A 69,245-nucleotide genomic window follows, 5' to 3' on the forward strand; every position below is an offset into this window, starting at 1 on the left:
CTGCCCAGGGGATGTCACCCAGCAGGACAGGATGGTGTCAATGCCCAGGGGACATCAGTGTCAGTGCCCAGGGGATGTCACCCAGCAGGAGGGGTGGTGTCACCCAGCAGGACAGGATGGTGTCAGTGCCCAGGGGATGTCACCCAGCAGTGTCAGGGCCTGGTGGCTCCTGTCTGCCCTGGGGGAGCAGCACACCTGTCTCCTACACCTGAGCCACAGCTCCAGGCCCTGCTGCTGCTTTGATCCGTGTGAGCAACAGAGACCAGGGCCTGGCTTGGGTCTCCAAGGTTGGGATCACAGAATCCTGGAAGGGTTTGGCTTGGAAGAAACTTTAAGGCCCATCCAGTGCCAGTCCTGCCATGGGCAGGGACACCTCCCACTGCCCCAGGGTGCTCCAAACCCCAATGTCCAACCTGGCCTTGGGCACCTGAGGGATCCAGGGGCAGCCACAGCTGCTCTGGGCAAAGTTTGGGGTACTTGGAGCTCCCATGGGAACACCCCAGGGTGACCCCCAGGCTGGTGGGCTGGGAGAGGAGCGCCTGGGGGGGCCGGGTGGCCGTGCCACCCCCAGCTGTTGTCCCTGCTGTCCCCAGCCAGCAGCCGACGCGCTTCAGCAACCGGTGCCTGCAGATGATCGGGAGGTGCTGGCCCCACCTGCGGGCGCTCGGCGTGGGAGGCGCCGGCTGCGGAGTGCAGGGCCTGGCCTCCTTGGGTAGGCACTGCTGGGGGCCAGGGGGGCACGGGGAGGGACATGGGGAGGGGGACTGGCATGGGGAGGGGGCGGTGGGGGCACCCAGTCCACCCTGTGCCCAATGGTGACATTGTCACCAGCACCTGGAATCGCAGAATGGGTCATTGGTCTTGGGTGGGGGTGGTGGGGACAATGAGACCACCCTGTGGCTGATGGCGACATTATCACCAGCCCAGCACTCTTGAGTCACAGAACAGGTCACTGTGCTTGGGAAGGGTCTGTGGGAACACTGAGACCGCTCTGTGCCTAATGGTGACATTGTCCCCAGCACCTGGAATCACAGAACGGGTCACTGGGCTGGGGACGGGACGGTGGGTGCACCCAGACCACCCTGTGCCTAATAGTGACATTGTCACCAGCACTTGGAATCACAGAATGGGGCACTGGGCTTGGATGGGGGCAGTGGGGACACTGTGACCACCCTGTGCCCAATGGTGACATTGTCCCCAGCACCTGGAATCACAGAATGGGTCACTGGGCTTGGGTGGGGGCAGTGGGGACAATGAGACCACCCTGTGCCTAATGTACACCTTATCACCAGCCCAGCACTCTGTGATTCTGAATGGGTCACTGGGCTGGGGAGGGGTCTGTGGGGGCACTGAGACCACCCTGTGCTCAATGGTGACATTGTCACCAGCACCTGGAATCACAGAATGGGTCACTGGGCTTGGGAGGGGTGTGTGGGGACACTGAGTCCAGGGGATGTCACACCTTATCACCAGCCCAGCACTTGGAGTCACAGAGTGGGTCACTGGGCTTGGGAGGGGTCTCTGGGAACACCGAGTCCACTCTGGGGCCACCAAATCCAAGCTGTGCCCAATGCCCACATTGTCCCCAGCACTTGGAATCACAGAACAGGTCACTGGGCTTGGGAAGGGTCTGTAGGAGCACTGAGTCCACTCTGGGGCCACCAAGTCCACCCTGTGCCCAACACCCCCATTGTCCCCAGCACTCAGTCACAGAGTGGGTCACTGGGCTTGGGAAGGATCTCTGGGGTCACCGAGTCACCCTGTGCCCAATGCCCCCCTTGTCCCCAGCCCAGAGCGCTGAGTGCCACCTCCAGGAATTCCTTGGACACCCCCGGGGACGCATGGGGACTCCAAATCTCCCTGGGCAGCCCCTTCCCCCTCCTCCTCCAGTGGGCCAAGATGTCCCTGCTGTAGGCAGGGAGATTATCCGTGGAGAAGCCCACCCATGGGTGCTCCATGGGGATCTCCAGGGCTAACCCCACCCCTGGGTGCTCCATGGGGATCTCCAGGGATAACCCCACCCATGGGTGCTCCATGGGGATCTCCAGGGCTAACCCCACCCTTGGGTGCTCCAGGGGGATGTCCAGGGATAACCCCACCCATGGGTGCTCCAGGGGGATCTCCAGGGCTAACCCCACCCATGGGTGCTCCATGGGGATCTCCAGGGATAACCCCACCCATGGGTGCTCCAGGGGGATCTCCAGGGATAACCCCACCCATGGGTGCTCCAGGGGGATCTCCAGGGCTAACCCCACCCCTGGGTGCCCCCTGCCCTCCCCGCGGGGTGACAGGCCCTGTCCCACAGCCAGGAACTGCATGAGGCTGCAGGTGCTGGAGCTGGACCACGTGGCCGAGATCAATCAGGAGGTGGCGGCCGAGATGTGCCGGGAGGGGCTGAAGGGGCTGGAGATGCTGGTGCTCACCTCCACCCCCGTGACCCCCAAAGCGCTGCTGCACTTCAACAGTGAGTAACACTGCCACAACACTGCCACGGCCATCGGCCGAAAAATAATTAAAAAAAACCAAACCCAAGTTTTAAAAAATATTAATAACAAGAATAATAATCAATTATATTAATAATATGAATATTGTTATCATTTAAATAATAATAGAAATCATTATTAAGCTATTAATAATACTAATAATAACATTATTATTTAAATAATAATAATTAAAATACTTAATGAACTATTAATAATATCGATATTGTTATTATTATAATAAAGTAATAATATAATAGTAATAATAATAGTAATAGTATAATATCATTATTATCATTATTTATTTATTTATTAAATAAATAAATTTATTTATTTTATTGACAATAAAATATCCATAATTAAACTATTATTAATATTAACACTATAAATAGTAATTATTAATTGTTAATAATTTTATTGTATTGTTTTTAAAATAATATTTAAATTATTTTAAATTTATTATTAGTAATAAATTTAATTTTATTATTAATATTATTTGTATAAATGAATAATATATTTTAAATTATATATTATATTAGATATATTTAAATATTAATTATTAATTACTTATGTTAATGATATTAATAATACTAATACTACTACTAATAATAATAATAATAATAACAAGTTCTATCATTATCTTACATATCTCTATACAATTTCACACAACAAAACTGATGAATATTTTATTTCTCACACCAAAAACACCTACCCCATGGCTCTGACACCCAAATCCCTGGGGCAGAACCTTCTTCCAGCCCCACCCATGGGAGCTGCTGGCGCTGCAGGGTGTCCCAGAGGGGACCCAACATCCCCCACCGAGGACGGGCCAAGGGGAGGATGGAGAGGGTCCCTCTGTGGCCCCCCAGGGTGATCAGTGTTTGTCACACACCTGGGGCTTGTGACACACCTGGGGCTTGTGGCAAACCTCAGTCTGGAGTCCTTGGCCAGGGCAGGAGGTTCAGAGCCCCAGGATGTTCAGAGCCCCAGGAGGTTCAGAGGATGTTCAGAGCTTTGGGATGTTCAGAGCTTTGGGATGTTCAGAGCCCCAGGAGGTTCAGAGGATGTTCAGAGCTTTGGGATGTTCAGGGCCCCGGGATGTTCAGAGGATGTTCAGATCCTCAGGATGTTCAGAGCCTCAGGATGTTCAGAGCCCCAGGATGTTCAGAGCCTCAGGATGTTCAGAGCCCCAGGATGTTCAGAGCCCCAGGATGTTCAGAGCCTCAGGAGGTTCAGAGCCCCAGGATGTTCAGAGCCTCAGGATGTTCAGAGGATGTTCAGATCCTCAGGATGTTCAGAGCCTCAGGATGTTCAGAGCCCCAGGATGTTCAGAGCCTCAGGATGTTCAGAGCCCCAGGATGTTCAGAGCCCCAGGAGGTTCAGATCCTCAGGATGTTCAGATCCTCAGGATGCTCAGAGCCTCAGGATGTTCAGAGCCCCAGGATGTTCAGAGCCCCAGGAGGTTCAGAGCCTCAGGAGGGTGTGCCCTGCTGGTCACAGCTGGAGTGACCATGGTTTGGACCCCACCCCTGTGGATGGCAGAGTCAGGGGGGTGGGAGGACCCCAGTTTGGGACAGGGCAGCCAGAGGCCACTCACAGCCCGTGGTGCTCCCTGCACAGACCTCAGCCCGGTCTCCTCCATCCTCAGGGTGAGGGTTCCCCAGGCACAGAAGGCCTTGGGGAGCACAGGGTGGGGTTTGGGGAGGCTGCCTGTCCCCAGGTGTGCAGCTCCAGGTGCTCTCCGTGCCCCCAGGTGTGTGCCGCAACCTCAAGTCCATCGTGGTGCAGGTGGGGATCGTGGATTACTTCAAGGAGCCCCACAGCCCCGAGGCCAGGAAGATGTTTGAGGAAATGGTGAACAAACTGCAGGTAAAGGAGCCCAGTCCCAGATAACACCAGTTCACCAGCCCTGTGAACTTCCCCTGGCAGGGATCAGGAATTTTCCCTCTCTTCCTCCATCCCCCTGTGTCCTTCCCCTGGCTGGGATCAGGAATTTTCCCTCTCTTCCTCCATCCCCCTGTGTCCTTCCCCTGGCTGGGATCAGGAATGTTCTCTCTCTTCCTCCACCCCTCTGTCCTTCTCATGGCTGGGATCAGGAATGTTCTCCCTCTTCCTTCATCCCTGTGTCCTTCCCATCCATGGTTAGGATTTGAAACATTCCCCCTCTCCCTCCCTCCCCTCTCTCATTCCTGTAGCAGGGATTTGGGATGATGTTACTCCCTTCTCGCTTCCTCACCCAGCATCTTCCCTGAAGCAGAAATTGAGATATCCTCCTCTCCCCAAAGTCCTCTCCTTGCCCTTCCAGTGTGTCCTTCCAGTGGCAGGGATTCCCTTCTCTCTCCTTCACCCTGTGCCCTTCCCAAGGCAGGGATTTGAGGTGTTCCCCCCTCTCTCTCCCTTGCCCTGTGTCCCTCCTGTGGTGGGGATTCCCCTGTTCCTTCCTCACCCCTTTTCCTTCCCCTGGCAGGGATTTGAGGGGTTCCCCCCTGTCCTTCCCCCAGCAGGTATTCCCCTGTTCCTCCCTCACTCCATGCCCTTCCCAAGGCAGGGATTTGAGGTGTTCTTCCCTGTCCTTCCCTCACTCCTTTGTCCTTCCCCTGGCAGGGATTCCCCTGTCCCTCCCTTGTTCCTCTCATTCCCAAGGCAGGGATTTGAAGTGTTACCCCTGTCTCTCTCTCACCTCTTGTCCTTCCCATGGCAAGATTTTCCCTGTTCCTTCCTTGCCACTTTCTTTCCCCTGGGAGAGATTTGAGGTGTTCTTTCCTGTCACCCCTTGTCCTTCCCCTGGCAGGGATTCCCCTGTCCCTCCCTCACCCCTTGTCCTTCCCTTGTTCCTCCCTTTCCCCTTGTCCTTCCCCTGGCAGGGATTTGAGGGGTCCCCCCTGTTCCTCCCTGTCCCCCTGGCACTGCTGTGTCCCCCCAGCCCCACCCTCTGCTCCTCTTCCAGGCCCTGAGGAAAAGACCCGGCTTCTCCAAGATTTTACACATCAAGGTGGAAGGAGGCTGTTAGCCCTTCAGGGAACCCAAAGCACATTCCCTGCTCTGCCTGAGAGGCCCCCGAGACCAAACCCGGCAGCGTGGGCTGCTCCTCCAGGGCTGGGAGCAGAGCAGGGACCCCCCAGCTCGTGCACAAGGAACCCCAAACTCTGGCAAGGCCTTTGGGGCCGTCCCGGGGCCGCTCGCGGGCGAGAAGGTGCTACTCGAGGACGTTTTCTGGCTGCCCCAAGAGCCAGGGCCGTGCTCTTTCCCAGGAGGGAAGATGGCTTGGAACCCCTGCGGCTGCTCCTCGCCCGGGATCCGTGTTTGGGGGTGGTTTTCCCGTCAGACTCTTGTTTTTGGGGGATCTTTGAGTGTTCCGGGGCTCGGTCTCTGCAGCCTCAGCATCTCCGTGGGGTGGGAAGGGGCTGTTCCTCTCGAGGGCTCATCATTCCCGCAGGGTTCCTGCTCGTTTTCATCTCGGATTTGACAGAGGGGCACCCAAAAACCTGGGGAGACGCTCCCAGGAACCAGCAGCCACCACAGCACAAGGAGCAGAGCTGCCCCGCGGGGGCTTCGGGAGCCAGAGGACACCAGGAGAGATGGGAGCTCCTCCAGAGGTGTCCAGCCTCACCTCCTCCCCACCAAAACCTTCCAGCCAAGGCAATAAACCATCTCCAAAGTCCTCACCCAGCAGGACACACGGGCCATGCTGTGCCCCCACCATCCACACCCAGACTCCACCCAGGGCCACTTGTCCCATGTGGAGAGGGACCATCATGGGACACCCACGTTTGCCATCCCACCGCCTTCCCGAGCAGCCTGAAGGAGAAACCCTGGCCAGATTATCCTGAAATGATCCTGGGAAAAGCACCAGCCAACAGCCCTGGCTGACCTTTACCTACAGCCACTGTTTTCTAAATCTGATCTTTCTTCTGCGTGCTCTCTGCCTGCAAGGACATCGTCATCCCCCAAAATATCCTTTTTTTTCCCATAGGAAAAGGCTTTGGAAAGGCATCCAGCAGGGTCAGGCATCTCCACCCTGGGGAGAAGGTACCAGGAGGTGCCCCTGGAATTGGGGACACCCATCAGAGCACTGCCAGCAGTGGGGACACCCCGGCCTTACCCACAGCCCCACCTTGGGCTGAGAGGAGAGGAAGCAACTGGGAAAGTGGGTTTGGGGCTTTTCCCTCTTCTCTGGAGCAGCACTGGAGGTTTTGGTGCCTGCTGGCCCAGCGTGGCAGTGAGGGGATACCCCCCAGAGCCTGTCCCCTCCCCATGGGCTCACCTGGAGGGTTCAGGCTGCAGATCCCGCACCAACATCCCTCATCTATGGCACAAGAGGTGCTGACCTCAGCTGGGGCTGCCAGACAGCCCGTGGGGATCCCCAGGGGGAGGAAAATCACCCCCAAATCGCTGAGGCTGGTGGGGTTCAGGAGGCAGCTCCTGCATCTCCAACCCCACCTGGAGATCCTTCACCTGCCCTTATCCCACCTGCGCTGTCTGCTCTGGAACAGGGGAGGGGTTTGTGGCCAGAGCTCCTGGGGGAAGCAAGTCTGCTCCTCCTGCCATGCAGAATTCCAGGAGAAGGCTCTGCTCCTCCTGCAGAAGGCTCTGCTGCCCCTGCCATGCAGCTCTCCTGCAGAAGGCTCTGCTCCTCCTGCCATGCAGCTCTCCAGGAGAAGGCTCTGCTCCCCCTGCCATGCAGATTTCCAGGAGAAGGCTCTGCTCCCCCTGCCATGCAGATTTCCAGGAGAAGGCTCTGCTCCCCCTGCCATGCAGCTCTCCAGGAGAAGGCTCTGCTCCCCCTGCCATGCAGCTCTCCAGGAAAAGGCTGGCCCTGAAATGCACAAAACGTGGGAGCCCGAAAACGCCTGCGAGAATCTCTCCCACCCCAGGGATGAGCTCCCCGGGATCAGCTCCCTGCCGTGCCCACCGTGGCTTTACCTCCACCCCGGGGAGGCTGGGACACTCCTAACCCAGGGGCAAGAGGAGCAAAGGGATGCCCCGACCAGCAAAAAACCACCCAGCAAAGCTCCAAAACCCCCGGGGACCATCCAGGGGCATGGCCCAGTGGAGATGATTTCACCACCAAGGTGCAGAGACTGGAGAAATTCCCTTGAAAACAAACAAACAAAAAACAAAAACCACAAAATATGTATTTATTTCTATAAAGAGAAGAAGAAGAAAAAAAAGAAAAAAAAAAACAGATTTTAAAGGAAAATTATATACTCAGCATGTTTATACAGTCTATGCTTAAAGACTCTGGTGGCCTGAGCCTGGAGGTGGCTGCTCTGGGTTTGGTGGTGCCTGGAGCCTCTCCCGGCTCCTCGGGAGGTGTTGAGGACTCTCAGAGAAGCTTTCTGTGCCTGCGGGGTCGGTGGCTCTGTGTGTGGTGTGTGGGTGACTCTGTGACATCCCCACCCCTCCCCTGCCCTCCAGGGTTTGGAAGTCACGGCGGGATCCTCACCTGGATTCGGTGCTTTGGTGCATCCCCAAGCCCAGATCAAACCATCCCCTGTCCTTGGGGCGTTCCTGAGAAATCCAGCTCAGCAAAGCCACGTTTATACAAAAATCCTCTGGTGACACAAGGCCTGGAGCAGGTTCATGGATTAGAAGATGGAAAGTGGGGGCTTGAATGGATCCCTTCCTCCTCCTCCTCCTCCTCAGCTGGGATGAAGGTTGGCACAGCCACAGGAGTGGTGGCAATGAGGACCCTCCTGGTGGCTCCTAATTAATTGCCCAGTTTGGTAACGAGCTCATTAACAGCTCTGAAATGTCAGCTGGATCCTGCCCCTGCTGCTTTCCCTGCCCTGCTGTGTGTGAGGCTCTGGCCACGCTGCTGTGGATTCACCACCTCGGTCCCCATTTCCTCTGGCAGTGATGGAAACACCAAATTTCCTGGGAAAGCCTCCAAACCACAGAGCCCGTTCAGCTCAGCCCCTGATGAGAAGTGCCAGAGGGGCTCTGCGATGACAATCCCCAGGAAAACCCCAGGATTGGGGTCACAGCCCTGGCCAGGGGCTGGAGGGACATTGATTCTGAGCTTGGCCAGTTTTGGGGAGATTTATTCCTTTTCTAACGAGTTTTCCCAAAGTTTCCCTGTGGGTGACATTCCCAGCATTCCCCTGAGTTGAGGTGCTGGTCAGGGATTTAAAGGAGGAACAACATCACCAAAGGCAGCTGGGGGGCCAAAGCTTTCCCAAATCCTGGATTTTGTGTCTCCCTGGTGGGGGATTTCACTGGTCACCATCACCCCAGGGGCCAGGAATGCTCTGGGGACCAGCTGCCTCCTCCTGCCTTATCCCCCTGCCTTGGGGCTCCAGGAGGGAAATGGGAACCCCAGGCTGAGGGTTTTAAACCTCTTTGTCCCTCTTCTTGCCCTTTGTCCTGGTCCTTGCTGCCCCTCCACAGCAAGGGCTTGTCTGGATCCTCCAAAAGGGCCTGGATTTAGGGAAAACAGACCAAAAAAACCCAAAAACACCCCAGGAGAAGTGTTGGTAGTGGCTCCTAAAGTGGTGAACAAATGTTTTATTTTAGGGGAGGCCCCAGCCCAGGAGCTGGAGCATCACTTCAGCCTCATTTTGGGGTGAGAAACAGCAGGTTGGGGTGGAGCAGAAGCGTTTGGGAATCGGTGCCAAATGAGAAAGTGCTTTAAGAGGGAAACAATCCCGGGGAGCAGGGAGGTTTTGGGAAGCAGGAGATGGTTTGTTGTGAGTGAAGCAGTGTTGTGAGTTGAGAGGTGGAGAACGGACCCTCCCCATCAGCGAGGAGACAAAATAATCCCTGGGGAGGCAAAATAATCCCTGGGAGAGCGCTGAGGGAAAGCTGCGAGGAGGGAAAACTGCCCACAAGCAAAGAAAAGAAAAGGAAAAAGGGATTTTCTCTTGCAGCCTCGGGATTGAGCCCCATGGAGGGGAACGAGGCAGGTTGGGGCCGGGGACAAGTGGGTGCAATGGTGTCGGGGCAGTTTTTTGGGGAAGCCAAGGGGGGCGATGCACATTTGCTTCGAGATAATCAGAGGAGATAATCAGCGCAGAGAATAGAGATATATAAATCCAGGAACTGCAATCATTCCCTCCAGCCCGAGGGACCCTGTACAGCGACCTCCCCTTCCCTCCCCAGAGGTTCCCGTGGCCTCCCAAGTTATTTTTTTAACTCTATATAAATTTAGGTCTATTTTAGTCTTTTCCGCAGCGATGTGCCAGTGTCTGGAGAACCAAACGTCCCCTTTTTTCCCCCCTATCCCGTGGTCCCTTGATGCTAAAGAGGGCCCTTGGTGCGAGATGTTGTGCTGGGAAGGGAGAGCTGGGGCAGGGGAGGATCTGCTGGGAGCCTCCAGCCAGGAGTCCGAGGGTTTTTTAGCACTTTGGTTGGAACTCTCACCTGTAGACGCACTTTGATGTTGTTGCTTTGAAACTTTGGCAAGTGTTAAACCATGTGTATTTAAAGAATTACAGAGAAAACAACCCCCAGCGAAGTGTGTTAAAAGAGCTATTTTATGATTCAGTGTTGAATAAAGACTCTGGAGATCGAGCTGGGTTGTCACTGTCCCCTGTGGGGGGGGGGGGTCACACTGCACACCCACACCAGTAAAACCAGTTGCATTTTGGAATTTTCCTCCTGATTCCCTCTGCAGGTCCATGGGCTCCACTGGGGTGGCATCACTGGGACAAAGGGGGGACACAGGGACAGCAGGGGGGGGAGCACTGAGAGTCCCCAGAGAGGCTGTGGCCACCCCTGGGTTCCCAAAGTGTCCAAGGCCAGGCTGGACATTGGGGTTTGGAGCAAACTGGGATAGTGGGAGCTGTCCCTGGATGATCCTTACGGTCTTTTCTAACCCAAACCATCCCATAATTCTGTATTTCTTTCACTGTCCTTCCCCAACACTTGTAACCCACCAGACCCATCTCCCCATGTTCTCCCAGCCCCCTTTTCCTGCCTGAGCCCCCCCAAACGCCTGGACCCATCCCTGGAGCCCCTCAGAGCTGTCACGCAGCTGCTGCCATGAACTTCCTTCCATGAAGCAAAATGGAAAATGAAAATGCCTCATCACTGAGCAAAAGCCAATTAAACATCACTGGGAGATGATCACTGAGCTATCAGAGAGCTCCAAGCACACACAGGAGGAGGTGTTCCATCCCAGCACCACTCCTGGGATGTGCCTGCAGTGTGCCCTGCCCTCCACCTTTGAAAAGGGGCAAAAACCAGCCTGGAAGGTTCATTTAACTCCAGCCCTGAGGTCTCACCGTGCTGAAGGAAGCAGAGAACAGAGGAAAGCCCAATCTGCCCCCGAGACAAACTCGTTTTATTGTGCTGGAGCCTGGCTTCAAAGTGCCCAGCAGGACAACCACCAGAGCAAGTATAAATAGGCCCCAAGGCCCCTCCCTGAGCCCCGGAGGAGGGGAGGGAATACCCCTGGAGGAAGGGAATACCCCAGAGGGAAAATGCCCTCGAGGGAAGAGGATATCCCTGGAGGAAGGGGATACCCCCAAAGGAAGGGGATACCCCTGGAGGGAGGGGATACCCCCGAGGGAAAGGGATACCCCCAAGGCAAGGGGATGCCCCAGAGGGAAAATACCCCTGAGGGAAGGGGATGCCCCCAGAGGAAGGGAATAACCCCGAGTGAAGGAGACACCCCCGAGGGAAAGGGATACCCCCAAGGCAAGGGGATGCCCTGGAGGGAAGGGGATGCTCCCGAGTGAAGGGAATACCCAGAGGGAAAGGGATAGCCCTAGAGGAAGGGGATACCCCCAAGGCAAGGGGATGCCCCTAGAGGAAGGGGATGCCCCCGAGGGATGGGGATGCCCCTAGAGGAAGGGGATGCTCCCGAGGGAAGGGAATACCCTCGAGGAAAGGGATACCCCCGAGGGAAGGGAAAGGAACGCCCCGAGTGAAGGGAGTGCCCAGGCCAGCCCCGGGAGCTCTGGGCAGGGCAGGGCAGGGCAGGGGCTGTGGCTGCCAGGGCCAGGAGCTGCCTCTGACTGAACCCAACCTGGCGTGGGGGCACCGCGTGTGGAGCAGCCGCTCATTACCAACTAATTGGGTTTAATTAGCGGCCGGTCAGTGGTTGTGGGGCCGGGCCCGGCCACGGCCCCGGGCAGGAGCGCTGTCCACGGTGGAGCGCGGGTTGCGGATGGTCTCGTCCACAGACACGATCAGACACGCCGCCTCCGAGGCCGCCGTGAGCGCGTTGATCCGAACCACGGCCGGTTCCCACACACACGCCGAGAAATTGTCCGCGATGTCCTCGTTGGTCACGTCCACGCCGTACCACATCCCACCCTGGGGACAGAGGATAGGATCAGTGACAGGCCCTGGCCTGGGGGACACGGGGACAGGGCCACATCCCGCCCTGGGGACAGGGGACAGGATCAGTGACAGATCCTGGCCTGGGGGACACGGGGACAGGGCCACTTCCCGCCCTGGGGACACGGGGACAGGGGTCAGTGACACGTCCTGCTCTGGGGACACGGGGACAGGGGTCAGTGCCACATCCTGCCCTGGGGACGTGGGGACAGGGGTCAGTGCCACATCCTGCCCTGGGGACAGGGGTCAGTGCCACATCCTGCCCTGGGGACACGGGGACAGCGGGACAGGGGTCAGTGACACATCCCACCATCAGGGACAAAGGGGATACAGGGAGGGACAGGGGTCAGGGTCACATCCTGCCCTGGGGACACAGCGACAGGATCAGTGACATATCCTGCCCTGGGGACATGGGGACAGGGATCAGTGACACATCCCGCCCTGGGGACGTGGGGACAGGGGTCAGTGACACATCCTGCCCTGGGGACATGGGGACAGGGGTCAGGGTGACATCCCGCCCTGGGGGACAGGGATCAGGGCCACATCCCGCCCTGGGGACATGGGGACAGGGATCAGTGACATGTCCTGCCCTGGGGACAGGAGTCAGTGCCACATCCCACCCTGGGGACACGGGGACAGGGATCAGTGACACATCCTGCTCTGGGGACACGGGGACAGGGATCAGTGACACGTCCTGCTCTGGGGACACAGGGACAGGGGTCAGTGACATGTTCTGCCCTGGGGACAGGGGTCAGTGCCACATCCCGCCCTGGGGACACGGGGACAGGGGTCAGGGTCACATCCTGCCCTGGGGACACGGGGACAGGGATCAGTGACACATCCCACCCTGGGGACATGGGGACAGGATCAGTGCCACGTCCTGCCCCGGGACAGGCCCACCTGTGCGTGCTTGGCGCGCAGCTTGTTGAGGATGTTGGTGGCGTCGAAGCCGGCGTTGTCGCAGAGCTGCCGCGGGATGATCTCCAGGGCCTTGGCGTAGGCGCCGATCAGCAGCTGCTGCTTCCCCGGGATGGTGCGGGAATAGTCCCGCAGGAACTTGGACAGCTCCATCTCGATGGCCCCGCCGCCCGCCACCACCGAGTCGTTCTGGGGGGACAGGGCAGAGAACAGGGTCACTGCCAGCCCTGGACACCCACTGCCCTGGAAATCCACTGCCCATGAAATCCCACTGCCATGGAAACCCACTGCCATGGAAATCCACTGCCATGGACACCCACTGCCATGGACACCCCGTGCCCCGGAAATCCACTGCCCTGGAAACCCACTGTTCTGGAAATCCACTGCCCATGGTAATCCACTGCCCATGGACACCCACTGCCCCTTCTGCAGGGACAGGGCACAGAAAAGGGTCCTGGTGAGGGGATTACAGCACTGCCAGCCATGGAAATCCACTGCCCTGGCTGCTGCTGTCCCTGCAACCCCTCAGGACAATTCCCAGGGTCTGGCCTTAGAATGACAGATCTGAGTTGTAGCCCTGGTTCTGTGCCTGAAGTGTTTTGGTTTTCTGAAATTCTTTTCCCAGAAATTTTTCTGTGAACAGGAAAAGTGTTTTTGTAACTGTAACTTCGTTATTCATTCCTTTCCCCAGGAGGGACTTCTCCTTGCTGTCCCTCTGCTCTGACCAATGGGAGTGAAGAGGTTTGTCTTTGTGTCACCAATCCAATTGGTCTGTGTGAAATGGGATAAAAGGGAGACACATCCCAAAAATAAAGGAGTCATTTTCAGCCTTCTGGATGTCAGAGTCTTGTGTTGTTGTGGTGCAAAACAACATCACCTGGGCAGTCTTCCCTGCCCAGGCTGAAAGAGAGAACCTTCCCCACGGTGCTCTGCCCTGGTCTCTCCTCTCCCCATGCCTCTGCCTCTCGTGGTTTCCCCTTTCCTTATTTCCCTGTCGGTGTTGTTTCCCTGTTTTCTCTACAGGTCACTGACCTCTGCCCTGCCCCTTGCACTGCCCCTGTGCCCCCAGGTCATTATCTGCTGACCCCAGACTTAAACTGGGCCAGAGCACATGGCCAAATCTTTATTCCTGATCTCCCTTCAGTGCCAGAAATAAACCCCTGCTGGAACTGAATCCTACAAAGGCCCTTCTTGCCTCTCCTTGCTGAGCTTAGCTGTGGTGTGGATGTGGGAGCTGGAATGCTCTGCCTGAATTCCCTGCAGGAGATGCCTGTTGGGATCTAGGCAGCAGCTCCACAAGTAAAAAGCTCACAGCTCCAGCTGGCAGCAGCAGGGACACGCCAAGAACCTCCAGTGGCAGCTCCAGCAGCTCAGCCCAGCTGTGTACAGGGTAAAAGGGGCTTTGGGGACACTGAATCCACACCCAAAGGGAGGGATGACAGCTCACAGCCAGCACAGGGTAAAAGGGGGTTTGGGGACACTGAATCCACACCCAAAGGGAGGGATGACAGCTCACAGCCAGCACAGGGTAAAAGGGGGTTTGGGGACACTGAATCCACACCCAAGGAGAGGGATGACAGCTCACAGCCAGCTCGGGCCAGAGAAACTTCCCTCACTTCCAAAAAGCCTCCAAAATTAAAGATATTGGCAGCAGCACCTCGCAGCTCAGTTCTGCTGTTTGCTCAGGAGAGAGATCAGGACGTTCTTTCTAAAGGCAGCAGCTCCAAAAAGCCTGATGTGCTTCTCCCCAGCCCCTCAGGACATGCAGCCTCAGAGCTGCTTTTAACCAGAAGCCTTCCCTACAGTTTTTGTGTAACCCAGAAATAGCCAGAGCCTGGCAGCATCCCCCAGGACCAAACACACACATCCAGAGAGACCTTGGACTTCTCCTGGTCAGAGCCAGGACTGTCTGCCCTCAGAGTGGGCACCAGGAGAGGGATCAAATGTCTTTCTGGGCGTGGACACACATGTGCCATCACTCTGCTGCTCCATCTCCTGAAGATCCACCCAGCACAGGCAGGAGATTGTTCCCTTTAGGGTGGAGGATGGAGCAGGCACGAGGCCCAGCTGTACAGAAGTGCAGGCAGAACCCAGGCGTGCCTGGAAAGCAGCTGGAAACGCTGCCAAAGCCAGGCTGAGCTGGCCAAGGGACTGCACTGAGGGAATCCACGAGCTGTGCTGACTCTGCACAGAGCTCTGAGCCAAGCCCTGGTGTGTGAGGGGGTTCCCAGCAGTTCTGTGCCAATGCAGGGCCCTGGCAGTGCAGGGGAGCTCAACTCTGGGCACTGAGAACTTTACATTTTCTGTGCTGACAGGCACTGACCCCCCAGGCAAACACTGCATTGACCTGAGGCTGTGGAAAAGGCTCCCAAAATTGAGTGACAGCCCTGGGATTGTAGAGTTTGAATAGAAGTGTGTGATATCACAGGGTGGAAAACTTAAAATGAAAGCCAGTTTTGAGATACAGGCATGGCAGGCAGGAAAACGGTGATGAGCTGAACATGGGTGAAAAGACAGGAAAACAAAGGACTCAGGAATGTAGCCCTTCCACCTGCCAAGGTATCCGGGAACAAGTGCATAAAAAAAGGAGTCTATAGAGTTTAGAATATAAAATGACATGGTGATGTAGCAGTTCTCATAGGCTGCATGCAAAGTTTGTAGGTTTTGTATCTTGCACGGGTTAGTCACTGTAAATTAGAATATTCAACACAAAAAGAGATGGAATGGATTGGAACAAGAGGATCGCTCTCTTTACTCTCTTACCTCTTCACTTGCTCTCTCTTTTCACCCTTCCCCTCTCCTCTCTTTACTCTCTTGTTCTGCCCCTCTGCTCTCTTGCCTCTCCCCTTTTTCCCCCTGAGCTCTCTTCTCTCTCTCTCTCCCCATTCTCTCTTTAGGGCTTTGCTCCAGCCCAGGCTGGTGGCTGAAGGCAAAGCCCTCTTTACCCACCACCCTTGGAATAATAAACCCCCGTGTCTCTAGAACATCTCAGCTCTGCAGAGCTCCTTGTCCCTGCCATCCACGGAAATCACTACACACAGGTTTCATATTTTCAGGACTTTTTGCTAATCACATTTATGAGGTTTCCCTGGCCCATCCTCCCCAGGATCTGACCTTGATGGCTCTCCTGACGATCATGATGGCGTCGTGCAGGGAGCGCTCCGTCTCCTCCATGAACTGCTCGGCGCCGCCGCGCAGGATGATGGTGCATGTCTTGGCCTTGGGGCAGCCCGTGAAGAAGTTGTACCTGCCCCCCAAAAAAAAAAAAAAAAAAAAAAAGAGGGTGTGGGGGTGATGGCACAGTGATATATTCCCTCTCCTGCCCTCCTCCCAGGGGCTTTAGCCAGCTCAGTTATTAGGAGGATTTGGAGAGAATTATATCAAGGATGAGGTGAGATATCTCAGAAGAGGCCCCTTTCCCCAGGACATTTGTCCCAGGGGTTTATTCTTCGAGTTTCCAGGGGGGAAAGAGGTAGAACAAAGGAAGGGGAGACAATTTATAACCTCCCAGCTCAGAGGAGAGACAGCTGGACCACAGCCAGGGGGTCAAAGAAGGAAGGAAGAGTCACTCTAAGTGGTCAGGGACTCCAGGGGGTCAGGAGGGAGAAACCATTTCCCTAGAGAATTACAACAGCACAGGGTTAAAATGTTTCTAAAGATGGTGGGAATTGTGTATAATAGAGGCAGGGGAGGGGGAAAGAAAGGCTGGGCCTGGATAGGGCTGGGAAAGGGAACCAAAACTACACCTGGAAATGAAGGTTGGGTTTTGTCTTTACTGGATCAGATACAGAAACTGCACCTGCATCATCATCATGATGTGATTGTTAATTGTAATGATTGTTTGGTAATTTAATATGGTTATTGTTTATTTGTAACAAGAATCATGAGAAACAATGTTTGGGGGTCCTGATGAAAATCACAAGAATTCATACAATAGAACAATATGGGTTTAATAATCAATATGTAGTTATATAATTAAAGAGTATAAAAACATCCATCCCTAATCCATGAGGGAGTCAGATTTGGGTCTGTGCCCTGTACCCCTGATTCCCAGAGCTCTTCAATAAAAGCACTTATTTATCAATATTTATCATTTATTTATCAATAAATGCAGATAATCATTCTGTGATTGTGTGTCTCAATGCTAACAGGGAGGGAGAAGCTGCTGCTGCACAGGCTGGACTGGCTGGCTCTGTTCCCACCCTGCAGCCCCTGTGGATCGTGGCCTGAGGAGCAGCAGAGCCAGAGAACACAGAGGTGACATTCCAGCTGAGCCAGGAAAATCCATTTTCTTCTTGTTGCCAGGGATTCACACCGAGCTGGTGCTCCCAGTCTGCACCTGGCAGCAGCCAGCCCCACACGGGATTGCTCCTCCAGCATCAGGACCCCACTGTGTCCCCACCTGCACTGACAGGGAAGTGCCAAGCTGGAACATCACAGAGGTGTCACAATCAACCCCAAAATGTGATGGTTTTCCATTATAAATGCAACAGCACCACTGAGCTTTTTACAAGCACTGCAGGAATAAACATGGATTTTTTAAAGCATTCACAAGAGGATCTCAATGAAATCTTGCTCCTGCTCCCTCCTTCAGCCTCAAAAAGCAGCTTCTGGCTACAATAAAATATACATTTTGTAACAACCTTGTTTTCATCTCAACAGCTTGAGAGATGCTGACCCTGCCAACGCTTTGACCCCAACTTTTCCCCCTGCTATGAGAGGGCTGGCACAGCACTAGAGGTTTGCAGCTGGTGTTTTTACCTCTCTCCTCCAATCTGGGTCTCCTCAAAGAGCTCACAGTGACCCAGCACATCATCTGACAGGGCATTGACACTGGTCTGGATGGATCCCCCACAGGCCTGCAGGGAATGGAGACAAACATGGAATGAGCAGCGCTGACAATCCAGGCTCCACTCTTCAGCAGTTTCAGGAAAATCCTTTTCCTTCCCTCCCTTCTCATGGATCCAGGCCAACCCTCGACAGCAAAATAAAATAAGATGATGCAGCTTCAAGGTGCTGCTGACTCACAGGCTCCAGAGTCCAGGAGACACTCAAAGAAAACCCAGGAAAAAAAAAAAAAAAAAACCACTCATGATGGAACAGGGAAGAACTCAGGAAAATAAACCTCTATTACTGCACTGATCAGATCTTTGTGTCTAACACCAGGCTGTCAGTGTGTGACTGCTCATCCCACCAAAGAACAGCCTTTTTCAAACTCTTTCAAGGAGCAGAGAGATCAGTGAGCAGCTGTTTGGGAACACCCAGCCTGGGGTGTCAGAACTGAGTACAGAGTGTATTTTCCCTCCAAGCCAGGGGTGCTCACCATCATGGTCCTCTTGAGATCCTCCTCGGGGACGCGGCCGGCACAGAACATGTCCCTGTCTGCAAAGTACTGCGTGGCCACGTCCCCAATGGGCAGCTTGGACAGCACCACCTTGGCTCCTGACTTGTGGATTTTGTCCAGTTTGTCGTACAGGATGTTCCACTCTGCATCCACGATGGCCTGGTAGTCCTGGCAGCAGGAGAGAGAGGCAAAGGTGTTGCTGTGGCCCTGGCACAGAGGAGCTGCTCTCTGCTCTGTGGCACTGCCCAAATGGCTGATCAGACCATTGAGCACCTCCTGCAGCACCCCAAGCACTGCTGGATAAGCTGTCCCTGCAAAGCCACTTCTCAGGCCTAAGGCAACAGCACAGAGCTGATGGCTCATTATAAATGCAACAGCACCACTGAGCTTTTTACAAGCACTGCAGGAATAAGCGTGGATTTTTAAAAGCTGGCTGAGCACAGCTGGGGCACAGGGACAGCTCACAAACGTGTCCTGAACCTGCTGTGACTGCCAGGCTGCTGTGCCCTCAATCCCACAGGGCACACAACCCACCAGCTGTTCCCAAAGGTGAAGGATGGGCAGAAGGCAAACTTGTTTATCATGGAATGGTTTGGGGGTGAAGGGACCTTTTAAAGATCATCCAAGTGCCACTCCTGCCATGGGCAGAGACACTTTCCACTGTCCCAGGAGGATCCAGCCTGGCCTTGGACATTCCCAGGGATCCAGGGGCAGCCCCAGCAAATGTGGGAATTCCATTCCCAGCAATTCCTGCCCAAGATCCCAGCCCAATGTCCCCTTTCCCAGTGGGATCCATTCCCTGTGTTCTGTCCCTGCAGCCCTTGGCCCCAGTCCCTCTCCAGCTCTCCTGGAGTTTTCCCCTTCAGGGACTCGGAGCATTCCCTGCACTTTTCCCTTCTCCAGGGGAACACTCCCAGCTCTCCCATCTCCTCTTTACCCCCCAGGATGATCAGCCCCAGGTGTCCCAGGGCTGAGGAAGCAGGCCAGGCTCCCCTGTGGCTCTTACCTCCACCGTGTTGACCCTGACCTCGGCGTTGTCCTTCTCAGCTTTGAGCTCCAGCTCCACGTTGAGCAGGGCGATTTTGGGGGCCTGGTACTTCTTGGGCTGCATCTCAAACCCGGCGTAGGAGAAGGTTTTCTTAAAGGCAACTCCAGCCACCAGCTGGGAGTCCTGGAACAGAGGGATTCGCCTCAGGCTCAGCAGCCCAGGTTTCCTGCACAGGGTTAATAGTAACTCCCACAGGGCACTCCCTGCTTCCAGAGGCCTCATTTACAAAGCTTTCCCTCCCTGCTTTTCCAGAGGCTTCATTTACAGAGCTTTCCCTCCCTGCTTTTCCAGAGGCCTCATTTACAGAGCTTTCCTCTCCCTGCTTCCAGAGGCCTCATTTACAAAGCTTTCCTCTCCCTGCTTTTCCAGAGGCCTCATTTACAAAGCCTTCCCAGCACTGTCTCCTTTGATTAACCCACTTCTAGAGGAAATAAGCAGCAAGGATTTCTTTCAGCTCACAAAAGCAGCTTCCTCTCTCATCCCTCAAAACTCCACAGCCACAAACTCCTCACACAACCTCAAGATCAAGGAAAGAAGCAATCAATTCTCTCCCTGATCTCTTTCCCATTCCTCCCCTTTGAACTTTTGGATATTTCTCATCCACAGCCCATTGGGGCTGGTTTTTCTCTGGTTTGTCTTTCCAAGTTCCAACACCACTCCTGGATTTTCTACAGCAACCCAGCCCTGTCCAACACCATTCCCTGGCATGAGCTCCTGGATTTCCTGGGTGAAGAAATCAGGATGTGAATCTCTCTCTCCACAGGGGCTGTCCCACAGCCAGGAACAATCCCCCACCACATATCCAGGTGCAGTCCCAGACAAAAGAGGTTTTCCAGCATAAACCACACATCCCATCTGCCCTGCCCATCACTAAATCAGCTTCATGAGGTTTTCCTTCCATCTTTCCCAACCCAGTAAAATCCCGTATACAACCAGGACTTTTGGATCCAGAAGTAACAAGGACTTCCCACAAAGAAAATTTAATTATTTGCGGAGAGATAAATAGAATTTTATCAGTGACCACTTTTGCTGCAGTGAGGTGAGGAGTGTATTTAGCTCAAAAACCACAAACTCTACTTACGGAAAAGAAACCCAGCCCTTATCTGCCCAACTTCCTCCTCACACCAACAGCTCTGTTCCCCTTTGGGAATTCCCCACAGGCACTGCCAACCCAGGCTGCAGTTCTGCTAGAGCCAAACCACCACCAGAGCTGGGATCTCTGTCTCCCATCCCTCCAGGAAGGCTCCAACACTTACTTCCAAAGCTCCTCCTTGCACCTTCTTTATCCCAATCATCTTGAGCTGCAACAAGTCATCCAACATCATCACAGCATCTACAACCATCTTGGAGAAGAACTCCTTGCTCTGGGAGATGAGCTTGGAGCTCAGGGCTGTGGCTGCACACTTTTCCAGGAGACTCCTCTGCTCGCTGCAGGAAAGGAAAAACAAAAACAAAGCTTTGGTCACCTGCCAGATCTTTTCACAAGCTCCAAACGCTGCCTGTGGCTTTGTTCATCACAGCTTTAGGCTGGAAAATACCTTTAAATTCGAGTCCAGCACTGCCAAGGCACCAGTGTCCCCTGTCCCCAAGTGCCAAAACATCCACAGGGCTCTGAAATCCCCCCAGGGATGGGGATTCCAAACCTCCCTGGGCACTCCCAAGGCCTGAGCACCCTTTCCATGAGGAAATTCCCCAAAATCCACCCTGAGCCTCCCCTGGCCCAGCCTGAGGCCGTTCCCTCTTTTCCTGTTTTTCCCTGGGATCAGATCCCAACTCCCACCTGGCTCCAACATTCCAGGGATTTGTGCAGAGCCACAAGGTCCCCCCTGAGCCTCCTTTTCTCCAGGCTCAGCCCCTTCCCAGCTCCCTCAGGAATTCTCCAGCCCCTTTCCAGCTGCCCCTGGAATTCTCCATCCCCTTCCCAGCTCCCTCAGGAATTCTCCAGCCCTTTCCCAGCTCCCTCAGGAATTCTCCATTCCCTTTTCCAGCTCCCTCAGGAATTCTCCAGCCCTTTCCCAGCTCCCTCAGGAATTCTCCATTCCCTTTCCCAGCTCCCTCAGGAATTCTCCATTCCCTTTCCCAGCTCCCTCAGGAATTCTCCAGCCCCTTTTCCAGCTCCCTCAGGAATTCTCCAGCCCTTTCCCAGCTCCCTTCCCTTCCCTGGACATACTCCAGCCCCTCAGGGTCTGTCTTATCATGAGGGGCCCAAAATCTTCTCTGACAGAGGCAAAGATCAGCTCCCTCCTGTCAATGGGGAGAACAAGGCACAAACCCCAGACTGACAAATCCCAGCCTCCTTTTCAGAGCCCAGCACTGACAAGGCTGATCAGCTTTTATGCACCTAAAATCAGAATAGAGCAGGTGCTTTCCTTTATGCCAAGGCAGGAAGATGTTTCTGAAACCTTCTAAAGGCAGCACAGTTCCTGAAGTTGGTACACACAGACACCAGGGAGATGTGGATCCAGCTGCCAGGCTCTATCCCCCATGGGAACCACTCTATTTCCCATCACGGGATCACAACTGGGTTTTTCTCCATCATTTTTTCAGCATTTGGTTTGGAGAACCCATTTTGGTTTATTCAAGATGCTTCTGCAGTTGAAATACTTCAAACTTACTGCAGGTATCAGCAAGGTCAAGTAGACAAAAAGCTAAAAATCCAGGGAGAAGAGGAGGAACTCTGATATTCTCACCTCAGCTGAAGGGATCCCTGCTATGAGCTATCTACCTTGGGGTGTGACAGCTAAAAAGGGATCTGATCCTCAGGGAAGAGCTGAGATTTAACACTGTCACTGACTGCAGCGAGAGCTCCAAGACTCCACCGCTGCAAGAAAGAAATCAGGCCACTTATTTTGGTGGCCAGCTTCCCCCAGGAGCACTGGGAGACTCTGCCCTACATCAAACCCTGCAGTGAGAGCACAGCACTGCCCCTGGAGCAGCAGGGAATTCCAGGGAAATTGGGAATAATCCCAGTGTGGGGCTGCAGCTCCAGGTGACACCTGGAGACCTCAGTGAGAGTCACAGAATTCAGGAGAACCCTCACAGCACCCTCTTGTGAGAACACAACCAGGGCACCTCCAAAGGAAACTTACTCTTTATCCTCCTTCTTCACAGAGACAGCGATTTCTTTGATCTTGTTCACAGCCTGACAAAAAAAACCAACAGCTGGATTAATGATTTATGCTCCCGAGCTGGTGAGATCTCCAACCCCTCTCTTTGTGTTTTATCTTTAGTTCTCTGCTTCAATGTCACTGAAGTTTCCAGTGTTTGAGTTATTCCACCCCTGCCAGAGCAGTAATTCCAAGGAATACACCGATATTTGAGGAGTGGGAGGAGGCTCAGAGCTGCTCTGCTGTTTTGTTTTCAGCAGAGATCCTGGGAATTAAAGGGCTGTTAAGGAGTGAACCTCCAAAAATCAGCTTCATGGGACCAACAGGCTCAAGGAGACACATGGTTTACTAAGGGATAGCAGAGAACAGAATGGAAAACAAATTTTTTCCTTGGAAAAAAAAAAAAACAAAAAACAAGGAAGTGACAGCAGTGCAGAGACACAGAGTGGGAGCAGCAGAGGCACTGCTGTCTCAGGCAGGCAGCAGGAGAGGCTGCTGGAATTCCCCACACCCATTCCCAAGTGTCCCCAGGGCTCTGTGGCTGTCACAGAGCTGTCCCCAGCTGTCCCCAGCTGTCCCCAGGGGCCTCACCAGCTGCGTGGCCGTGCGGAAGGCGCGGATGATGATCTGGGGATGGAGCCCCTCCTCCACGTAGGGCTTCACCTGCTTCAGGAACTCTGCTGCCAGCAGGGTCACAGACGTGGTGCCATCACCCACCTGTGGGGACAGGGGACACTGTGCCACCCCCAGGCTGCAGAGACCACCTGCAAAACCACTCCAGAGCTGCCAGGGAAAACCAGAGCCCAGGGTTTTCTCTGCTCACAGATTTGGGGCTGAATTTTCTGTGATTCAGAGTGGTCTGGGTGGGAATGGACCCCAAAGTCCATCCAGTGCCACCCTCTGCCGTGGCAGGGACACCTTCCACGACCCCAGGGTGCTCCAACCTCAATATCCAACCTGGCCTGGGACATTTCCAGGGAACCAGGGGATCCAGAACCTGGCCTGGGACACCTCCAGGGATCCACAACCTGGCCTGGGACACTGCCAGGGATCCAGGGGATCCACAACCTGGCCTGGGACACTGCCAGGGATCCAGGGGATCCACAACCTGGCCTGGGACACTGCCAGAGATCCAGGAGATCCACAACCTGACGTGGGACACTCCCAGGGATCCACAACCTGGCCTTGGACACTCCCAGGGATCCACAACCTGGCCTAGGACACCTCCAGGGATCCACAGCTGCTCTGGGCACCCTGTGCCAGCCCCTCCCCACCCTCCCAGCCAAGAATTCCTTCCCAACCTTCCATCCAGCCCTGCCCTGTGGCAATGGGAAGCCATTCCCTGTGTCCTGTCCCTCCATCCCTTGTCCCCAGTCCCTCTCCAGCTCTCCTGGAGCCCCTTCAGGCCCTGCCAGGGGCTCTGAGCTCTGCCTGGAGCCTTCCCTTCTCCAGGGGAACACTCCCAGCTCTCCCAGGCTGTCTCCAGAGCAGGCAGAATAAATCCCAGCCCTCCAGGAGGCAGCTCACAGCCCAGGGCAGGCCCCTGTCCCACCTCTGCATCCTGGGATTTGGCAATGTCCACCAGGGTCTTGGCAGCAGGGTGGACAACGTCCAGCAGCTTCAGGATGGTGGCCCCGTCGTTGGAGATGGTGGCTTTGCCTGGGGTTGGTGGAGAAAAGGGAGTTAAAGGCAGATTTACACTACCAAGGGTAAAGCCCTGACTCTGGGGGCTCCCAGGAGATCCCAACAGGTTCCTCTGCTCCACCACAACTGAGTCCTCTCAGGAGCAGGTTCAGAGAAATCTCTGTGAGAGCAGGAAAACCTTCCACATCAACAAGGGTTTGGAATTCATCTTCCTCTGTTGGGAAAGATGGGACAGGAAGGACTTATGGATATGATTGTCTGGTAAGAAATACTGCAGATGTAAAAGCTGTGAGTGAAATAGAAATGAAAGCCAGTTTGGAGATGTGAGCATGGCAGGCAGGAAAACAGTGATCAGCTGGAGATGGGTTGAAAGACAAGAAAACAAAAGGAGTCAGGAATGTCGCCTTTCCACCCTGCCAAAGGCATCAGGGAGAAAACAGATAAGAAAAGGAGTCTTTAGAGTTTAGAATATAAAATGACATGTAATATAGTAGTCCTTATAGGCTGCATGCAAAGTTTGTAGGTTTTGTATCTTGCACGGGTTGGTCACTGTAAATTAGAACATTCAACACAATATTCCTCTTCTCAACAGCCTCCCAGACAAATAAAACCGTATTCTAGTCTGAGGCTCTCATGAGGAAAAAGCCTAGAAATCATTTTGGTTATTAGATCAATTTAAATCAAATTATCCTTTTGAACAAGGATTTATTACAGTTATTATTTGTAAAACCTCTTTACAAGACAATACTAAGCCTTTTCACTCCACCCTTCAGTAACAAAAATAAGAAATAATTATTGTGGTGACTTAATAAAGTCTTTTCAGAGTGAGGGAAAAGCTAACCTCTAAATCACATTCCAAAAAAAAGATTTAAAATCAGCCCAGGAATATCCACTGACTTCACAACTGCTGAGTAACTCCACAGGTACCAGGAGCCTCATTTAAAAATAGAGATGACCAAAAATACCTGAAGACAGGTTGAAGACTCCCTGTTTCTCCTGTCTGGCACAGATTTACAATGGATATATCTAACCCCACTGAGTCTGAATCTGCCCAGGTGCCCCTGGGGAGCAAAGGAATTGTCCTTTATCCTACAGGGACACCAAGGTGTTCAAGTGACACCAGGACAGAACTGAACCTCTGCTGTGAGAGCCAGGCCTGGCACATTCATACAAATGCTGGGGTATTTTTATTTATATTATTATATTTATATTATAGCATAATATTATACTATACTATATTATTAATATAATAATTATATTAACATTGTAGTGTAGTAACATATTATAATTTAAAAATTCTAAGAATTATTTTTATATTTGAAAAAGGTGATGAAAGTCCATGAAAATGTCTCAGTCACTGCATGAAATTAATCCATAAGGTTTATTATCATTTTATATTTCTAGGTAAGGAACTGTATACTACAAGAAAACAAATTGTATCTACTTTGTCCTCATTGTTCCAACCTTTAATTCTGTCTCTAATTTTTACTACTCACTTTGTCAGGGTAGCGCACAAAACCCACCACAGCCAAGCCATGAGGACAGAGCTGCTTTCCCTGTGAGACAAGGAACACACCAAAGTGCAGGAACCACTTGGAATTTTATTTCCTACCCAAGTGCAGACCTTTTGAGCAGCCAAGCCAGGCTGAGAAAGGCATTTTCCCTGTGAGACAGTATACCCAAGTGCAGGAACCACTTGGAATTCTATTTCCTGCCCCAGTGCAGACCCTTTGAGCAGCCAAGCCAGGCTGAGAAAGACCCTTTCCCTGTGAGACAATATACCCAAGTGCAGGAACCACCTGGAATTTTATTTCCTACCCAAGACCTTTTGAGCAGCCAAGCCATGATGAGAACCCTGTGAGACAAGAAACACACTCAAGTGCAGGAACCACTTGGAATTTTATTTCCTGTCTGAGTGCAGACCCTTTGAGCAGCCAAGCCACGGTAAGAACCTTGTGAGAGACAAGGTTCCTACCCAAGTGCAGGAACCATGTGGAATTTTATTTCCTGCCTGAGTGAAGACCCTTTGAGCAGCCAAGCCATGATGAGAGATGCTCCTTCCCTGTGAGACAAGGTTCCCACCCAAGTGCAGGAACCACTTGGAATTTTATTTCCTGCCCAAGTGCAGATCTTTTGAGCAGCCAAGCCATGGTGAGAACCCTGTGAGACAAGGAACACACCCAAGTGCAGGAACCACTTGGAATTTTATTTCCTGCCCCAGTGCAGACCTTTTGAGCAGCCAAACCATGGTAAGAAAGGCACTTTCCCAAGGAATACACCCAAGTGCAGGAACCACTTGGAATTTTATTTCCTACCCAACTGCAGACCTTTTGAGCAGCCAAGCCATGGTGAGAACCCTGTGAGACAAGGCTCCTACCCCAGCACAGGACCCTCTGGAGCTGTACCCTCTGCAGCCCCCCCGGCTCACCGCGGTCGTCCACGATGAGCTTGTCCATGCCGCGGGGGCCCAGCGTGGTGCGCACGGCCTCGGCGATCACCTGGCAGGCGTTGATGTTGCTGACCAGCTGAGGGATGCCCTGGGAGGTGTCTGTGCCCTCCTTCAGCAGGATCACCGGTGTGGGCTGTGGGGACAAGGACAGCACAGCTCTTAGAGGTGTTATCTCTGCCTTTAGAGGGGCAGCACGTTGTTATGTGGTGTGGACCCTCCCAGAGGACAGCAAGGGTCAAACATGGAAGGCTCTTTATTATCTGACTCCAATTCTACTTATATACATTTTGTACAGAGGGCCCAGACTGGCCCAAAGAGGTCACAACCTCCTGACCCCATTGGTCACTGTGACCATCAGTCAAGTTCTCTCTCAGAGAACAAGAATGCAAAACAAAAAACAAAATAAGTTCTAAGAATACACATTGTTTACACGCAGGCTGCTAAGAATCAAACACTTGAAACCAAGAAATGCAGGGGTGACAGAGGGAGTGGATCCCCCATCACTAACGGGGCATTGAGGGTGTTACCCCTGCCCTTAGAGGGGCAGCAGGTTGTGATGTGGGTGTGGACCCTCCCAGAGGACAGCAGCAGCAGCAGCAGCAGGTCAAACATGGAAGGCTCTTTATTATCTGACTCCAATTCTACTCATATACATTTTGTACAGAGGGCCCAGATTGGCCCAAGGAGGTCACAACCTCCTGACCCCATTGGTCACTGTGACCATCAGTCAAATTCTCTCTCAGAGAACAACTGTGCAAAACACACTGATAAATTCTAACAATACAATATTGTTTACATGAAGCAGCCTGAGAATGGTGCTGCAAAGACTCAAACACTCCAAAGCAAGAAATGCAGGGGTGACATAGGGGGGTGTCCCTGTAACAATGCTGTAACAGCGTGTCTATTTTGGGGTGCAACCAGGGCCCTCCTGGATCCCAGTCAGCCTCTCCAGCAGGGAAACTGCTTGAGAACTACTCAGGCAGCAATTCAAGCTCACACAACCACACAGGTTACAGAGGCAGAAGGCTCCCAGCCCCAGATCAATTTATTCCATGTGCTGAAGGTGAATCCTGAGCAGAGAGAAGAACCATGTGGTTTTCCTCAGTTATTTGGGGTCTCAGGTTTGTGGGTGGTACAGGGGGCAAAGTGACCATGGGGAAGAGAGGAACAGGACAGCCAGCCCCATAACTAATGGGGAAACAGGGAAAGGGGACACCATGGGAGGATTGATGGGCTTGCAAAACCCAGAGAGAAGATTGCACAATGTCTGCAAGGAGCCGTGGGGGAGAAGCCCTTTTTTACACCTGGGGTATTTTAATCTTCACTTTTCCTGGGCAGGACAGTTGGAAATTGCTTTAATGGCAGGAGAGACTCCACACAATGTATCTGTATTGTGGCCAGATGGAGAGGGAAAGATCACACACCGTCAGGTTGTGAGATGAGAAAGAAGGAAGTTCATTTTGGGTTTAGGGTTTTTATAGGTTTTGGGGGTTTGATCAGTGATTGGATCATGAGGTTGACACCTCTCTGACCCCACTGGTCAAACCAGAAATCCATCAATTTGTCCTTCCCACAGGAAGGAATGCACAGTTTACAAACATCACTCTTTATGTTACCATGAGTGAGAAACTCCAGCACAGAAATGTGAAACATCAGAGGGCTGAAAAATCAGGGTAACATATCTGTATAACAGGACACTCTGATGCACCAGCCAAACTGGCTGTGAGCAATATCATCAAACCACCTGCAGTTTTGTTGTTGGAGCTCTCAGGAATTCATCGAGGTTACTGAGAAAACAAAAATAAAGAAGAGAGCCTGAGAAAATGTCTGCAAAAAATGTAAAAACCCTGGATAGGGGAAGCACAAGGTGAGGATGGACACTGAGCACCTGGATGTCCTGGGGGATGTGTGCCTGCCCCAGGGAGGAGCAGCTCAGCCAGCCCAGAGCTGTGTGCCCAGGTGGACAGCAGACCTAGAGAATCTGTATCTGCCATGTGATGTGAGCAATAAACAGCCTCTGTTGGGATCACACTGGTTCTGTTATTCACATTTCCCCCCTGCACACACCCTGTCAGATCGTGCCCTTTTCCTGACCCAGAGATGGGGCAACTCAGAGGCATCTTAGATTTTTATTCCATTTTCAGTCTCGTGTGAAGGATGAGACAACACAGATGTTCTAATTCGCACCATCACAATCAGAAGCCAAATTATTTCCTAATTCCAATCCATTATGTGCATTTCTTGGCCTATCAGCTTTTGTCACTCAGTGCTGATAATGCCTTAAAGCCAATCATCTAAAATCACCCCTCGTGGGTCCTACTACAATGCATCTTTCATAGTTCCATTTCTCCAAAGTATCCAGTCTTATTTGAAAGGCCACCCTTTAAAACTTGTTTCCAGCTCCATTTCTCTCCCAACAATGTCTGTCCTATCCTGTGGCATTTCTAAATCATCATTTTGATCTCAGAGTTTACACACAGCTCCATCCTGTGTCAGCCTTCTGTCAGGCTTTGAGAATCCCCTACAAATCCATTTCCCACATCACCCCCACCCCAAGAACCCGCAGCAAACTCCTTATGGCCCAGAAAGACACAGAACAAGGCCAAAAACACAGATTTGTAAATCCTCTGCCCCACATGATCCTGGCTGCTTTCCACCTCCCCCTGGGAATTCACACAGGCTCAGGGACCACACAGTGATTGTCCCAAAATTAAAGGAGGTTCTCTGGGGCAGCACTGCCCACTGAGGTTCAGAGTCTGGAGGAGACAAAACACGCAGGAATTACAGGGACAGCGAGGAAACAAACCAATCTGGGTGGTGGGAGCACCAGAAAGGCTGTGGCTGCTCCATCCCTGGAAGAATCCAAGGCCAGGCTGGATCCCCTGGGACAGCAGGAGGTGTCCCTGCCATGGCAGGGGTGACACTGGATGGGATTTAAGGTCCCCTCCCACCCAAACCAGTCCATGAGTGCTGCAAAACAGGCAGAGCCCAAACACAGCCAAAATTCGGGATGCACTGGTTTGGAACATCTGCCAGCAGGCACAGAGCAGAATTAAATTGAATAAATAATAACTGAATAAAATGAATAAAAGAATAAAAGTCAGTGGTTATCACAATGAGGGGCCACAAGTACAAGAAAAGGAGCTGCTGGAGAGGGTTCTGGAGAGAACACAAAGAGCATCTTTGGGGTCTGGAGCATTTCCCATATGAGGAGAGACTGCAGGAGCTGGGCCTGGCTGGGCTGGAGGAGGGAAGGCTCAGAGGGGATCCCATCAATCCATAAAAGTCTCTCCAAGAGGTTGGTGACAACAGGTTGGTGCCAGACTCTTTTCTGGTGGCACCCAGTAACACCATATAAATTAAAACACAGAAGTTCCACCTCAATATGAAGAATTCTTTTCCCTGAAGGGTTCAGAGCCCTGGCACAGCTGCAGAGTGTCCTCCTGACTGCAGACACCCCAAACCCACCTGGACACCTCCCTGTGTCACCTCCTCCAGGTGACCCCACCTGGGCAAGGCTGAACTGAGCCATCTCCAGCCCTGCCTATTGTGTGATCCCTAAAACCTGGAAATATTCTGTGGAAGAAAACGCACGGCGGGAACCTCAAGGGAAAAGGAACCGTTTATCCCCGGGGAAACCAGGGTGGAGACACATCCACCTCCACATCCACCGTGGGGCTCGGAGCCCTCTGGGGGGACCCGGGGCTGAGACCGAACGGCTGCGGGGACCAGAACCGGGCCGGGGGATGAGGGATGGAGCTCCGGCCCGGGGGATGAGGGATGGAGCTCCGGCCCGGGGGATGAGGGATGGAGCTCCGGGCCGGGGGATGAGGGATGGAGCTCCGGGCCGGGGGCTCAGGGATGGAGCTCCGGGCCGGGGGATGAGGGATGGAGCTCCGGGCCGGGGGCTCAGGGATGGAGCTCCGGGCCGGGGGCCGAGGGATGGAGCTCCGGGCCGGGGGCTCAGGGATGGAGCTCCGGGCCGGGGGCTCAGGGATGGAGCTCCGGGCCGGTCTCCCGTCCCTCCCCGGCAGCGCAGCCCGGCCGGGCACACCCGGTACGGCCAGGCCTGCGCGCTCCATCCCCGCGGCCCGGCCCGCCGCCACCCCGCCACGCCCGGTCCCTGGAGCCCAATGAGCCGTGCGGGGCGGCGGGACACGGGGGACAGCGGCGGATGGCGGCGGATGGCGGAGGATGCGGCATCACTCACCATCATCGCGGCGGCTACTCGCTCCCGGCCACCCCACAGTGCACCGCGCACAACCAGAACCTTCCCGGGGGCGGGCCGGGGGCGGGGAGCACGATTTGGCAGGGTGCGCTACGTAGGGAAATGAATAGGCTCATTATTTAGCAGCGGACGCCAGGGTGACAGCGAGCTGCCCGCGCGTGATTGATGGCGGCGCAGACCAATAGAAATGAGCGCGGTATGATCTTCCACCAATGGGAAGCGCGAGGCGGGGCGGTGGGCGGGGCGGGGCGCAGCCATGCTGCCCTGGCTCTGGCTCTGGCTCTGCGTCTGCTGCTGCTGCCCGGGCCGCGGTGAGTGAGGGCCGGAGGGAGGGACGGAGCGGGGACAGCGGCCGGGACCGCGCCACAACGGCCCGGACTGCGCTCCCCGACCGCCAGCATCCCGGGCCGGCCTCCTCCGTGCTTGGAGCACCGCGATCGCGGTGTATTTCCCCTCCCGGCGCCCCGGCCCCATTGCTGTTCCCGTCCTGTGTCCCTGTCCCGGTGTATTTATTTCCCCTCCCAGCCCCATTGCTGTTCCCGTCCTGTGTCCCTATCCCGGTGTATTTATTTCCCCTCCCGGCCCCATTGCTGTTCCCATCCTGTGTCCCTATCCCGGTGTATTATTTCCCCTCCCGGCCCCATTGCGGTTCCCCCCCTGTACCCATATCAGAATACGGAGGTATTTCTCCTCAGTGCTCCCCCACATAATTGCATTTCTCCTCCCACGTCCCAATCCGGGTAAATTCCTCTCCTGCACCCCAATCCGGATGTATTTCCTTTCCTCCATCCCACTGTGGGTGTATTTCCCCTCCTGCATCCCAGTCCTGGTGCAATTCCCTCGGTGCACCGCGACCTCATTGCATTTCCCCCCCCCCCAGCCCCTCAATCCAGCAGCGTTTCCTCTTGGTGCAGCCTGATCCCCTGGATTTCCCCTCTGGGCGCTGTGATCCCGGTGTATTTCCCATCACTGTGCCCCAGCTCCGTTGCATTTCCTGCTGCATCTTAATCCAAGCGCATTTTCCCTCGGTGCCTTGTGATCCTGGTGTTTTTCCCCTCGGTCTGGGTGCCTGTCACCCCTGTCCCATCCATGATCCAGCAGCGTTTTCCCCTTCCCCTTGAACACCCCAATGTCCATCCCCTCTCAGCCCCTGGGAACTGCCAAACCTGCCCTTGGAACACCCCAAAACCTTTGGGGCATTTTGTGTCCTGAGCCCAGCCAGGGTTTGGCACTGCTGAAGGGCGTGTTCTCTCCCCCACGGTTCAGGAGTGATAACTGAGACTTTTCTCCCTTTTTCAGGGATTTTGCCTTTAGTTCCCCTTGCCTCTCAGCTCTGTCCTTTCCCCCCCAGGTTTACGCATCCATGAGTATTTGTACTTCCAAGTGCTGAGCCCCGGAGACATCCGTTACATCTTCACTGCCACTCCAGCCAAGGATTTTGGTGGGGTGTTTGTAAGTATTAAAAACTGAATTTGTCGTTTTGGGGTCCCTCTGTCCCAATATTGCTCCTCAGTGATGTGGAATTTTGGTTAAGATGGAGCTCACTGCTCTTCCACAAACATCCTTGTGTGGAGTGTTTGTAAGTGTTAAAAACTGAATTTGTCACTTTGGGGTCCCTCCATCCCAATAGTGCTCCTCAGTGATGTGGAGTTTTGGTTAAAATGGAGCTCACTGCTCTTCCACAAGCAATCCTTGTGTGGAGTGTTTGTAAGTGTTAAAAACTGAATTTGTCACTTTGGGGTCCCTCCATCCCAATATTGCTCCTCAGTGATGTGGAATTTTGGTTAAAATTGAGCTCATTGCTCTTCCACAAGCAATCCTTGGTCTCAGCAGGATTCCAGAGGTGGGGATTGGCTCCGGGGTTGGTTCTGAGCGTCCCTGGGAGCCCCAAATCTCCCCCAAATCACAGGGATGAGCAGGGCTGGGGAGGGGGAGCAGCTCCAGGGCCCTGGCTCACCCCTGCCTGTCTCCTCGGAGAACACAAGGTACGAGCAGATCCACCTGGTGCCGGCGGATCCTCCGGAGGCCTGTGGAGAGCTGAACAATGGGGTCTTCATCCAGGACCAGATCGCCTTGGTGGAGAGGGGGTAGGTCTGGCACCAGGGGAGCCCTGGCCACATCACCTCCAGATTCTTCCTGTGGCTTTCCCCACACAGATAAAACAGGAAAACGGCAGGGTGCTCCTACCCTGGAGAATTGCATCTTGTATTGTATTTTTGCATCTATATATTGTATTTTTTAGCCTGTGGTAAGGCAGGAAAAACCTTGTCTGAGTTCAGATTGAAAGAGAGTAGATTTAGATTAGACAGTGGGAAAGAACTCTACTCTGTGAGGGTGGTGAGGCCCTGGCACAGGTTGCCCAAAGAAATTCTGGATGCCTCATATCCCTGGAGGTGCCCAAGGCCAGGTTGGACATTGGGGATTGGAGCACCTTGGGACAGTGGGAGGTGTCCCTGTCATGGCAGGGGGTGGAAATGGATGAGCTTTAAGGTCTCTTCCAACCCAAACCATCCCAATATTTTATTTTGTTGTTTTTTTTTTTTTAGCAGTGTGGGTGCCTTGTGCCTAAAATACAGACCCAGAGGAGCAGGGTTTTGAGGAGGTGTGGAATCAGGGAGGCAATCCCTAGTTGGGGTGTCTCCAAGCAAGTTCTGACATGTGCAGTCTTTGCTGCTACCTGTGGCCAGCACAGGTTTGTGTGTCTCCAGGCAGGTGCAGGCTTTGGAACTCCCTGTGGCCACCACAGGTTTGGGTGTCTCCAGGGCTTGGAGCTGCCTGTGGCCACCACAGGTTTAGGTGTCTCCAGGCATGTGCAGGCTTTGCAGCTGCCTGTGGCCAGCACAGCCTGGTCCCAGCGTGGCCCCCCTGTGCCCCAGGGGCTGCTCGTTCCTGTCCAAGACACGGGTGATCCAGGAGCACGGCGGGCGGGCTGTGATCATCGCTGACAACGCCTATGACAATGACAGCTTCTACATTGAGATGATCCAGGACAGCTCGCGGCGCACGGCCGACATCCCCGCGCTCTTCCTGCTGGGCAGGGACGGGTACGTGCCCAGGCTGCCTTCCCACGGCTGGGACAGCTCAGGGGAACAGGGACAGCCTCGTCCCTCACAGCAGGGAGGTGCCAGGGCTCAGCGTGGCTCTGCCGGGCTTCGGGAGTCACATTTTGCGTGAATTCAGTCCTGGTTAATGGGCAGAGTTTGAGCTGGGTTGTGGTTTGTGCTCGGGTCTGGCTCTGCTCTCTCCCAGCCGTGGCAGCTTGGGAACATCTGTCACCCTCTATCCCTCCAGGTACATGATCAGGCGCTCCCTGGAGCAGCACGGGCTCCCCTGGGCCGTCATCTCCATTCCTGTCAACGTCACCAGCATCCCCACCTACGAGATGATGCAGCCCCCCTGGACCTTTTGGTAGCAGCAGAAAGCTGTGACGGATTGAAGACTTCCTGGTGGATCCCAGGATCTTGCCCTAAGGACCAGGTTTGAGGAAAGGATTCCAATGTGCTCCAGAGATCCCGCTGGATTCGGTGACAGGGAGATCTTTCTGCTGGCACCGGTGTGTGGCCAAGGCAAACACCAATGCCAGGGGGAACCTTGAGCCTGGCACCGAGCTGGGACTGTGTGGGAGGGAGGTGAGGGCCCAGAGCAGGCCAGTACTTCCCAGGAAACATTTGACTTTGTGCTGCTGATTTGGAGGGATGCAGGACTGGCAGGGATGGGGGGAGAGCAATACAGGCTTGGTCTGTACCAGCAAGGCTCACCTGATGTCTGTATATTTTTGTCTGAGCTAATGAAGTCTGATAAAGTTTTAGAGAAAAGGAAGTTTCTCTTTTATTTCCAGCAGTCAGTGGATGAAGGGATAAATCTCATCCCCAAATTTTTTCCTAGTAAAATTCTCCAAGTACCTCCTGCAGCTGAGGCAGGGCTCAGTCAGAGCCTCTTGGGACAGCAGAGCCTCCAGCAGCCGTCCCCAAGGGTGGGCTGGTCACAAATCCAGAGCCCAGGTGTCTGTTCCCTCACCCCCAGAGCCGTGTCCCCACAGGCCCAGCCCCTGGGTACAGCCCTGTGTGCCCTCAGCACCCACCAACACAAAGCACAGGTCCCCAGCTGTCACCAGTCTCGGTTTATTACGAACACTGAAGGGGATGTGGCCCTGGGACGGCTGAGGACAAGCAGCAGGAGGCAGGGCTGGCAGTGATGGCAGTGTCACAGGTGTGCCACCCTCAGTCCCACAGTCCGGCTGCCACGGACACGGCGGCAGGAAAACAGCTCCCCAAAATCCAGAGAGGAAGGAAACAACCCCTGGTGCTGCTTGTTCATCACTTGGAGCTGTGCTGTCCCTCCAGCCACATGGTCTGCACACAGGGACAGCACCGCATGGTGTGGCCTTGAGGGTGGCAGTGTGGGATGGATGACAAGGGAACATCAGTGGGGCCACTCTGCACTGGCACATCTCCATGTGGGAGCACTGGGTGCATCCTGCACAGGCACATCCTCCAGCTGGAGCGAGGGACAACTCCCTCTCTGCAAAACCCGAAGTGTCCTGTGGCTTTGGGATGCCCCCACAGCCCGTGTCAGCTCCTGGCCCTTCTCCATCCCCAAATAGTCCTGCAGTCACAGCCTGGGCTCCGTGTCATGGGCTGAGCTGGGGAGGAGGTGTCTGCAGGGTCAGCTCTGCTCTCCCTGCTGGACTCCAGCTCTGGGCCACCCTCCAAGGCATCCCCTGCAAGACCCTCGTGCCCCTCACTGCTGGCCAAGGCATGGAATGGAGGATATATAAGGGCTCCAGCTCCATAGTGTGTAGATAGTGCTAATATAGACATTAAATAGTACCCTCGTGCACAGACACACAGACACACACACAGATTCCCCTCGTCCCTGCAGGGTGAGAAGGACAAGCTCCTCTGCATCCACAGCCTGCACAGACACAGCACAGCGACCTCACAAGTGACCAGTGTGGTGGCCCAGGCGGTGGCTGGGTCCCACCCTGCTCCAGCCTCCCCTGCAAGCCCCGCTGAGAACTGGGCTGTGGTGTAGGGCCACTGGCTCACAGCTTGTCCCCACAGGGAGGACAGGGACAGCCTGACACACACACACACACACATACACAGGGACAACACGGACAGGTGGGAGCAGGGCCTGCCTCCGGCTCCCGGCTGTCCTGCTCCGGCACCTCCGGCACCGCCCGACCCCACAACACAACCCTGTTCTAGTATTAAAGCTGCTGCCTCTTGGAGGAACCTCCAGGCCCTTCCCTTCCCATCCCTTCCCTCTCCTGTCGCCCGAGGCCATGATCACACATCAGTCATCTCATCCTCCAGCTCCGCATCGTCCGTCTCTCCTTCGCCCTCCTCCTCCTCGTCCGACGTCACGTCGGCGTCGTCGGCTTGTGCGAGGCACTTGGGACACGAGCAGGTAAACAAGTAGTTCTCCCTGGCAGGAGACACAGGGATGGTGTTGAGGCTGGTACAATCCCACACTGCTGCTGGGCAGGGGCTTGGGAAGGGAACAGTGAGGATGGGGCTGAATGTGTCACACCCAGAGGAGTTTGGGGGTTCTGTCCTGCTGGGTCAGACAGGGTAAAGGTACCCTGGGTGGAAAAGGGGATTTCTCAGCCCCACAGGGGGACAGTGACCCCCAGCAGGAAGCTCTACCCTTACTGGCCAGAGAAGGAAAAGGAAAGGTCTGCAGGTGTAAGGCTGCAGAGAGAGGGGGGAACCCAAATCCTTGGTCCCCAAGGCTACAACGCATTACAAGGAGCTCAGAGCACCAGAAGCACCACATGCTGCACACACACCCTGCCAGGAGCCCACTGAAGGTCACAGCAGCCCATGCACAGCCACACCCCAAGGCACAGAGCCCTGGCATGGGGACACTGCCCTGAGGGACTGTTTGGGGTGTAAGGGGTGTGAGTTCCCCCCCAGGTATCTCCAGGCAGTCCCTACCTGAGTATCTTGTTGCGGCTGTGTCTGCTCCGCTCCCTCTGGCAGCAATCTAAGTAACTGATGCAGATTTCCTGGGAGCAAACAGAAAGGGGCTGGGCTCAGAATGGCTCCCCATGATCCCAAAGCAGCAGCATTTGTCCCAGTCCCTCTGAGAATCAGGCAGAAACATGGGGTCTGGCAGCCCCTACATGGGATGGGGATTGAATTCCTCTGCCAAGATGATGCAGGACACAGAAGGTTTTGGGGCTGGGGTCCATGGAGGATGTAGGGGACACAGGGATGATGCCAAGCTGTGATGTCACCTCAGGTCCACCCAGGCCCTGCTGTCTCACCTCTCCTGCTTCGATGTCCTCCAGAGCAGTGAGATGCAGGAGGAAGTTGTTTTCTGGGAAGGATGTCTCAGCATTGGGGATGCAGCTGTGGTTACCTGCAGGCAATACAATCTCTTTGCTACGTGCCTAAGTGGCTCCTGGAACCACATCAAACCTGAGTGCATCCAAGGCAGCACTGGCCATTCCAGAACTGGGCAAGGTGCCAGGGAACACTCAGAGAGCAGTGTCCATCACATCCACCCCATCCCATCCCACAGATGGCAAGCACAAATCCCTTTCTCCAGAGGAAGAGGTGAGCCAGCCTAGCACAGGACATTTCCCTCCTCACTACTGGTTTTCCTCCCAGTCCTTGTGTTACTTACAGCAGCTCTGCAGCACGTAGAGCCCTGATCCCTCACAGTTGAGGAACTCTCCTGACTCTGCAGCACAGAGAGAGAGGGGTTAGAGATTTGCATGGTCCATTCCAGCTCTTCCACACACGAGCACCTAGGAGCCTCCATCAACACGGAACACCCACACTCAGCACCGCTCTGGGGCTGGGTGCTGCAGGGTGATTTCCCAACAGCCTCTCCCTCCCACTGGGAGGGGATGGAGGACAAAGACTCACAGCCTGAGGCTCCCTGTCCTGTCCCTGCAGCCCCACAGAGCCTCACCCTTCTCAATGTCCTTGTAGAGCTGGTCGATGAAGGCGTCCAGCTCCTCCCGCTGCAGCATGGGCAGATCCAGCGCATCGCACGCGTGCACCCACTGGCTCAGCGAGCTGGGGACACAGGGGACACTGTCAGTCGCACAGGGCTCAGGGGACACTGTCACAGTCCCACAGGGCTGCCAGGGGGACACTGTCACAGCCCCACAGGGCTCAGTGGGACACTGTCACAGTCCCACAGGGCTCAGGGGGACACTGTCACAGTCCCACAGGGCTGCCAGGGGGACACTGTCACAGTCCCACAGGGCTCAGGGGGACACTGTCACAGCCCCACAGGGCTGAGTGGGACACTGCCACAGTCCCACAGGGCTCAGGGGACACTGCCACAGCCCCACAGGGCTGTCAGGGGGCACTGGGACACTGTTACAGCCCCACAGGGCTATCAGGGAGCAGTGGGACACTGCCACAGCCCCACAGGGCTCAGTGTGACACTGTCACAGCCCCACAGGGCTCAGTGTGACACTGCCACAGTCCCACAGGGCTCAGGGGGACACTGTCACTGCCCCACAGGGCTCAGGGGGACACTGTCACAGCCCCACAGGGCTCAGGGGGACACTGTCACAGTCCCACAGGGCTGTCAGGAGCAGTGGGACACTGTCAGTCATACAGGGACTGTCAGGGAGCAGTGGGACACTGTCACAGCCCCACAGGGCTCAGTGGGACACTGTCACTGCCCCACAGGGCTCAGGGGGACACTGTCACAGCCCCACAAGGCTGTCAGCACACGGTGGGACCTCACAGAGGGGATCCAAGGTGGCTCTGAGCAGCCAAGGTCTGGCAGAAGGATGTGAAAGGGTTGGACACAGGCAGGATGAAGTTTTTAAGTCTTCCTCTCCCTCCCCAGCTCTTAAACCCAGCCAGTCACATTCCCCATCTCCACTGCCCTGCAAAGAGCACCCCCAAAGCCCCATTACCTGGTTCCTATGCCTTGGCCATTGGTGCCCACGAGGGCAAAGAGGGATCGAAATCCTTCTGGAGTGAACCACTGCAGGAGGGAGAGGACAAAGGAACTGAGCCCAGCCCAGCCTGCAGCAGCACCTCGCTCTGCAGTGCCTCCAATGCCACAGGGAGCTCTGGGGGAAGCCAGGAAGGAGCAGAGTCCCAGAGGAGGCCCTGGCCAGAGCTCCTGGGCTATCTGAGAGGCAGATCCACTCACCCTGCTGAGATATTCGTCATAAAGGGCTTCGGTGAAGAGCAACCTCAGCAGCTCCAGCTGGCCCTGGCAGGACACAGCAGCAGGGTCAGGGAGGGAGGTGCTGTGGGTGTCAGCCCAGCACAGCCCACAGGCTCCAGGAGGGCTCGGGCTCCCCACCCTGCCCTGCCCTGCTGCAGGCTGCTGCCCTCACAGCCATCAAATCCATCCATTTTAGCAGCAAATCCACCTACTCAGCAGCTAAATATCACACTGTCCCAGCCCACTGCAGGAACATCTCCTCCACAGCAAGGAGCAGCTTTATCCCATGAAAGCATCACAAGGCCAGAACCCTCTAAGCTACCACTTCCTCACTGTCAGGGCCCTCCCTGTAAGCCTGGAGTTTCCTATCCCTGCTGTAATGAATGAGGCTTTTGCATCTGTGGGCTCACAGACACAGGCAGGAAAAGGAAGGGCTAGAGGATTCAAGAGCTGCTGAGTCTCACCTTAAATTTGTCCCCCAGCAGCTTGTGCACAATCTCCTCTTCTTCATTTGCTGTCTTGCTGCAGAACTGGGAGAAGGCCTTGACCCACCACTCCTTGTCTTTAGCCTGACAAAAGAATCAGAGTCATTGCACCAACACCACTTTCCTCCCCAGCCCAGAGAGAGGGAGGATTGTCAGAATAAATGCTGAGAAAGCCAGGCCAGGGAAACAGAGCCTTGGGAACACCATCCACAAGGGGATAACAAAACCTCCCACTGTACCTGTTTGATGGTGGCGACCATCCTGGCCATCAGCATGATGCTGGAGGTCTCTGGAGGGTAGTGCATGTTTCTGTGGGATTCAGAAGGGGAAGAGAGGAGATCAGGGCTGGCAGGGGAATGAAAGGCTGGAGGGAGGCAGAGACAGCTGCCATAGCTGTGGTCAGGCCTGCACTGACCCATCACACCCAAGTGGTCAGTGCAGCATCGCTGTGTGAGGGTCCAGTGGAGAGAAACCTGCTCAAACCATACACACAATCCCCTTCTGTCCTGTTCACTCTGCTGGGGCTTGGGACAAGGTTTGGGTCAGGGATGTTGCTTATCCCCTCCAGGACCATTTTTTTTGGAAAGCAGGGATAGAAATGGACCCATGGGATGCTACAAGGAGGATCTCCCAGAGGCTGGAGATCTGCAGGAGCACCATAAAACCGCAGGAGTGAGGGATGTGCAGCTCAGCACTTTGTAGTTCTTTAGCAGGAGAAAAATGAGCGCTCAGCTGTGTGTCCAGACCCTTGGGGTGCCAACATCACAACATCACAACCAGAAGGAAGAGCTGGGCAGTGTCCCACGGCCATCCCCACCCTCCAGGGATGCAAAGCAAGGAGCCAGGCCAGGAGAGCCACCTCCCTTGCCCGTGGAGCAGCAGGCAGCTCAGGCCTTACCTCCATGCCTCCTGCAGCTTGTTGAGGGGGTGTGCGGGGTCGTCCCGGGATGGGCCGAGGCAGAGGACCTGGTGGTACTGCTCCAGAGCTGCCTGCCTGCATTCTGCACTGCAGTACGTCACCTACAGCGAGGGGACAGGAAAAGGGGCTCCTGGATCCAGCCGAGCCGGCTGTGCCCCTTCCCCTGACCAGCAGAGCCCACAGCACGGAAAGGCAGACAGCACAAGAGCCTGGCTGGCTGGAAAGGACCCAAAGATCCCAAGAGGAGCACAGAGCCGTACCTGGCAGCGGGGACACTGCTGGTGCAGGTCTTTCCGGATGCTGCACTGCTCGGGGTGAGGCAGCACCAGAGAGCTCTTCCCCAGCAGGCGCTGGGCGTTCTCCTCCGCCGTCTCCAGAGCCCGCAGGCAGTGGTCACAGGCTGTGGGGACACACAGGGATGGATGGACAGATGGACAGACACCACAGGAAAGCCTTCAGAAAGGAAAAGAGCCAAAACCCAAGCCAAGGCAATACAGCTGGTACCAACACCAGAGAGGAACAAGGGGATAGGGCTTGGTGTCCCTGCCCATGGCAGGGGTGGAATGTGATCTTTAAGGCTCATTCCAACCCAACCCAACCCATTCCAAGATTCTATAGTGGCACCTGGCACATTCCTCCAGAGCGGATGGAAGCCGCCGTCCCTCAGACTCATCAACAGTTGAGTGCAGAGGCAGAAAAGGCAGCAGGGCCACCTTTATAGAGATGCCAAGACAAACCCAAACCCCTTCCCAGCTCCTCTGGGGTCCCGCGGTCACCCCACGGGATGGGGACACGCCACCAGCGCCAGCCGCTCACCTCGGTAGTTGTACAGGGCATTCCAGAGGAACTGCGATGACACCACCGGCCTCTCCACGAACACCGTTTCCCCTTTGCGGATGTTTTTGGTGGCGAACAAGCCCTTTCCCTGCCGAGGGACAACCGCGGGTCAGGGACGCGCCCGAAGCCGAGTCATACCCGAGAGCTGAGGGAATCCCTCTATCCCGAGGGGAAACCCTGAGAGCTTTCTACTCCCTCTGCCCCACCAGGCTGGGCGGGAAGGGAGGGACCCTCACGGCGGGGACACCGCGGGCTGCTCACCTTGGCGCTGCTGATGAACCGCGCCTCCGCCGCAGCCCCGGCGTGTGGCCCCGCCGCGGCCGCCATCTTCGGGCGGCGACTTCCCCGCCCTGACCCGCCGGGCAGCGCCTCTTCCTCTTCCTCCTCCTCCTCCTCCTCCTCCTTCTCCTCTTCCTCCTCCTCCTCCTCCTCCTCCTCCTCCCCGGCCGCCGCCCCCTGCGCCCCTCAGGGCCCCGCGCTCGCCATCGCCGCCCTCAGCCGCGGGGGCCGGCCGCCATCTTGGCCCCCCTTCCTCAGCCCCCCGCCGGCGTCTGCAAACACCGCCAAAACACCCCAAAAACACCGCCAAAACACCCCAAAAACACCGCTAAAAACACCCCAAAACGGGGCCGCTGCCGCCCCGAATCGTACAGGAGTTTGATGTCTCTCCCCGAACAATTATTATTATTATTTAATGGTATAGAGGAATAGCCGTCACAGCCCCGTCAGGCGGGAACACGAGTTCCCCCCTCAAGCTGAGGTCTCCCCTCATGGAGGGAGGAGGAGGCATCGCCCTGCGCACCCCAAAAACACCCCAAAACACCCCCAAAAACACCGCAAAAAACACCCCAAAACGGGGCCGCTGCCGCCCCTAATCGTACAAGAGTTCGATGTCTCTCCCCGAACAATTATTATTTAATGGTATAGAGGAATAGCCGTCACAGCCCCGTCAGGCGGGAACACGAGTTCCCCCCTCACTTGAGGTGTCCCCTCATGGAGTGAGGAGGAGACGTCGCCCTGCGCACCCCAGAAACACCCAAAAACACCCAAAAAACACCTCAAAACACACCCAAAACGGGGCCGCTGCCGCCCTGAATCGTAAAAGAGTTTGATGTCTCTCCCCGAACAATTATTATTTAATGGTATAGAGGAATAGCCGTCACAGCCCCGTCAGGCGGGAACACGAGTTCCCCCCCTGACTTGAGGTGTCCCCTCATGGAGGGAGGAGGAGGCATCGCCCTGCGCACCCCCAAAACACCCCAAAAACACCCAAAAAACACCCCAAAACGGGGCCGCTGCCGCCCCGAATCGTACAGGAGTTTGATGTCTCTCCCCGAACAATTATTATTTAATGGTATAGAGGAATAGCCGTCACAGCCCCGTCAGGCGGGAACACGAGTTCCCCCCTCACTTGAGGGGTCCCCTCATGGAGAGAGGAGGAGGCATCGCACCCAAACCTGACCCGTCTTTCCCCAAAAAAGCCTTTAAAACCCGCTGCTGTGACCGCTCTGCCCTCGCTGCCTCCCGCTTGGGGGGTCCCCAAAGCCTTAAAGCGCACGGAAATTCGTGTTTAGTTGTAATTACTAATTCACAGCGCTGCGGTTCAGCCCCGCTCCTCGCTGGCCGGGGCGGTGGGAACAGGGCTTGGGATTTGGGGACAGTTCCCTGCCCGGGGCTTTGGGGAGCGCTTTGGTGTCACTAGATGTCACTAGATGTCACTGTCGGCCCGTGGCGGGGACGCGACACCGGTGACAAGGCTGGAACTGCCGCCTGCCACGGCCGGGGCAGCAGGTGGAGCATGGCCGCGGTCAGGGCTGGCCACTGACCCTCAGGACTGGCCACAGACCCTCAGGACTGGCCACAGACCCTCAGGGCTGGCCACTGACCCTCAGGACTGGCCACAGACCCTCAGGACTGGCCACTGACCCTCAGGGCTGGCCACTGACCCTCAGGACTGGCCACGGACCCTCAGGACTGGCCACGGACCCGCAGGGCTGGCGACGGACCCCCAGGGCTGGTCACTGACCCTCAGGGCTGGACACTGACCCTCAGGGCTGGCCACTGACCCGCAGGGCTGGCCACAGACCCCCAGGGCTGGTCACTGACCCTCAGGGCTGGACACTGACCCTCAGGACTGGCCACAGACCCTCAGGGCTGGACACTGACCCCCAGGGCTGGACACTGACCCTCAGGGCTGGCCACTGACCCGCAGGGCTGGCCACTGACCCTCAGGGCTGGCCACAGACCCTCAGGGCTGGCCACTGACCCTCAGGACTGGCCACAGACCCCCAGGGCTGGTCACTGACCCTCAGGACTGGCCACTGACCCTCAGGGCTGGCCACTGACCCTCAGGACTGGCCACAGACCCCCAGGGCTGGCCACTGACCTTCAGGACTGGCCACTGACCCTCAGGGCTGGCCACTGACCCTCAGGACTGGCCACAGACCCCCAGGGCTGGACACTGACCCGCAGGACTGGACACTGACCCTCAGGGCTGGCCACTGACCCTCAGGACTGGCCAGGGACCCGCAGGGCTGGCCACTGACCCTCAGGGCTGGACACTGACCCCCAGGGCTGGCCACTCACCCTCAGGACTGGCCACTGACCCGCAGGGCTGGCCACTGACCCTCAGGGCTGGCCACTGACCCGCAGGGCTGGCCACTGACCCTCAGGGCTGGCCACTGACCCGCAGGGCTGGTCACAGACCCTCAGGGCTGGTCACTGACCCTCAGGACTGGCCACTGATCCTCAGGGCTGGTCACTGACCCTCAGGACTGGCCAGGGACCCGCAGGGCTGGCCACTCACCCTCAGGACTAGCCACTGACCCGCAGGGCTGGCCACTGACCCTCAGGGCTGGCCACTGACCCGCAGGGCTGGTCACAGACCCTCAGGGCTGGACACTGACCCGCAGGGCTGGCCACCCGCAGGGCTGAGATGCTGAAGGGTCACCCGGAGGGCCACTGCTCCGGCCACCCTCCCTGGGGGACAAGGGACAAAGTGGCTGCCAGGGCCACCTTCCCAGGCTGTGCTGGGGGATCCAGCGCTGGGGGAGCCGGCAAAGGCTGTGCTCCATCACACTGTGCCTATGGTGGGGACTGCAAGGACAAGAAACAGGTGGGACAGTGCTGCCCTGACTCCTGTTGCCATTACATCCTCAGCGGTTCGTGGAATATTTATAGGGGAAAAGCCGTCTTAAGACTAAGAGTGCAATGATCCCTGGCACTGCCAAGACCACAACCAAGCCGTGTCTGCAAGTGCCACATCCACAAAACTTTTAAACCCCTCCAGCGATGGGGGTTCCACCACTGCCCAGTGCCAGGGCTGGACAGCCCTTCCTGTGAATGAATTTTCCCCAACATCCAAGATAAACCTCCCCTGTCACAATCTGAGGCCGTTTCCTCAGTGATTTCTTCATGTAAAGGGGTGGAATGGGCACTGGCAGGGGCTGCCCAGGGAGGTGTCCAGGGAATTCCTGGAGGTGGCACTCAGTGCTCTGGGCTGGGGACAAGAGGGGCTCGGGCTCATCTGAGTGACCTTGGAGGGATTTTCCAGCCTCAATGATCCTGAGATTCCTCTCCTCTCCTCCTGTTCCCTGGGAGCAGAGCCCGACCCCCCGGCTGTCCCCTCCTGGCAGGGACTTGTGCAGAGCCACAAGATCCCCCCGAGACTCCTTTTCTCCAGGCTGAGCCCCTTCCCAGCTCCCTCAGGAATTCTCCATTCCCTTTCCCAGCTCCCTCAGGAATTCTCCATTCCCTTTCCCAGCTCCCTCAGGAATTCTCCAGCCCTTTCCCAGCTCCCTCAGGAATTCTCCATTCCCTTTCCCAGCTCCCTCAGGAATTCTCCAGCCCCTTTCCCAGCTCTGTTCCCTTCCCTGGACAGGCTCCACTCTCTTAGGCTGGCAGAGCAGGAGCTGCAGACACAGGTTCTTGTTCTCCAGGACCCTGAGCACCCCATACTCACCAGGCATGACTGCTCTTACTGAAAATGTAGTTTTATCTCTCCAGGAACCAGCCCAGAGATAGCAACTCCCTTAATCTACTTTGATATGGGGTCATCAAGCAATTGAAAAAAAAGATCTTTAGTACATATTTTGTCCAAAATAGTTTTTAAGAAAAAATCCTTGAAACTCTTAGGAGAAGAATGAAAATACATTTGGTTTAATTTTCATTTTTTGGTAACTAATTTCAATTGAAAATAAAGTGAGTATACTTGGATGTATTTCCATTTTTTTTACACTCATTCAATCTCTTTAAAACTAACTCGATTTTTATCAACAGACAGAGCAAATAAATAACTGACACATATTAAGGCAAAAAAAGAGATATTTCTATAAATAACAATATAAGAGTAAAGTGATATACAGTGTTCTAGGTCAGAAAGAGACTGAATAAATTATCCTGAGCTGATGGGCCCTGGGCAGCTGTAGGAAGGCAAGGTGACAGCCTGAGTCCTCATTCCTGGCCCCCCAAAGCCCTCCCTACCCCCAAAAATCCAGCTGTTAACCACATCAGGCTGCTACAGCTGTGCTGGGAGCGCTGCAGGTGCTGTGTCCCAGGGCACAGTGCAGGGATAATGAGGAGAGAACTGATCAGCTGCCGTGTCTGGGCCACAATGGCACATCTGGCACATCTGGCCGCGGGGCAGGGGGCCTCTGAAGCTGCAGAGGTGTTGGGAGCTGGTTTTTACTGCAGCCTCCAGCCCTGCACTTCGGCCAGCACAGCTTCCCTGCAGCAGCATACACACACACCCGGGGCCAGGACAGCAGTGCCAGGGGACAAAGAACGCCGGGGCTGGATCCAGGAGCCAGGCAAAAGGCACAGATACATCAAGGCACTGACGGAAGAGGCATTTCTGCTCCAGGGCAGGAGCAGACCCTGCTCATGGCACTGCAGGAGTCTGTGGGTAGGAGCAAAGGGCTTCCCCCATTGGGGGTATTTTGGTTGTGATTGGTCTGAACATCAAACGTGGGAGTCAAGTTGAGAAGAAGCATCAGGGAGGTTCTCCTCCTTCCTCCTTGGAGCACACAGCCACACGTAACAGAACATATATAACATAACATAACAGTCACCCTGGTTTTAAATGTCCTTGTGCTCAGAGCCATCAGAGACAGCATCCCATTGCCTGCCCAGCATCAGACTCTGATTGTCACCCCAACAAAGTCACCCTCTGAATTGTCACCCCAGCACCAGAGACACCCTCTGATTGTCACCCCAGCAAAGTCACCCTTTGACTGTCACCCCAGCACCAGAGACACTCCCTGATTGTCACCCCAACATCAGAGTGACCCTCTGTCACCCCCACACCAGAGACACTCCCTGATTGTCACCCCAGCACCAGAGACACTCCCTGATTGTCACCCCAGCATCAAAGTCACCCTTTGACTGTCACCCCAACACCAGAGACACCCTCTGATTGTCACCCCAGCATCAAAGTCACCCTCTGATTGTCACCCCAGCACCAGAGACACTCCCTGATTGTCACCCCAGCTTCAGAGTAACCCTCTGATTGTCACCCTCACAAGAGAAACCAGCAGATTGTCACCCCAACATCAGAATGAATCTCTGATTGTCACCACAACATCAGAATGACTCTCTGATTGTCACCCCAGTATCGGTCACTCTCCGATTCTCACCCCAGCACCAGAGACACTCTGATTGTCATCCCAGCCTCTCTGCTGGAAACTGTTTGTGTGTTCTGGTGCTTCATGAGCAAACAGGAGATCACCTGCCATCAAGTGATGAAGCCCCAGAAATTACAGCTCTTGGCTACCAAACAGCAGCCAAAGAAATTCAAGGGGTTCCCTCCAGCCAGCTGCAGTTTAGTCCTGTAGCTCCAGCTCTCAGATCAGTCTCCCTTGGAGCAAAGCAGCACAGACACATCCCCAGGCATCAAAAACCAGCCCAATCTCCTGGGCTGGTCAAAGCTCCACGTCCACGGTGTCCTCCTCGTGGTCCTTGCTGTCCGTGGAGTCGGCGCTCGCCGGCTGGATCACCCCGAACTGCGACAGCTTGGCCGCCTTCTGCTCCATGCTCTGCTTCCTCCACTTGATCCTCCGGTTCTGGAACCAGACCTTGACCTGGATGGGAACACAACAGCTTAAGCCAAGGGCTCTGGGAGCCTTTTCTAATGACACATGCCTCCGAGGTGGATATCCCCAAAAAGCAGAGTTCCTTGAAATGGGGATGTGCATTATTCCCTCAGGGAATAGTGAATGAGAACAGGAGGAGGTGAAACTACAGAGGGCAGAGCAGTGATGGGGAAGGATCAGGGGAGAGGGGGATGCAGCTGCACTTAGAAGGGTCTGGCCAGGGAATTGAAGGGAGCAGCTCCTTAAGGAGCCCCTGAACCCATCCCCAGGACTGCAGCTGCCAGAGGGCATGGCAGTAATAATGATAATTATCCCTTGTCTGTCACTAGAGCACACTATAATCACTCATCGGGTTGAGAAGTGAGGAGAGAAAGAGTAAGTTTATTATGATTTGGGGTTTTTATAGGGTTTGGAATTTGTTCAGGGATTGGGGGATGAGAGTAACACCTCTCTGACCCCAGTGGTCAACTTAGAAGTCCATCAATTTGTCCTTCCCCCTGGAAAGGAATGTGTGTTTACAAATTATCAGTCTTTGTTTTTGTTACAAGAGTGAGAACTCCAACACAAGAGTGTAAAAACATCAGAAGGCTGAAAAATCAGGGTGACACTTGTCCCCCCCAAGAACTGGCCTTGTTTTGCTCTCCGTGTTTCCCAGCTGAATTTAGATCCCACTGTGAAAAATCACCTGGCTCCTTCTTTCCACACTAAACAAGCAGTTAACTGTGGCAGGAGCAGGAACTCCCATGGCAGAGCAGGGAAATAATGATATCCAGTGTCATAAAAGGACACTTGAAACAGTCTCCAGAGGATCGTAACAATGCAGACACAGCAACCAACCCAGCTCGAACTCTAAAGCACAGCAGGGTTGTGCTCCTGAGTGCTTTTTGTTCCCCTGCATGGCTTCAGAAATCTGATCCAGAAACCACCCAAACTCCAGGCACATCTCTTTAAAGTCACCGAACAGCAGGGTGTCCCATGGGTCACTTTGTGTGTCCTCCTCCCACCACCCTTCCCAGTGGGAGCACCAGCCCAGAGCAGCCCCAGGATCAGTTCCACCAGCTCAGCTCAGCTCCCACATCCCTTTACCTGTGTCTCTGTGAGATGCAGAGTTGCAGCCAGGTCCACCCTCTCGGTGCCCACCATGTACTGCTGCTTGAGGAACTCCTGCTCCAGCCGCTCCAGCTGCTCTGGTTTGAAAACTGTGCGGACTCTCTTCATCTTGCAGGGCCCTCCTGACCTCCAAGGCCCAGTGGGACCCAACGAGTTGGTCCCAACGCAGTGAGACAAGTCCAGACCTGCAGAAAGCAGCAAAAATTGAAGGGGTCTGCACTAAAGGAGCTGGGAGAAAGTAGCACCAAAGCCAGCAGGGATGTCCCTGCCCTGTCCCTATCCAGATAATCTAATCTACACTCCTTTTCCCATGAAAAGCTGGAGCACGAGGATTTTTGAGGGGCTGTCCTGTGGTTTTAACCTCAAGGTCCACCTGGACATGCAGCTAGACCCAAAGAAATCAGCACTCAGTGAGGTGGGCAGGATTTGACCTTTGCCTGTACAGGACAATGAATTCCATCAAGAGCTGCAGAACACCAAAATCCCACCTCTGTCTCCAGAACTCCCAAACTGGAAATGCTCCGAGTTTGGGGAAGTTTACCCCAAATTTGCCCCTGGTTTTGCCCTTCCTTTGGCACACGGGCTCAGTGTCCAGGATCCCGCTCTCATACAGGACATCCTGCACCTCTGTTCCCCATAAAGTTCCCAGGGGGTGCTGAGGATTTAGCAGGACCCGACAAGTGTATCTGAGCTGTCTCCTCTCCAGCTGTGGCCTGGGGATAACCGTAATTAGCATAAATTAACATACAATCCAACACCAGCGCTGCCACTGGCACCTGGCTGAGAGCAGGTCTCCCTCAATCCTCATCCTCCCTGATGGAGCTGATGTCCCTGCTCACTGCAGGTCCCTGAAAATCCCTTCCCAGCCCGAGTATTCTGTGATTCCACGCACTGGGGAACTCCTCCAGGGCTCAGAGCACAGAATTAAGAGTTTAGGAGCCAGGAAAGGCCAGCACTGATGGCACCACGACTTCTCTTTAAAACAATCCCCTAATTACAACCAGCGGGATTGGAAAGCACTGAAGGCACTGGGAGGATCAGGCTGTTAATGATCCCTGATCTCTGCTGTTCCAAAATATTGTGGCAAGCCAGGTTCCTCCAGCTTTTATGGAAATACTGCACATAATGATCCCCATTCACACCTTCTACTTATCTCTTCTTTAATGACTGATCTCGTCAACGTTCTCCAGGCACAAACCTGCACCTTGACCTACTTTATTTTCATTAATTGGGTGTAAGTTCTGCCTGTGTTTTAAGGAGTTGTGGGACGGAGACCTGACAGCTTAACAGCTGTAATTGCACTTAAAACTATTTTCATCGTTAAAATCTTTTCACCCGTCACTTTTTTGTTTCTATTTTAACGCCGGGATAATAGCGAGTGTAATTTCCAGCGTGAAATGCCGAGTGGAAATCGCTCGGTGCAAATTGTTTAACTGTGTTTTCATACCTGGGTGTTTGATAGAAAATAAAGATTAACACAATTTCCGCGGACGCTGCCTCGTGAAAGAAATAATATATAAAATATCTGTGCCAAGTACTTAATAAAATATCAGCAAATACTTTTGGTGTCTGAATATTTGCAGCATCAGGATCAAATCTGGAGCTCCTTATACACCTGGAATATGGGCCTGGCTGCAGGTTTTTCCTTGGCCCACAGCAAGACCACGCTCTGAGTGCTAAAAATGACCACCTAATTTCAAGAAAAACACTCCGAATAGAGATATTTTGTTAAAATCACTTGGTGGTTGTCCTTATAAAGCTCCAGTGAAAATAAAGAGCTGGACAGATGGGGCAGTGTCATACATCACCGCCGTGTAAATGTTACCCGCATCAACAAAAACATTTTTCTTTAGATGCTTCTGCGCTAAAAATGTGAAGTTTTGAGGGGCAGGCGCCGCAAAACCCTTGGCAGTTTTACTTCTGTGAGTGAAAATTTGCAGGGAAAGCAAAATTAGAGAGGATTGAGGGCAAATTTGGGAGAAGAGGGACCCACAGAGCTGCAGAGGTGAAGAAATTAATTTTGGGAGAGAGGCTTTGGGAAACCACAGCGAGTTTTTGATTGAAACTCTGGCGGTGAAGCGCCTTCCTGAGAGATATGAAAGGAGAAATAAATGGTAGTGTGTGTAAAATCTCACAGAATCAGACTGATTTGGGTTGGAAAACTCCTTAAAGATCATCCTGACACCTTCCCCTGGCCCAGGCCCTGGGATCCTCCTCTTAGCTCTGTCACTTTACTATGAAATCTAGTCCAATTTTTTTGCTCCATCTCAAATGCAAACAGCGAGTTTTGGATATTCCGCGCCAGGTTCTGGGCTGGGGAGTAAGTGATGGATTAGTAAAATCCCGTAGTGTCTTTAGGAATCGAGCACAGGCGGTTTATCCAAGTGTTCGGAGACATCGGGGGTGTTAGAAACGCCCTCTGAATATTAAAATGGAAAGGAAAGGAAAGGAAAGGAAAGGAAAGGAAAGGAAAGGAAAGGAAAGGAAAGGAAAGGAAAGGAAAGGAAAGGAAAGGAAAGGAAAGGAAAGGAAAGGAAAGGAAAGGAAAGGAAAGGAAAGGAAAGGAAAGGAAAGGAAAGGAAAGGAAAGGAAAGGAAAGGAAAGGAAAGGAAAGGAAAGGAAAGGAAAGGAAAGGAAAGGAAAGGAAAGGAAAGGAAAGGAAAGGAAACCCCCCCCAAAAAAAAAAAAAAATTTAAAAAACCCAAACAACCAAAAAAAAAAAAAACCAAACCCCACACACAAAAAAACTCCACCAAAACACACAAAAAAAAAAAAAAAAAAAAAAAAAAAAAAAAAAAAAAACATAAAAACCACCCCAGAAAACAGAAATAAACAACAAAACAAAACCAAAAGAAACCACATAAACCGTTCATTTCTAGTCTCCCTATATCGATCGCTTACAGAGCGGAAAAAAAAAACCCTTTAAGTAAAGTTTTCCCTGTCCCTCGTCCCTGTCCCGCAGCCACAGCCGGACCCTTCAGCTCTGCGGAGGCACGAAACGCTTTGGGGTGACCCTGACCCTGTTATCCCCCATGGGGCCGGTCCCGTATCCCCCCCCGGGCCGGGCTCACCTGTGCCGGGCCAGCCCCAGCCCCATGGCCAGGCTCCGGGCAGGGGGAGCCCCGTTCCCGGGGGAGCCGCGGGCACCGGGCCGGCTGCGGGCCCCGCCGGGGGCCAGCGCGGGCTCCCCGGGCCGCGGAGGGCGGAGGAGCTGCGGCGGGGAGGGTCCCGGGCCAGCAGCGCCTCGATGTGGAACGGGGTCTTGGAGGGCGGCGGGGAGCGCCGGGGGAGCGCGGGGCTCTGCAGCATGGCCGGGCTCTGCAGCATCGCCGGGCTCTGCAGCGTGGCCGGGCCGGTGCGGTCACCGCCCCGCCGGCCGCTTATATCGCTTATGGGGAGGGCGGGGGGCCGGGGACAGCCCAGCTCCTATGCAAAGTGCCAGGGGGAGGGAGGCGAGGGCTGCACACACCCCGCTCCCTGCCGGCAGCACCCCCAGCAACAGCCCTGGTCTCCAGGAATACCCCAGTGATACCTCTGTTCTCCCAGCGATACCCCACTGATACCCCTGTTCCCCCATCAACACCCCTGCTTCCCTACCGACACCCCACTGACAACCCTGCTCCCCCAGCAATACCCCACTGATACCTCTGCTCTCCCAGCAATACCCCACTGACACCCCTATTTCCCCAGCAATACCCCACTGGTACCCCTGTTCCCCCAGCAATGCCCCACTGACACCCCTGGTCCTCCCCTGACACCCCTGTTCCCCCATGGACATCCCCGTTTCCCTGTCAGCATCCCCAAGGACACCCCAGTTTGCACACAGACACCTCTTCTTCCCCACTCACACTCCTGTGGAAATGCTCCTTACACTCAGGCTCCTCCATGGACACCCCTCCTTCCACAGCAGCTCCCCCATGGACAGCCCTTCTTCCACACTGATCCCCATTCCCACTGAGCCCCACTGATCCCTGTGCCACACTGAGCCCCACTGATCCCTGTGCCACACTGATCCCCCATTCCACACTGACAGCCCCACTGATCCCCATTCCACACTGAGCCCCACTGATCCCTCATTCCACACTGACAGCCCCACTGATCCCCCATTCCACACTGACAGCCCCACTGATCCCTGTTCCACACTGACAGCCCCACTGATCCCCATTTCACACTGATCCCCATTCCACACTGAGCCCCACTGATCCCTGTGCCACACTGATCCCCCATTCCACACTGAGAGCCCCACTGATCCCCCATTCCACACTGAGAGCCCCACTGATCCCCATTCCACACTGACAGCCCCACTGATCCCTGTCCCACACTGAGCCCCACTGATCCCCCATTCCACACTGACAGCCCCACTGATCCCTGTTCCACACTGACAGCCCCACTGATCCCCATTTCACACTGAGAGCCCCACTGATCCCTGTTCCACACTGAGCCCCACTGATCCCCCATTCCACACTGACAGCCCCACTGATCCCTGTTCCACACTGACAGCCCCACTGATCCCCATTTCACACTGAGAGCCCCACTGATCCCTGTTCCACACTGACAGCCCCACTGATCCCCATTTCACACTGATCCCCATTCCACACTGAGCCCCACTGATCCCTGTGCCACACTGATCCCCCATTCCACACTGACAGCCCCACTGATCCCCATTCCACACTGACAGCCCCATTGATCCCCATTCCACACTGACAGCCCCACTGATCCCCATTCCACACTGAGCCCCACTGATCCCTGTGCCACACTGATCCCCCATTCCACACTGACAGCCCCACTGATCCCCCATTCCACACTGAGAGCCCCACTGATCCCCCATTCCACACTGACAGCCCCACTGATCCCCATTCCACACTGAGCCCCACTGATCCCTGTGCCACACTGATCCCCCATTCCACACTGAGAGCCCCACTGATCCCCACTCCACACTGACAGCCCCACTGATCCCCATTCCACACTGAGCCCCACTGATCCCTCATTCCACACTGACAGCCCCACTGATCCCCATTCCACACTGACAGCCCAGAATCCCCCACATTCCATGAACACTCCCACAGACACTGCTCCTTGCACTCTGGCACCCCATGGACACCCCCCTTTCCCTGCTGTCACCTCCAGTGTCACCTGCCCTGCATCTTCCCCTACAATGACCTGCACTCTTTGCCCCTGGACCACCTCACTGGCACTCCCTGCTTCCCCAAGGACGCCCCATGGATGGTGGATCCTTCCTCATGGAGCCCTACACCAACACCTGTTCCTTCTTCAGAAATCCAAAACAACACCTGAACTCCTTCCCAATGGACACCTCACCAATTCCTTCCCCATGGGCACCCCCAGGGACACAAACAGAATCCCTCAGTCCCGTTCCCAAACTCCCCCTCACATCCCCTTACAGGAGCCCCCACACTCCTCAGGGCACCGTACAGACCCCAGGATGGGCTGTGCCAGCACATCGTGCCCCTGTGCCAGGGGGAATGTGCCTGTACCTGTCCAGGTGTGCCAGGGTCTGTTGGAATATTTGGGATATGGGACAAGCACCTCAGGAGCTCACACAGGATCTGCTGGGAATGGAACTGGTGTGACACCCTTGGAGCCAGGCACGGCCACACGGGCTGATGGGGAGCTGTGCACAGCACAGACACCTCTCCCAGGTGGGATTCCTGCTCAAATCCCACCAAATTCTCACTGGAAATTCACTCCGGTGTGTGCAAACACAGAGAAATCCTGGAGTCTCCAGGTTAATAAACACAGCAAAAATCCCCTGTGTTTTGATAACCTGGCATTAACCATCCCTGCATGCACAGGCTCACAGGCCATACCCACTAAATCCTGCCTTAAACAGGGATTCATGCCATTTAAACTTTCTTTCCCCTGCGCAATCCATAGAAATAATTATAAAAATCTCTGTATTTGGGGGCATTTCAAAGCAGATGGGAATGCACAGGCAGGATTATCCTCCTCACGAGGAAGCACCCTGGTGATGGCTACAGGCTCCTCAGGGAGGAGGATGCCCACAGGAGACAAAAGAGTCCCTCAAGTTTGCCTTTAAGACACTTTTTTTTTTTTTTCTTTTAGCATCCTGTCTTCCCCAGCAGCTTCCAAATAAGTGAATAAATACAGCTGCTGCTTTATTGCTCCTTATCCAAACAGGCAGCTCTGATCCCGCTGCCGTGGAGCCTCGGCCTTAATTGGAATCACACATTCAAAGCTGAAGCCTCTCCCCCAAAAAATCACCTTGGGAAAAAAAAACATCCCTGGAGATTCACAGCTCCTGGCTGTGCTGGCACAGAGGACCTGTGGGATTAAACAGGGCTGTCAGTAGATGAGTTTAGGGTTATTAAAAGGTTATTGAATCAGTTCATGATTTTGGCTCTTTAGAACAAGTGCTGGCTGTGAGTCCCAGGGAATCAGTTATTAAAGGATCTGTGTGGAGGCTGTGGGGAGCACCAGGCAGGGCAGGGCTGATGGATCCCCCTGGCACGGTGAGGGGACAGAAGGATGGACAGGGAGCTGCTGGGATGGACAGGGAGCCTCTGGGATGGACAGACAGATGGACAGGAAGATGCTGGGATGGACAGGGAATCTCTGGAATGGACAGGGAGATGCTGGGATGGACAGGGAGCCACTTGGATGGACAGGGAGCTACAGGGGTGGACAGGGAACTGTTGGGATGAACAGGGAGTTACTGGAGTGGACAGAGAACTGCTGGAACAGACAGACAGATGGACTGGGAGCCACTTGGATGGACAGAGAACTGCTGGGATGGACAGAGAGCCGCTGGGATGGACAGACAGATGGACAGAGAGGTGCTGGGATGGACAGGGAATCTCTGGAATGGACAGGGAGATGCTGGGACGGACAGACGGATGGACAGGGAATTACTGGGATGGACAGGGAGCTGCAGGGATGGACAGGGAGCCATTGGGATGGACAGATGGACGGACAGGGAGTCACTTGGATGAACAGGGAACTGCTGGGATGGACAGATGGATGCACAGAGAGATGCCAGGATGGACAGGGAACTGCTGGGATGGACAGACAGATGGACAGGAAGCCTCAGGAATGGACAGACCGGCGGACAGGGATGGACAGACGGATGCACCAGCAGCCCAAGCACAGACCGTTTTCCCTGCTCTCCCCCGGCCGGTGCCGCGCCCCGGTTCCCATTAGCGCCGTGTGCTCGGCTAATGCATCCCGCGGGCAGAGCTGGGGATTTTCACCCGCCGGTAACGACCTGGGAAATGTAACACCCGGCAGCCAGGCCGGGACCCCCCGCCTCCCCTGCCCGGCAGGAAAAGTCCTCCCCGAGCCTCCTTGGTTTGCTGCTGCTGGTCTTTATTTTATTTTATTTTATTTTATTTTATTTTATTTTATTTTATTTTATTTTATTTTACTTTATTTTATTTTATTTTACTTTATTTTATTTTAATTTTATTTATTTTATTTTATTTTACTTTATTTTATTTCATTTCATTTCACTTTATTTTTTATTTTATTTTATTTTATTTTATTTTACTTTATTTCATTTCATTTCATTTCATTTCATTTCATTTTTTATTCGCTATATCCTATTCATCATATTTGATTCCTGTTTTTTTTTTTTTTTTTTTTTTTTTGAGAGTGTGGAAAATAAAAGGGGAATGAGTTGGGGGGGAGAATCTCTTAGGGGGAGTTTCTTAGGAAAAGGGTAAAAAACAACAACAAAAAAAATCCCAACGACCAAACAACCCAAAAAAGCCCCCCAAAAAGCCCCCAGCCCTTTGTAAACATCCCCCCTGAGCAAAGGGAAGGAGGTGAAAAGCATTTCCTGATAACTCCATTAAAGAATGAGGCTGCATTAACATTCCAAGTCCCTCGACAAGAGATGAAAGTGGGGAACTCGAGTTCAGCCTCTCCTGCTCCAGATGTTATTATGGGCTCCCTGAAAGGTTTTTTTATTTCTTTTTTTTGCAAAGAGACAAAGATGTTGCCTACTTCAAACGGGGCTAATTGATGCTAATGACTATCAGATAGAGGGGGGGCCCTTTTCCCCCCTGCCAAGGGGAAAGAGAGAGCGCATTTTACAATCCCCCCATAGAAAACGCCCCACTCTTCAATCCAGGTTGGAGCTTTAGGGATTTTTGTTCCTCCCTGGCTGCTGCTTTCTCTCTGCTCCTCCTCATCCCCCCCCCCCTCGCCTTCATCTTTTCTGTCCCCCTTTTCTGGGCACCCCGCGGCTCGGGCTTGTTTGCCCATGAGAAATTTCACACCTCGCCTCTGGTGAGGAGAGCCCTGGCTGCATTTCCATCCCTCTCCCGGCTCCAAACCCATCCCGGCTCCAAACCCATCCCTGGCTGCATTTCCATCCCTCTCCCGGCTCCAAACCCATCCCTGCTCCATTTCCATCCCTCTCCCTGCTCCATTTCCATCCCCAGCTCCAAACCCATCCCGGCTCCAAACCCATCCCTGGCTCCATTTCCATCCCTCTCCCGGCTCCAAACCCATCCCCGGCTCTATTTCCATCCCTCTCTCTGCTCCATTTCCATCCCTGGTTCCATTTCCATCCCTCTCCCTGCTCCATTTCCATTTCCATCCCTCTCTCTGCTCCATTTCCATCCCTGGCTCCAGACCCATCCCTGGCTCCATTTCCATCCCTCTCCCGGCTCCAATTCCATCCCTGGTTCCATTTCCATCCCTCTCCCGGCTCCAAACCCATCCCAGTGGCAGAATTCTCCCCCAAAGTTCGCAGCAAACACACGGGAAAACCTGACGGGGATTTGGCCCATCTGTAATCCGGGCTGTGAGGGAGTTTCCCCTCCTGCCTGCGGGGAAACATCTCCTGCATCGGGAGAATCCCTGAGAATAGAGACAGGATGGTTCCCAGGCTCCCTGTGCTCCTGCTCCTTGGAATACCAGGGGGCTGAAATCCTGAGCTCGTGTCTTTTAATGAAAAATGCTTTAAAAATGGGATTTTGGCTTTATGTCAGATTTTTTTTTTTTTTTTTTTTTTTAACAAAAGTTTCTCCTGTGCTGATCCAAAGTGACAGTCAATAATAAACCCATGAATCAGGAATGTTCTCGAACCTCACGGCTCTCCCTGAGCTGGTGATTTGCCCCTTTTCCAAAACTGGATCCCACTGAATCCTCCAGGGGAGGAGAGTGAGGATCCCTCTTTGCAGTGGGAAGAGCAGCACAGGGTTTTCTCCAAGGCCTATAATGGATGTCATCCTATTCCTCCACCATAAAAAAAAAAAGGAATTCCTGTGGTTGGCAATGGCTGGGGGTGCCAAGGTGTCACCCTGCCTCAGCTTTGTCACCCTCGGGGCTGCAGGACACCCTGATCCCGGTAAATCCCGTTTCTCCTGCTGCAGGAGGATCCAAGTCTCCTCCTGGACCCTCAGCACCTCTCAGGGTGCCACCAACAGCCCCACAGTGGGTGGGGACAGGAGCAAAAGGAGCCTGGGTGACCAAGGACAAGGCCACCCCCAAAGGACCCTGCCAGACCCGCTGCCAGTCCAGCACGGGATGGGCAGGACAATTTGGGGACGTGCCAAAGGAAATTTCCTTTTTTTTTTTTTTTTTGATAGAAGAATGTCATCCCAAAGCTGCCCTGGAGAGGAGTCTGTGCCCTTCCCTCCATCATTATCACCTCATTTTGTCTCCTGCCTGTCAAACCTCCCCAGGGCCGGCTCATCATGTCCAAGGCCAGCCCGGATGGGCTTTGGAGGAACCTCAGGTAGTGACAAGAGGTGGAACATGATGGTCCTTCCAGCCCCAACCATCCAACAATTCCGTGTTCCTGCCATGGAAAATTCCCCCTTGCAAAGCCCAGGAGGGTCGGTTTGTGCTCTGGGGGGGGAGCAGAGGACAGAACCCCCCTGTCCCCAGCCCAGACAGGCAATACACACCCCGGCCGCCCTTCAGACAGCGCTCCCCGGCCTCATTGTCAGGTTAATTTGGGATAATGGCCCGCAAAGCACCTCAGCCCCATCCAGGCCTCATTAGCACTTGATAATATCGAGCATCCTGAGGAATTAGGGCCTTTCCCCCTCCTCCTCCTCCTCCCCGGGGCAGGGGCCCAGAGCATGTCCGGGCAGGGGCCGGGGCTGGGCAGGGCTGGATCTGCCCCAGCTTCTCCTTGGGGAGTTATCCCTGTCCTGCCTGGGCCACATCTGGACCCACATCTGGACCCATATTCAGCCAGATGTGGAAGGAGGGACCCCCCAGACCCCTCAAGCCTGGAGTGCATCATTTGTGTCCCCGGTGTGCTCGGGCTGGGTGACCTTTAAAATTCTCCTCCAAGCCTAGAATTCCCTGGAATTCCGTGGGGCTCCATCCAGAACCCCCCAAAAAAATTCAATTCATGCTCCAGATGCTCCTCCCGTCACTCCCAGCCCCGCAGCCCCTCCCTGCTCACAGCCATCCCAATTCCAGGTGTCAGAGCATCCCAAACCTGCGCGTTTAAAATTAATTGCGAATTATAAACCAAATAACCACTGAGGCAACACTGGGCCGGGCCTGAGTGCACCATCAACCCGCTGCTCCCTTCAATTATCTTTTTTTTTTTTCTTTTTTTTCCCCCATATTGTTCTCCCCTAATGAGGAGCCTAATGACCAAAGGATGGCTCAGAAGTGGTTCCCAGACTCTCCTCGCCCAGGGCAAAGCCCGTCCACAATAGGATCACAAATTGTCGGGAGAAGGCCCGGCTGATCACATCAGAAACGGTGCGGGGATTTATCTCCGGGCCTGAACAACAACAGCGTGTTCTTAATCGCCGCTCCAAAGGGACAACAGGCGGGGGATCCGCCCGGCCTCGCCATTAAAAGCTGCAGCATCTTTGTTCATCTTTCATTATCCCGGCCCCGTTAATTCCCCTCCATCTTATTAAATCAATAGAGATGGAGCTGGGGGGAGGAGGAGGATGGGGCAGAGCCCAGGCTGGGATCCGGCTCTGGGGGAAACTGAGGCACGGCGGCTCCACAGCCCCAGTTAAAGCTCAGGGAGAGGTTTTAGCAGAGTTGGGAAATTCTTTATCTGCCCCTCAGTCATCCCGCACCATCAGGCCTCGATTATTAAATGATTTAATAATTTTTTAAACAATAAAATCACACCGTGCAAAGGGTGCCGAGGTCCCCCATATTCAGCAGCGATCGCTTGGTTTGATGATTTAATCGGTTTTTACAATAAAATCCCAGCGGGCAGAGGGGAAATCCCGGGGGAAATCCCGGCTCATCCGCGCTGGGGTGACATGGATGTGACATGGGGTGACATGGATGTGACATGGGGTGACATGGATGTGACATGGGGTGACATGGATGTGTCTGGTGCCACAGGGACAAGGGGGGTCATTTTTGTCACAAACTGTCTGCAAAGAGGGACATGGAGAATTTTTTTTTCTTTTTTTTTTTTTTTTTTCTCTTTTTTTTTTTCTTTTTATTTTTCTCCTTTTTTTTCTTTTTTTTCCTTTTTTTTTCTTTTTTTTTCTTTTTTTTTTCTTTTTTTTCTTTTTCTTTATTTTTATTTTTCATTTTTCTTTTTTTTTTCTTTTTCTCTTCTTTGTTTCTTTTCTTTTCTTTTCTTTTCTTTTCTTTTCTTTTCTTTTCTTTTCTTTTCTTTTCTTTTCTTTCCTTTCCTTTCCTTTCCTTTCCTTTCCTTTCCTTTCCTTTTTTATTTTCTTTTTATTTTCGTTTTATTTGTCTTTTTTTTTCTTTTTTTAATTTTTTTCCTTTATTTTTTTAATTTTTAAAAATGTTTTTTACCGTCTCTTTTTCATAACAGCTGATTTCAGCAGAACTGGTTCGAACCCGGGATTTTTAAACGCGCAGATTTTGGTCGCTGCAGTTTCCCGGTTCCTGCTGCATTTCCAGGCAGGTCACTCCATTCCATCCTTATTTTAACGTATCCAGGAGACTTTAACGTAAAAATGCGATGTCTTTGCTCCTTGTGCGAGGCAGCTCGGGGTGAATTCACCCCAGATAGTCTGGAAAAAAAACCGGGATGTGATGGGATTTCTTCCCATTGCTCATGATGTCTTTTTTTCCTTTTTCTTTTTTCTTTTTTCTTTCTTTTTCCTTTTTTTTTAATTTTCTTTTTTTTTCTTCTTTTTTTTTCTATTTTTTTTTCTTCTTTTTCTTTTTTTTATTCTTTTTCTTTTTTCTTATTTTTTTTCTTTTTTTTTTTTCCTCTTTTTCTTTTTTTTTCTTCCTTTTTTTTTTTTTTTTTTTTTTTTTTTTTTTGCTATCCCCACTGCAGAGCCGCCCGGCAGCCTCGGGAGATTTATTTGATGTTTCAATCTGGAATTAGCGGGGAGGGAGAGGCAGAGGAAACGCTCCCTGAGCATTTAACGGGATTACACGAGGGGCTGGAGCGGGAACGCGCTGCCTGGAGCCTCCTCTGGTCCCTCCGCTGTGAAAAACGAGCTTCACTTTTTGGTACATTTTAAGAAATATGTTTAATAAAAAAAAATAAGACAATTAGGAGATAAAAAAGCCAAGTACGGCCGGGTGACTCAGCACTCAGCCAAGTCCACACTTTGCTATCTCAGAGACATTCTTTAAATACCCTTCCCATTGCATCAATATATGAATATTCATATAATTCCATAAACTAGTTTTCATATTTTAGGAATTGTTTTGCATGGTCTTTCTTTGGGTCCACCTTTTTAGAGCATTTGTGTTTTGTGGTTGTGTCTTCATTATCACCTTTAGCTTGGCCTTTGCTTTATACTTTTTTTAGGTGGGAGATGCTGATATTGGTGTATCAATAGCAGAGTCTTCTTTACCTGTTCACTGGGTGTTATCCCCACCAAACAGACAGTTTAAGCACATTACATCAGTTACTACCACTCTGCCTAATCTTCTAAAAGCAGAAATAAAAACTTCTATTCTGTATCCTCACCACAACATTATTAACCATACAGCACACATCTTGGGAAAAGCCAACTTTATATAAAATATATATAACAGGATGAATTCGGGACACAGGGCAGGGATGGGTGAGAGATGCTCAGGGAGGTGTTTTCCCCAGGCCATGGCTGCACCATGGGGATTGTGAAAAACGAGGTTCACTTTTTGGTAAATTTTAAGAAATATGTTTAAAAAAATAACTAAGACAATTAGGAGATAAAAAAAAGCCAAGTATGGCCGGGTGACTCTGCACCCAGCCAAGTCCACACTTTGCTATCTCAGAGACATTCTTTAAATACCCTTCCCATTACATCAATATATGAATATTCATATAATTCCATAAACCAGTTTCCATATTCCAGGAACTGTTTTGCCTGGCCCCTCCTTGGGTTTGCCTTTTTAGAGCATTTGTGTTTCTGGGCTGTGTCTTCATTATCAACTTTTAGGTTGGCCTTTGGTTTATACTTTCTTCAGGTGGGAGATGCTGATAGTTGGTGCATCAATAGCAGAGTCTTCTTTCCATGTTCACTGGGTGTTATCCCAACCAAATACACAGTTTAAGCACATTACATCAGTTACTACCACTCTGCCTAATTTTCTAAAAGCAGAAATTAAAAAACTTCTATTCCATATCCTTACCACAACATTATTAACCATACAGCACACATCTTGCCAAAAGCCAACTCTATAATACATATATATATATAACACTTGGGACACACAAATCCCACCGAGCTACTCCCCCCAAATGGGAAAAGGACACTCCAGGTGCCTGGAAAGCAGGTGGGACACAGGATGGGGGTGCTCCTGATAGCACAGGGTTAAATTGATTTCTGAAATGGCAAAGGGCCAGAGAACAGGGGATGGGCTCCACTGTCACCAGGGTGTTATTCCATGTTGTTATAAATGTGTATTATAAAATTGGCTTTTCACAAGATGTGTGCTATATGATTAATAACATAGTAAGGATAGAGGATATAAGTTTATTTCTGCTATTAGTAAAAGAAGATTAGGCAGAGTGGATGTAAGTCTGCTTAAAGTGTCTGTTTGGTTGGGATAACACCCAGTGAACATTAAAGAAGACTCTGCTATTGATACACCAATATCAGCATCTCCCACCTAAAAAAACTATAAACCAAAGCCCAACCTAAAAGTGATAATGAAGACACAACCTGTTATAAATGTGTATTATAAAATTGGCTTTTTGCAAGATGTGTGTGCTATATGATTAATAACATAGTAAGGATAGAGAATATAAGTTTATTTCTGCTCTTAGTAAAAGAAGATTAGGCACAGTGGTAGTAACTGATGTAATGTGCTTAAAATGTCTGTTTGGTTGGGATAACATCCAGTGAACATGGAAAGAAGACCCTGCTGTTGATACACCAACTATCAGCATCTCCCACCTAAAAAAAAGTAGAGATCCAGGCCCAAGTTGGAAGCAATAAAAAAGACACAACCACAAAACACAAATGCTCTAAAAAGGCAAACCCAAGGAGGGGCCAGGCAAAATAATTCCTGGAATATGGAAACTGGTTTATGGAATTATATGAATATTCATATATTGATGTAATGGGAAGGGTATTTAAAGAATGTCTCTGAGATAGCAAAGTGTGGACTTGGCTGAGTGCTGAGTCACCTGGCCGTACTTGGCTTTTTTTATCTCCTAATTGTCTTAATTATTTTATTAAACATATTTCTTAAAATTTACCAAAAAGTGAACTTCGTTTTTCACAATCCCCATGGTGCAGCCATGGCCTGGGGAAAACACCTCCCTGAGCATCTCTCACCCATCCCTGCCCTGTGTCCCGCATTCATCTTGTTATATATATATATTATATAAAGTTAGCTTTTCCCAAGATGTGTGCTGTATGGTTAATAATGTTGTGGTGAGGATATAGAATATAGGATATAGAATATAAGTTTTTATTTCTGCTTTTAGAAAATTAGGCAGAGTGGTAATAACTGATGTAATGTGCTTAAACTGTGTGTTTGGTGGGGATAACACCCAGTGAACAGGTAAAGAAGACTCTGCTATTGATGCACCAATATCAGCATCTCCCACCTGAAGAAAGCACAGACCCAGGCCCAAGTTGGAAGCAATAAAAAAGACACAACCACAAAACACAAATGCTCTAAAAAGGCAAACCCGAGGAGGGGCCAGGCAAAATAATTCCTGGAATATGGAAACTGGTTTATGGAATTATATGAATATTCATATATTGATGTAATGGGAAGGGTATTTAAAGAATGTCTCTGAGATAGCAAAGTGTGGACTTGGCTGGGTGCTGAGTCACCCGGCCGTACTTGGCTTTTTTTATCTCCTAATTGTCTTAATTATTTTATTAAATATATTTCTTAAAATTTACTAAAAAGTGAACTTCGTTTTTCACAATCCCCATGGTGCAGCCATGGCCTGGGGAAAACACCTCCCTGAGCATCTCTCACCCATCTCTGCCCTGTGTCCCGCATTCATCTTGTTATATATATATTATATAAAGTTGGCTTTTCCCAAGATGTGTGCTGTATGGTTAATAATGTTGTGGTGAGGATATAGAATATAAGTTTTTATTTCTGCTTTTAGAAAATTAGGCAGAGTGGTAATAACTGATGTAATGTGCTTAAACTGTCTGTTTGGTTGGGATAACACCCAGTGAACATGGAAAGAAGACTCTGCTATTGATGCACCAATATCAGCATCTCCCACCTGAAGAAAGCACAGACCCAGGCCCAAGTTGGAAGCGATAAAAAAGACACAACCACAAAACACAAATGCTCTAAAAAGGCAAACCCAAGGAGGGGCCAGGCAAAACAGTTCCTGGAATATGGAAACTGGTTTATGGAATTATATGAATATTCATATATTGATATAACGGGAAGGGTATTTAAAGAATGTCTCTGAGATAGCAAAGTGTGGACTGGGCTGGGTGCTGAGTCACCCGGCCGTACTTGGCTTTTTTTTTATCTCCTAATTGTCTTAATTTTTATTTATTAAACATATTTCTTAAAATGTACCAAAAAGTAAACTTTGTTTTTCACAATCCCCATTGTACAGCCATTGCCTGGGGGAAACACCTCCCTGAGCATCTCTCAGCCAGCCCTGCCCGTCCTGCAGCCTCCCCTCGCCCAGGGGAGATTTCCTGGGACGGGCTCAGCGCCTCATCTTGGGGCAGATAACCCTGATCCCCTTAATAAAGCCGCTTAATTCTCACTTCCTTTTCATTATCTGTCCACCTCGGGTTTTGCAGACAGGTGAAAAACGGCCTTTCTGAGAGCCCTGGGTTGGGATGAGACTGGCAAAGGATTGGGGATGAGGGGGTGGTTTGGGTAAGGACACACAGCTCTTATTCTTTTTTTTTATTCTTTCTTTTTTTTTCTTTATTCTTCCTTTATTCTTCTTCTATTCTTCTTCTATTCTTCCTTTATTATTCCTTTATTCTTCTTTTATTCTTCTTTTATTTTTCCTTTATTCTTCTTTTATTCTTCCTTTCTTCTTCTTTTATTTTTCCTTTATTCTTCCTTTATTCTTGCTTTATTCTTCTTTTATTCTTGCTTTATTCTTGCATTTTTACCCACGGATTTCCTGGGGGATGAGAGGGCCGAGGCTCTGCCCCGGAGTGGATGGATCCAGCCCAAGCACCTCTCCTCCCTTATTTTCCACAGATCTGATCCAGGAGCTGAGCTGGGGACAGCAGGATTGGAGAGGAAGGAAATCCCATTCCTGCAGCCTGGCAGGGGTTTGGCAGCACAGAAAATGACTGGGATGGATCCAGTTTTTCTGCGAGCCCATCACTGGGGGCAGAGCTGGGGCTTGGCTCTTCTCATTCCCATCCCCATCCCATCCCCATCCTATCCCCATCCCATCCCATCCCATCCCATCCCATCCCATCCCATCCCATCCCATCCCATCCCATTATCCCCATCCCATGGATCCCACCCCATCCCATCCCATCCCATCCCATCCCATCCCCATCCCATCCCCATCCCATCCCATCCCCATCCCATCCCCATCCCCATCCCATCCCATCCCCATCCCATCCCCATCCCATCCCATCCCCATCCCATCCCATCCCATCCCATCCCCATCCCATCCCCATCCCATCCCCATCCCATCCCCATCCCATCCCATCCCCATCCCATCCCATCCCCATCCCATCCCCATCCCATCCCCATCCCATCCCCATCCCCATCCCATCCCCATCCCATCCCATCCCCATCCCATCCCATCCCATCCCATCCCCATCCCATCCCATCCCATCCCATCCCATCCCCATCCCATCCCATCCCATCCCATCCCCATCCCATCCCATCCCATCCCATCCCATCCCCATCCCATCCCATCCCATCCCCATCCCATCCCACCCCATCCCATCCCATCCCATCCCACTGATCCTATCCCAATCCCCATCCCCATCCCATCCCCATCACCTCCCATCCCATCCCATCCCATCCCATCCCCATCCCATCCCCTCTGCTTTGTCCCTTCCCCACCCTCAGGGCCCTGAGAACAGGTTAAATCTCCCTGGAGGAGGAGAAGGGATGTCCTTGTGTGACTCAGCTGTCCCCAGGGAACAGAGCCATCCCTGCACCGCCCTGAACAACAACAAAAAAAACCCTCCCGGACAAATCCCGAGGTGCCAGAGGAATGTTGATTTAATCCGTCTCATATCCAAGGAAATTTCCCAAACCCGATCAAGCCCAGCGGTTTTAATTAAATCATTCCCCGCAGCGGGGGCAGAGCCTGCGGGAACATCCCAGCGCTGCCGGGAGGAGCCCGTTCCTGCCTTGGGGCTGAGCCCCGCCAGCTCCCGGGGGATTAAACCTGTCCTGAGAACAAGGGAAATCAGCTCAGCCCCCGGGCGGGCGGGATTGAAGCAGCCCCGAGCCCCCCCTTGTCTCGGCGCTCATTGGAATGAGGCACCGGCAGCGAGATTAAAGCCGTGCCCGGCCCGGGGCCCGCCAGACCTGAGCACAGTTTGGGCCCTTTGAGATGTGCCGGCTAATCCCTGCCCCGCCGGGACAAAGGGCAGCTTCTGTCAGTGTCCCCTGCTCCTGGCACTGTGTCCTTTTCCCTGTGTCACCCCCTCCCTTCTCCTGGCACTGTGTCCCTCTGTCCTTGCACTGTCCCCTTTTCCCTGGGTCATCCCCTCCCTTCTCCTGGCACTGTGTCCTTCCGTCCATGCACTGTCCCCTTTTCCTGGCACTGTGTCCCTCTGTCCTTGCACTGTCCCCTTTTCCTGGTGTCACCTCTTTCCCTTCTCCTGGCACCGTGTCCCTCTGGCCTTGCACTCTGTCCCTCTGGCCTTGTACTGTCCTCTTTTATCTGTGTCACCCCCTCCCTTCTCCTGGCACCGTGTCCCTCTGTCCATGCACTGTGTCCTTTTGGCCTTGCATTGTCCCTTTTCCTTGTGTCACCCTTTTCCCTTCTCCTGGCACTGTGTCCTTCTGTCCTTACACTGTCCCCTTTTCCTTGTGTCACCCCCTCTCTTCTCCTGGCACCGTGTCCCTCTGGCCTTGCACTGTCACCTTTTCCCGGTGTCACCTCCTCCCCTTCTCCTGGCACTGTGTCCCTCTGGCCTTGCACTGTCACCTTTTCCCGGTGTCACCTCCTCCCCTTCTCCTGGCACCGTGTCCCTCTGTCCATGCACTGTGTCCCTCTGTCCTTGTACTGTCCTCTTTTCCCGGTGTCACCTCCTCCCCTTCTCCTGGCACTGTGTCCTTCTGGTCTTGCACTGTCCCCTTTTCCCTTCCTCTTTGCACTGTCCCTTCTTAGATTGTCCCCCTCTCCGTGCACCATCCCCTTCTCCTGAAATTGTTCTCTCTCCTGGCATCATCTCCCTCTCCCTGCATCATCCCCTTTTCCCTGCATCATCTCCCTCTCCCCACTTCATCCCCTTTCTCCTTGTGCTCATCCCTTCTCTTTGCTCCGTCCCCTCAACTGTCCCCCCTTTTCCTGGGCTGTCCCCCTGTCCCTGCCCCAGCTTTCACCTGCCCAAATAAATCCTCCACCTGAGGCTCTTCTTCCCCCAGCTCCAAACCCAGACAGGGCACGGGGAAAGTTCAGTTCCAGGAGCTGCTATTGCCCAGCCCAGTGTCCCCACTGCTGCTCCTGGACCCTTCAGGGAGCCCCCCCAGCTTCCCGTGGATCCCCCACCTTTGGATCATCCCCTGCTCTGTGGGATCCCATCCCAAAACTGCTGGATTTGAAACCTCCACCTGTGGCAAGCAATGAAAATCAAGCCCTGGCTGATCCTTGCCCAGCTGAGCTGTCACCCCAGGGGCTCAGGTCACAGAGCTCCCTCCAGTTTTGCCTCCAGGTGCGTTTTCTCTCCTGTCCTGGCTGTGAAATCTCTGGGGAGGAAGCCAGCACTGGGTGGGATTTATGAGCTGTGGGCAGAGCAGGGTGACAAATCCTCTCCAGGGTTCTGGGGCTCTCTGAAGATGCTGAACTGGGAGATTTCCAAGCTCCCGACACCTCTGGGATGAGCTGAGGCTGCAGGTGCCTCTCAATCCCCCAGGTCAACTCCCAGGAACGGGGATTATCCCTGCAAAGATGAGCCCAAGAGCGGCATAAATGATTTATTTCACCCCCAGCCCCCGGGGGTGCCCTGTATATCCCATATAAATCAGATATTGCCAGCTCTGATACATCCTATAATACACACACACACAGGGCCGTCGTGGCTCAGCAGCTCTTTGTCACAGTCTGTGCAGGGGACAGGGATTGTCCTCCTGGCCCTGCCCTGACTCTGCTGGGAAGTCCTTGTCCTCCTCCTCCTCCTCCTCCTCGTGGTGGCTCTGGGAGCCTGGGCTCCTCTCTGGGCTGCCCAAACCCATCCTGGCCACTTTGGCTTGTTGCTGTTCCAGGCTTTGCTTCCTCCACTCGATCCTCCGGTTTTGGGACCAGACCTTCACCTTGGGATAGTCACAGAATCGTGGAGTTAAGTCTGGAAAGGTCATTGAGTCCGACCACTAAAACTGTCCCCAAGTGCCACCCCCAGGTGGTTTTGGACACTTCCAAGGATGGTGATCCCACCAATTCCCTCCCACACTCCTGTTTAGGAAAGGGCAAAGCCTGTGTCCCCTTGGGTGTCCCCTCCTTGTCCCTGTGCCTTCAGTGTGGAACTCCCCATGTCCCCCTGTCCCTGCCTGGGTGTCCCCCCATGTCACCCTCAATGGGACGGTGTCACCTCACCCCTCCATGTCACCTTATCCCCCCCATACCCCCTGTCCCCATTTGAATGCTGTCCCTGCCCCTGCCTGGGTGTCCCTCCATGTCACCCTCGATGGGACGGTGTCACCTCACCCCTCCATGTCCCCTTACCCTGGATGGGAAGATATCCCCCATACCCCCGTCCCCATTTGAGATGTTGTCCCTGTCCCCCACTGGGATGTCCCCCCATGTCCCCCTGCCCCTATTGGGGTGTCCCCCCATGTCCCCCCTCCCCTGGGGCACAGACCCCCAGGGTGACACTGGCTCTGAATTTCTCCTGCAGGAGGATCCCATGGGATCCACACAGAAACCCAGTGTCACCCCAAATTCCCGGGGAAGGGACTCTGAGCTCTTTTGGGAGGTCAATACACCCCAGGCCATCATCCAGGGGAGGGGACAGCCCAGGGATGCCCCGGTGACAGCGACAGAGGAGTGGGGGGGACTCTCCCTGCACCCCCCAGCTCTCCCCTCTCGGTTTATGGGATTCAGATGGTCATTAGGGTCTGAGATCCTTAAAAACCCCGCAGCTTTTCCTAATGAGCTGGGAAAAGTCACACCTCGGGCCCCGCTCAAAGACCCCCCCGGGGCTTTATTGGGGAGGAAATGGGGCTCGGGGGAGCCACATCTGGGCCACAGCAGCCCCTGGTCCTGCTTTCCCCGGGGATAAACCCCAAACCTGCCCCTCTCCAGGCTGGGAATAACCCCGGGCTGGGAAAGTCATCCCTGGGCTGGAGCATCCTCAGCTCTGCGGCTTTGCGGGGGACAGGGACACCAGGACCCCCAAATCCGCCCTCCTGGGGACCCCCCGGGCTGGGAAAGTCATCCCTGGGCAGGAGCATCCTCAGCTCTGTGGCTTTGGGGAGGCACAGGGACCCCGGGACCCCCAAATCCGCCCTGCTGGGGACCCCCCGAGCTGGGAAAATCATCCCTGGGCTGGAGCATCCTCAGCTCTGCAGCTTTGGGGGAAGACAGGGACCCCCAAATCTGCCCTCCTGGGGACCCCCGGGCCTGGAGCCTGCAGTGAAATCTCCCCAGAGGGGT

The 69,245-nt window shown here is 53.5% G+C and overlaps 5 protein-coding genes across 5 annotated transcripts in view; 2 read left to right on the plus strand and 3 right to left on the minus strand.

The window, feature by feature from the left end:
• FBXO41 (F-box protein 41) overlaps positions 1-5,490 on the plus strand; it is a gene marked incomplete at both ends in the record, with an annotated part of 12,394 nt that extends 6,904 nt beyond the window's left edge. The window contains 4 exons of the mRNA XM_083862342.1: positions 594-712; positions 2,306-2,464; positions 4,234-4,349; positions 5,428-5,490. Of these exons, the coding sequence (XP_083718468.1) occupies positions 594-712; positions 2,306-2,464; positions 4,234-4,349; positions 5,428-5,490 (457 nt within the window). The remainder of the gene's footprint in view (positions 1-593; positions 713-2,305; positions 2,465-4,233; positions 4,350-5,427) is intronic.
• Positions 5,491-11,327: 5,837 nt separating this feature from the next.
• Positions 11,328-30,560, minus strand: CCT7 (chaperonin containing TCP1 subunit 7). The gene is made up of 12 exons (XM_083861858.1): positions 30,486-30,560; positions 26,255-26,408; positions 23,735-23,841; positions 22,774-22,899; positions 22,165-22,217; positions 20,332-20,503; positions 19,034-19,198; positions 18,007-18,195; positions 17,445-17,542; positions 15,798-15,930; positions 12,666-12,872; positions 11,328-11,741 (listed from the first exon to the last, which is right to left on the minus strand). Exons 1-12 carry the CDS (start codon positions 30,489-30,491, stop codon positions 11,520-11,522), a joined length of 1,632 nt encoding a protein of 543 aa, XP_083717984.1. The 5' UTR covers positions 30,492-30,560; the 3' UTR covers positions 11,328-11,519.
• Positions 30,561-30,743: 183 nt separating this feature from the next.
• Positions 30,744-34,316, plus strand: PRADC1 (protease associated domain containing 1). Its single transcript, XM_083861585.1, has 5 exons — positions 30,744-30,814; positions 31,855-31,955; positions 32,481-32,590; positions 33,380-33,547; positions 33,795-34,316. The coding sequence occupies exons 1-5, from the start codon at positions 30,760-30,762 to the stop codon at positions 33,913-33,915; spliced, it is 555 nt and encodes a 184-aa protein (XP_083717711.1). The 5' UTR covers positions 30,744-30,759; the 3' UTR covers positions 33,916-34,316.
• A 43-nt stretch (positions 34,317-34,359) lies between these two features.
• SMYD5 (SMYD family member 5) lies at positions 34,360-41,268 on the minus strand. Its single transcript, XM_083862158.1, has 13 exons — positions 41,160-41,268; positions 40,878-40,986; positions 40,322-40,461; positions 40,041-40,162; positions 39,382-39,451; positions 39,122-39,226; positions 38,640-38,702; positions 38,398-38,468; positions 37,431-37,537; positions 37,140-37,196; positions 36,778-36,872; positions 36,446-36,516; positions 34,360-35,933 (listed from the first exon to the last, which is right to left on the minus strand). The coding sequence occupies exons 1-13, from the start codon at positions 41,223-41,225 to the stop codon at positions 35,795-35,797; spliced, it is 1,215 nt and encodes a 404-aa protein (XP_083718284.1). The 5' UTR covers positions 41,226-41,268; the 3' UTR covers positions 34,360-35,794.
• A 5,458-nt stretch (positions 41,269-46,726) lies between these two features.
• Positions 46,727-48,205, minus strand: LOC310909905 (homeobox protein not2-like; the record flags this gene model as incomplete). Its single annotated transcript, XM_083862237.1, has 2 exons — positions 46,727-46,975; positions 48,074-48,205. The coding sequence occupies 2 exons, from the start codon at positions 48,203-48,205 to the stop codon at positions 46,817-46,819; spliced, it is 291 nt and encodes a 96-aa protein (XP_083718363.1). The 3' UTR covers positions 46,727-46,816.
• Positions 48,206-69,245: the final 21,040 nt, after the last annotated feature.

This window comes from Zosterops lateralis (assembly GCF_965231275.1).
Source record: "Zosterops lateralis genome assembly, chromosome: 5".
NCBI classification, from domain to species: domain Eukaryota; kingdom Metazoa; phylum Chordata; class Aves; order Passeriformes; family Zosteropidae; genus Zosterops; species Zosterops lateralis.

Coding starts and splice junctions, on each gene's coding strand:
- CCT7 (XM_083861858.1), bottom strand. Junction 22,900..23,734: donor CCAAATCCCAGGATGCAGAG/GTGGGACAGGGG, acceptor CTGTCCCCACAG/GTGGGTGATGGCACCACGTC. Junction 11,742..12,665: donor TGCGCGCCAAGCACGCACAG/GTGGGCCTGTCC, acceptor CTCTGTCCCCAG/GGTGGGATGTGGTACGGCGT.
- PRADC1 (XM_083861585.1), top strand. CDS start 30,760: ATGCTGCCCTGGCTCTGGCTCTGGCTCTGCGTCTGCTGCTGCTGCCCG. Junction 30,815..31,854: donor CTGCTGCTGCCCGGGCCGCG/GTGAGTGAGGGC, acceptor TTTCCCCCCCAG/GTTTACGCATCCATGAGTAT. Junction 31,956..32,480: donor AGGATTTTGGTGGGGTGTTT/GTAAGTATTAAA, acceptor GTCTCCTCGGAG/AACACAAGGTACGAGCAGAT.
- SMYD5 (XM_083862158.1), bottom strand. CDS start 41,225: ATGGCGGCCGCGGCGGGGCCACACGCCGGGGCTGCGGCGGAGGCGCGG. Junction 40,462..40,877: donor TGCCCTGTACAACTACCGAG/GTGAGCGGCTGG, acceptor GTGTCCCCACAG/CCTGTGACCACTGCCTGCGG. Junction 38,703..39,121: donor TGCTGGGGGACAAATTTAAG/GTGAGACTCAGC, acceptor GTGTCCTGCCAG/GGCCAGCTGGAGCTGCTGAG.